The sequence below is a fragment of the Pleurodeles waltl genome, chromosome 5, assembly GCF_031143425.1.
Source record: "Pleurodeles waltl isolate 20211129_DDA chromosome 5, aPleWal1.hap1.20221129, whole genome shotgun sequence".
NCBI lineage: Eukaryota > Metazoa > Chordata > Amphibia > Caudata > Salamandridae > Pleurodeles > Pleurodeles waltl.
Genome location: NC_090444.1, coordinates 822,153,095 through 822,218,415, shown reverse-complemented (window position 1 = coordinate 822,218,415; position 65,321 = coordinate 822,153,095). Strand labels below are relative to the sequence as shown.

General features: G+C 45.3%; 1 protein-coding gene across 2 annotated transcripts; it reads left to right on the top strand.

The window, feature by feature from the left end:
• Positions 1 to 15,435: 15,435 nt before the first annotated feature.
• On the top strand, positions 15,436 to 43,056 carry LOC138296067 (E3 ubiquitin-protein ligase RNF146-like). Of its 2 annotated transcripts, none has more exons than XM_069234848.1 (2): positions 15,436 to 15,590; positions 41,348 to 43,056. In XM_069234848.1, exon 2 carries the CDS (start codon positions 41,349 to 41,351, stop codon positions 42,393 to 42,395), a length of 1,047 nt encoding a protein of 348 aa, XP_069090949.1. In that variant the 5' UTR covers positions 15,436 to 15,590; position 41,348; the 3' UTR covers positions 42,396 to 43,056. The 2 variants fall into 2 exon arrangements, with proteins under 2 accessions (XP_069090949.1, XP_069090948.1); XM_069234847.1 differs by lacking the exon at positions 15,436 to 15,590 and adding an exon at positions 37,519 to 37,609.
• Positions 43,057 to 65,321: the final 22,265 nt, after the last annotated feature.

Here is a 65,321-nt window from a genome sequence, read left to right as displayed (position 1 = left end):
GAAGTGTAATTGACATTGATTGATAAAAACATGGAATTTGTTACTATCTCCATGAAAACGTTCAGGTGCTGCTAAGGGCACAGCATTAGGAACATTAACAGTGACCTCAAGTGGGGGAGGCAAAGTTGTATGTTTTGATGGCGCCACTGTCTCTGAGGAGGTTTTAAACAAAGGCGTAAAAGCTGTGTTCCACTGAGATACCCTAAATTTATACCTGCTTAAATCCTGTTTTAAAGAGGTATTCTCCATCTTTAACCTCTCTATTTCCTCTTACAAATGTTGCAAGATGCCAGACACTGATTCATTATGAGCCAAGTCCTCATTTAGGGCCTGCGCCATATCCGTGACGTCAATGCCCTCTATTTCTTCCCCGATATTCATTGTCCACCAGAACTGAAAATTTTTATTTTTTATTTTTTAAGGCTTGTGCTTCTGTCAAAGCCCAGCTCACCTGAGTCCCTGTTCAGTTCTGATGGAGGTTGAAGACAATCCGACCCCACCCTGAAACTGCTTGTTCCAGCACACTAGTTTTTAAAACAGTGCACTAAGAACAGAAGCTCAAGGGAAGGGGGGGAAGTGGATAAAATAAAATAAAGAGACAACACCGTTCTTGCGTTTCCACTGTTGAAGTGCTGCACAAATCTGCGGCCCTCTCTGACTTCTGTAGAAACTGGTGCCTAATGAAACATAAACAAAGAACAGATAAGTACATCCTATTCCTAACTGGGTTCCTGACTATCCCTTTATTTATTAGAAATTTTCTTCTAAAAGTACCTCTTGGATCCTGGTCTCTAGTTTCCAGGTTTGGAATGTGTTACTGCTCTGGGATGTGCTTTCTATTACTCTAAAGCTTCTAAAACATTAAACAAATACCGTTATCAGAATTACCAATATCAAACATTCATCTTAATATAACTAAAGCCTAAATTGCCAATAGCAGACTCACTTTTCCCATATTTCCAGAATCTTTTATAAAACAAATACTGTACTTTTATGGCAAAATACAGCATGTAATTTGTGCAAGTCCTTGATTTACTGTTTGCCTTGCTGTTAATGGTTTCCACGGTTCGATTCTTAAAAGTTCCATAAAAAAAATGTTTGCTTCACAAAGTTCCGCAAAGTATTCTTGTAACAAAGAGTTTGAATCACAATGTTCGTGGAAGGTATCTTGTTTCAAATTGTCTATACACGAATCCAGAAATTGTTGTCAAAGTTCTTTCAGGTAATAAAAGTTTTGCACTTACTTGTTGCTGGCAAGAGATACTGATCAGTCTAACCTTGTCTTCTTTCTCTTTTGCAGGTTGCTTGTAGGAGAGAGGCTGAGGCAAGGAGGAACCGGAAACCGGAAGAAGGAAGAGCCAGCAGCTGCGCCCATTGAAGCCAATGAAAGTCTGTAGAGAGCAGGAGTGCCAGCGCCGAGGGATCTGTCCTCAGGTAAGCGGGAGGTAGACGAGCACAAGCACTGGGTGAGGCTCGGGGGCTGCCTTTTATAGACAGGGCTGGGTGTGGTCCTCACATGCTGCACATGTTCTTGAAAGGTGTGCAGAGCTGGGTGTGGTTTGAAAAGCTGGGTGTGGTCCTCACATGCTGCACATGTTCTTGAAAGGTGTGCAGAGTTTCAGTTATTATGCAAATGAGTTAAATTAACACATGGCCTAGAGAGGGGTGTTTTAAAGAAGCCTTGGTAAAAGCAAGGCCCAATGTGTAAACAAAACAGCACATTAAACAACATACACAGAAGCCTAGGGGGGGGGGAGGTGAGATAACAAGAAAGGCTTTCAATAGTAAGTTTAAAAGGGAGCTATTACAGAACCCACTAGTGCAGTGAGAGGGGACATGCTCTTTGCTGTGCACAAACCCTAACACCAAGCCAAATTTGCGTCCTTTTTTTCCAACATCCTAGGGATTCCAGAGGTACCCAGACTTTGTGGGTTCCCCTGAAGGAGGCCAAGAAATTGGCCAAAATACAGGGAAAATTTTGTTTTTTTCAAAATAAATTGGAAAAAGTGGCTGCAGAAGGAGGCTTGTGGTTTTTCCCCTGAAAATGGCATCAACAAAGGGTTTGTGGTGCTAAACTCAGCAGCTTCCCAGCTTTCAGGAACAGGCAGACTTGAACCAGAAAACCCAATTTTTCAACACAATTTTGGCATTTTACTGGGACATACCCCATTTTTGCAATTTTTTGTGCTTTCAGCCTCCTTCCAGTCAGTGACAGAAATGGGCATGAAACCAATGCTGGATCCCAGATACCTAAACATTTCTGAAAAGTAGACAACATTCTGAATTCAGCAAGGGGTCATTTGTGTAGATCCTATAAGGGTTTCCTACAGAAAATAACAACTGAAAAAGAAAAATATTGAAATTGAGGTGAAAAAAACATAAATCTTTCTCTACGTTTTACTCTGTAACTTTTCCCTGCAATGTCAGATTATCAAAACCAATATACTGTTACGTCTGCTGGACTCCTCTGGTTGCGGGGATATATAGGGCTTGTAGGTTCATCAAGAACCCAAGGAACCCAGAGCCAATAAATGAGCTGCACCCTGCAGTGCGTTTTCATTCTATACCGGGTATACAGCAATTCATTTGCTGAAATATAAAGAGTAAAAAATTGCTATCAAGAAAACCTTTGTATTTCCAATAAGGGCACAAGATAAGGTGTTGAGGAGCAGTGGTTATTTGCACATCTCTGAATTCCGGGGTGACCATACTACCATATGAATTACAGGGCATTTCTCAAATAGATGTCTTTTTTACACACTCTCCTATATTTGGAAGGAAAAAATGTAGAGAAAGACAAGGGACCATAACACTTGTTTTGCTAATCTATGTTCCCCCAAGTCTCCCGATAAAAATGATACCTCACTTGTGTGGGTAGGCCTAGCGCCCGCGACAGGAAATGCCCCAAAGCGCAACGTGGACACATCCAATTTTTTTAAAGAAAACAGAGGTGTTTTTTGCGAAGTGCCTACCTGTAGATTTTGGCCTCTAGCTCAGCCGGCACCTAGGGAAACCTACCAAACCTGTGCATTTCTGAAAACTAGAGACCTAGGGGAATCCAAGGAGGGGTGACTTGCGGGGCTCGGACCAGGTTCTGTTACCCAGAATCCTTTGCAAACCTCAAAGTTTGGCTAAAAAAACACATGTTCCTCACATTTCTGTGGCAGAAAGTTCTGGAATCTGAGAGGAGCCACAAATTTCCTTCCACCCAGCGTTCCCCCAAGTCTCCCGATACAAATGATACCTCACTTGTGTGGGTAGGCCTAGCGCCCGCGACAGGAAACGCCCCAAAGCGCAACGTGGACACATCCACATTTTTGGAAGAAAACAGAGGTGTTTTTTGCGAAGTGCCTACCTGTAGATTTTGGCCTCTAGCTCAGCCGGCACCTAGGGAAACCTACCAAACCTGTGCATTTCTGAAAACTAGAGACCTAGGGGAATCCAAGATGGGGTGACTTGCGGGGCTCGGACCAGGTTCTGTTACCCAGAATCCTTTGCAAACCTCAAAATTTGGCTAAAAATATTCCTCACATTTCTGTGGCAGAAAGTTCTGGAATCTGAGAGGAGCCACAAATTTCCTTCCACCCAGCGTTCCCCCAAGTCTCCCGATAAAAATGATACCTCACTTGTGTGGGTAGGCCTAGCGCCCGCGACAGGAAACGCCCCAAAGCGCAACGTGGACACATCCAAATTTTTGGAAGAAAACAGAGGTGTTTTTTGCGAAGTGCCTACCTGTAGATTCTGGCCTCTAGATCAGCCGGCACCTAGGGAAACCTACCAAACATGTGCATTTCTGAAAACTAGAGACCTAGGGGAATCTAAGGAGGGGTGACTTGCGGGGCTCGGACCAGGTTCTGTTACCCAGAATCCTTTGCAAACCTCAAAATTTGGCTAACAAAACACATGTTCCTCACATTTCTGTGGCAGAAAGTTCTGGAATCTGAGAGGAGCCACAAATTTCCTTCCACCCAGCGTTCCCGCAAGTCTCCCGATACAAATGATACCTCACTTGTGTGGATAGGCCTAGCGCCCGCGACAGGAAATGCCCCAAAGCGCAACGTGGACACATCCAAATTTTTGGAAGAAAACAGAGGTGTTTTTTGCGAAGTGCCTACCTGTAGATTTTGGTCTCTAGCTCAGCCAGCACCTAGGGAAACCTACCAAACCTGTGCATTTCTGAAAACTAAAGACCTAGAGGAATCCAAGGAGGGGTGACTTGCGGGGCTCGGACCAGGTTCTGTTACCCAGAATCCTTTGCAAACCTCAAAATTTGGCTAAAAAAACACATGTTCCTCACATTTCTGTGGCAGAAAGTTCTGGAATCTGGGAGGAGCCACAAATTTCCTTCCACCCAGCGTTCCCCCAAGTCTCCTGATAAAAATGATACCTCACTTGTGTGGGTAGGCCTAGCGCCCGCGACAGGAAACACCCCAAAGCGCAACGTGGACACATCCAAATTTTTTGAACAAAACAGGAGGTGTTTTTTGCGAAGTGCCTACCTGTAGATTTTGGCCTCTAGCTCAGCCGGCACATAGGGAAACCTACCAAACCTGTGCATTTCTGAAAACTAGAGACCTAGGGGAATCCAAGGAGGGGTGACTTGCGGGGCTCGGACCAGGTTCTGTTACCCAGAATCCTTTGCAAACCTCAAAATTTGGCTAAAAAAACACATGTTCCTCACATTTCTGTGGCAGAAAGTTCTGGAATCTGAGAGGAGCCACAAATTTCCTTCCACCCAGCGTTCCCCCAAGTCTCCCGATAAAAATGATACCTCACTTGTGTGGGTAGGCCTAGCGCCCGTGACAGGAAATGCCCCAAAGCGCAACGTGGACACATCCAAATTTTTGAAAGAAAACAGTGCCTACCTGTGGATTTTGGCCTGTAGCTCAGCCGGCACCTAGGGAAACATACCAACCCTGTGCATTTCTGAAAACTAGAGACCTAGGGGAATCCAAGATGGGGTGACTTGTGGGGCTCGGACCAGGTTCTGTTACCCAGAATCCTTTGCAAACCTCAAAATTTGGCTAAAAAAACACATGTTCCTCACATTTCTGTGGCAGAAAGTTCTGGAATCTGAGAGGAGCCACAAATTTCCTTCCACCCAGCGTTCCCCTAAGTCTCTCGATAAAATTGGTACCTCACTTCTGTGGGTAGGCCTAGCGCCCACGAAAGGAAATGACCCAAAACACAACGTGGACACAACATATCTTTTCACAGAAAACAGAGGTGTTTTTTGCAAAGTGCCTACCTGTGGAGTTTGGCCTCTAGCTCAGCTGGCCCCGGGAGGGGGGGGGGGCAGAAATGCCCTAAAATAAATTTGAACCCCCCCCCCCACCCCCTCTGCCCGGGAACGACCCTTGCCTACGGGGTCGCTCCCCCTGTGTGACATTGGCGCCAAAAAACAAATCCCCGGTGCCTAGTGGTTTCTGCCCCCTTGGGGGCAGATTGACCTAAAATCTGCCAATCTGCCCCCAGGGGAGCGACCCTTGCCTGATGGGTCGCTCCCCATCTCTAAAAAAACAAACAAACAAAAAAAAACACACACAAAAAAAAAAAATCCCCTGGCGCGTACAGGTTTCTGCCCCCCCCCCCCCGGGGGCAGAAATGGCCTAAAATAAATTTGCCCCCCCAACCCCCATCCCCCCCCCGGGAGCGACCCTTGCCTACGGGGTCGCTCCCCCCTGCGTGACATTGGCGCCAAAAAACAAATCCCAGGTGCCTAGTGGTTTCTGCCCCCTTGGGGGCAGATTTACCTAAAATCGGCCAATCTGCCCCCAAGGGGGGCAGAAATGGCCTAAATACAATTTGCCCCCCAGGGCAGCGACCCTTGCCTGATGGGTCGCTACCCATCTCTAAAAAAAAAAAAACAAACAAAAAAAAAAAACACAAAAAAAAAAATTGCCCTGGCGCCTAGAGGGTTCTGCCCCCCCTAGGGGCAGTTTGGCCTAATAATAGGCCGATCTGCACACAGGGGGGGCAGAAATGGCCTAAAATAAATTTGCCCCCCCAACCCCCACCCCCCCCGGAGCGACCCTTGCCTACGGGGTCGCTCCCTGTGCGTGACATTGGCGCCAAAAAACAAATCCCAGGTGCCTAGTGGTTTCTGCCCCCTTGGGGGCAGATTGACCTAAAATCGGCCAATCTGCCCCCCAGGGGGGCAGAAATGGACTAAATACAATTTGCCCCCCAGGGGAGCGACCCTTGCCTGATGCGTCGCTCTCCATCTCTAAAAAAACAAAAAAACACCAAAAAAAAACACACAAAAAAAAAATCCCCTGGCGCCTAGAGGGTTCTGCCCCCCTTGGGCAGATTGGCCTAATAATAGGCCGATCTGCCCCCAAGGGGGGCAGAAATGGCCTAAATATAATTTTCCCCCAAGGGGAGCGACCCCACCTAAAAAAAAAAACAAATAGTAAAAAAATAAACATCCCTGGTGCCTAGAGGTTTCTTCCCGCCCTGGGGGCAGAAAAGGCCTTCCCGAAAACATGCCCCCCCTGGGAGCGACCCTTGCCCAAGGGGTCGCTCCCTTATGACAATATAAAAAATAAAAAAAATAAAAAATCCCTGGTGTCTAGTGGGGTTTCAAAAGCCGGATTGCAAGCAATCCGGCTTTTGAAACCCTCGGAGAGACTTCAAAGGGAAGGAAATACATTTCCTTCCCTTTGAAGCCCCTCCGGACCTCCCCCACGTGATTGAAAGAGAAATGCTTAGCATTTCTCTTTCAATCGCGCTGGAAGCTCTGCTTCCAGCGCGATGGGGGAGGCCCCTGTGACTAATCAGCGCACGCTCGCGCGCTGACGTCACGGGGGGTGGGGGGGGTCAGGGGTGGAAGGGGAAGGTCTTCCCCTTCCATCCCCGGCTTGGGGGGGTAGGGGGTGCACGGGGGCGCGCTAGCGCTCCCCCAAGCTCCCCTGTGCCATGGACGAGATGATCTCGTCCAAGGCACAGGGGAACTGTAGCCTTGGACGAGATCATCTCGTCCAAGGCACAAAACAGGTTAATATAATTGAAACTTTCCTTCACGATAGCTAGGAAATTTCTCATTCTATGTCAGGACCGGAGGCGAGGATTATGCCTGTTCAAAGCTTACTCACTACCAGTGAGGCTGCCTCGTGGATCGGTTTAAAATAGAACCTTTTGAACGTAGACTCTGACGACCAGTCGGCCACATTCATGATGTCTTCCAGCCTTCCCCCTACCTGGATGGCTTTGGAGGCCATCGCCCCGCGAGTGGAATGCGCTCCGAAGACCTGTACATTGATGCCGGCTTCCATCAGAATCCATCTGACCCACCTAGCAATGGAGGGAGAAGACACTGCCTTAAAGGGTTTCCTTAAGGAGATCAACAACTGACGTTTCCCCGGTGGCCGGAGTTCAGCCGTCATTTCCTCGTATGCCTTCAGACATCTTACTACACAGAGCTTGGAAGCCTGGTCGAAAGCTGGGTAAGTTACCGACCTAGTAGTACATTTCGTTCTTCTGAACGCAGTGAAAGTTACTCCTTCCAGGGAGAACACTCTGGCTGAAATATCCAGCGCCCTCACATCCGAGACTCGCTTACACGAAATGAGGCATAACAAAATAGCTAGCTTCGCTGACAACTCTTTGCGTGAAAGATATCTGTTGTCCTGCCAAGTGGACAGCCGCCGCTATACCGGTTTAACATCCCACAGCTCCGAGTATCGGGGTTCAGGGGGATGGCTCAATCTGATGCCCTTCAGTAACTTGCACACCAACGGGTGTTCCCCCACCGGGCGATTGCCAACTGGGGGGTGCCCAGCCGAAATCGCCGATCGCGCTGAATTAATCGGGCAGTACGCTTGGCCGGCTTCCGCTAGTTCCGCCAAGAAATTTACAACGTCTGTAATTTGGGCCCCCATGGGATCGACGTGTCTTCCCACACACCAACGGGCCCAGCGATTCCAGGCCAATCTGTATCTTTTACAAGTGCTAGGGGCTCAGGCCTGTTTGATAAACTTTTCAGCCTGTTGCGAAAGTCTGTGGTCCAACCAACGAGACCTGAAATCCTCCAAGCCACCAGAGAGAGATGGCCCTGAAGGACCAGCGGATGAAATTGTCCCTCTGGGTTCAAGAGTATGGACGGAGAATTCGGTAGTAGAATCGGGAGGTGGCAAGAGAGCTCTAGAAGCACGGGAAACCAAACCTGCGACCTCCAGAAGGGGGTGATGAGGATCACTGTCGCTCCCTGGCGACGAACCTGCGCTGTCACTCTCGGGATTAGGAGGAAGGGGGAAATGCGTAATTCTGATCCCGCCCCCAATCTTGAAGGAAAGCGTCCACCGTCGTCGCCCCGGGATCTCGGCGCCAACTGAAGTACTGTGGAAGATGGGAGTTCCATCTGGACGTGAAGAGATCCACAGTGCAGGGACCCCAACGCTTTGTGAGAGCGAGGAATACCGCTCTGTCCAACTGCCAGTCGCTGGAATCTTCCAGGAATCTGGAATTCGAGTCCGCCATGGTGTTCTGGGATCCCACAAGGTACTCCGCCGTCACCGATATGTGCAGTTGGAGGCAATAATGCCAGAAGTCCTTCGCCATCTCCGCTAGAGCCCTCGAGCGGGTGCCCCCCCAAGCGGTTCACATATTGCACCGCCGAGATATTGTCCATCCGCAATAGTATGCAGCATGAAACTCTGTCCCGCGTCAGGGACTTGATGGCAATTGAGCCCGCTAGGAGCTCTAGGCAGTTGATATGAAGGTTGAGCTCCTGCTGGGTCCAACGTCCCCCAAAGGAGACGTTCCCACATCGAGCCCCCCAGCCATAGCGGTTGGCGTCCGACTCTATCACAAGGTCCAGCGAGGCTCCGAAGATCGCTCTGCTGTTCCATGCCTCCATGTGATCCATCCACCATTGGATCTCCGTCCGCGCCTCCTGGGAAAGGGAGATCAGCTCGGAATACGTGAGATCCTGCCGAAGGTGATGAGCCTTCAGACGTTGAAGAGCCCTGTAATGAAGCGGCCCCAGAAATATGGCCTGTATCAAGGAGGAGAGGAGACCCACTATCCTGGCCAATTGCTGAAGTGAGAACCTGTCGCGCCGTAAGACCTTCGACAGTTCCTTCTTGATTTTGGCTATTTTCGAGTCCGGGAGACTGAGAGTCGCCATCTGGGAATCGATGAGGAAACCCAAGAAGGTCATGGATTGGGATGACTGAAGGTCCGACTTCTGGGCGTTTATGACAAACCCCAAGTCCTGGAGGAGCTGCATAGTTATGTTCGCATTGGATACCAGTTCGTGAGCGCGATTGGCCCATCAGCAGGATATCGTCGAGGTAGATGATCAATCGGATCCCCCTCGACCGAAGGTACTCCACCACTGGTCTGAGCAGTTTCGTGAAGCACCAAGGTGCTGACGACAGGCCGAACGGCAGGGACGTGAACTCGAACACCCGATTCCTCCAGATGAACTGCAGGAACCGGCGATGAGGGGGAAAAATCGGTAACGTCAGGTAGGCGTCCTTGAGGTTGAGGTGAATCAGCCAATCCCCTTGCAGTAGCAGGTCACTGAGCATGTGGATGCCTTCCATTTTGAAGTGGCGGTAGACCACCCATTCGTTGAAGGCTATGAGATTGATGACGGGCCGAAACCCTTTGTCCTTCTTTTCGACCAGAAAGAGGTTGCTCACAAACCCCCTGGGATGCCTGACAGATTCGCAAATAGCCTCCTTGCGCAGGAGATCCCGCACCTCTGCGTCTATCAGTGTGGCATCTGGTTCCAAAAAGTTGAGCGGCCGAGGGAGAACCTCCTGAACCGGAGTCCCCCAGAACTCTATGTGGAACCCTGACACCGTCTGGAGAACCCAGGCGTCCGAAGTTAATTGGGCCCATTTGTGTGCGAACAGACGTAGCCTGCCCCCGATCACCTGAGGGGAAGAAAGGGTAACACTCACCGCTGGCACCTCCGGGGGCGTTCGCTCCACCGCGGGCACCTCTTCTGCCTTTCCCTCTATCCCGATTGGGGAAGAAGGCGCCTTGTCTGCCATCTCTCCATCCATTGTTTCTCGCTGGGTAGGAGTTGGAGCCTTGTTGAAATGAGCGGCCGGAGGAGCGACCCCTGCCTCTTCTGGTCCCTCAAAAAACCTTCCCGGGAAAAATCTTTTTGATGGAGGTTTGCGCCTTATCCAGCGCTGAGAAAGTGGCAACAAACTTTAATGAGAAGGGACTGTAGGAGGCTGGCCTGGCTTGTAGTGGGTACCAAAGGTACTTACACCTTGTGCCAGGTCCAGTTATCCCTTATTAGTGGAATAGAGGTGTTTCTAGCAGCTTAGGCTGATAGAAGGTAGCAATGGCAAAGCAGCTTAGGCTGAACGAGGAGACATGCAAAGCTCCTACTATACCACTTAGATCATATGCACAATATCATAAGAAAACACAATACACAGAGTTACTAAAAATAAAGGTACTTTATTTTTATGACAATATGCCACAACTATCTCAGTGAGCACCCTCAGTAAGAAGGTAAGTAATATACACAAGTTATATCGACACAAACCACAAATAGGTAAGTAAGAGTCAGAAAAGTAATGCAAACAGTGTAGAATTACAATACGTTGCAATAGGCAAGCATAGGTATAGGGGCAACACAAATCATATACTCCAAAAGTGGAATGCGAATCACGAATGGACCCCACACCTATGGGAGCTTGTAGAGGGTTGCTGGGACTGTAAGAAAACAGTCAGGGTGTCCAAGATACCCCACCCCAAGACCCTGAAAAGTAGGGGTAAAGTACACCTACTAGCCCAAGAAAACACAATAGTCGTGATAGGGGGATTCTGCAAGAACAACAAACACCAGCAGTGCACTGACAACGGATTTCCAGACCTGAGGACCTGCAAGGCAAGGGGACCAAGTCCAATAGTCGCGACAGTGTCCAGGGAGGGCAGGAGCCCAGGAAACCCCGGATGAAGGTGCAAGGAAGCTGCCTCCAGATGGAAGAAGCTTGGAATTCTGCAAGAACGAAGAGGACTAGGAACTTCTCCTTTGGAAGGAAGATGTTCCATGTCGCGATGAAGGATGCAGAAGTGTTCCCACGCAGAAATACCGCAAACAAGCCTTGCTAGCTGCAAGGGTCGCGGTAGAGGTTTTTGGGTGCTGCTGAGGACCAGGAAGGACCAGGATGTTGCCCCTTGGAGGAGGAGACAGAGGGGGTGCTCAACAACTCAGAGAGCCCTCACAGAAGCAGGCAGCACCCGCAGAAGTACCTGAACTGGCACGTGGAAGATTTGTGAACCGGATTCCACGCAGAGTTAAAAAAGAGGGTCCCACGACGTCGAAGGCCAACTCAGCGGGTTGAGCACTGCAGGACAGAGTGCTGGGGACCCAGGCTAGGCTGTGCACGTAGGAAATCCTGGAAAAGTGCACAGAAGCCGGAGCAGCTGCAAATCACGCGGTACACAGGTTTGCAGTCTAGTGTGGGGAGGCAAGGACTTACCTCCACCAAACTTGGACTGAAGGGCCACAGTTCCTGTGTTCCAGGGATCACGCTCGTCAGGATGAGAGGGGACCCAGAGGATCAGTGATGCAGTCTTTTGGTGCCTGCGTTAGCATGGGGAAGATTCCGGCGACCCACTGGAGATTTCTTCTGTGCTTCTGGTGCAGGCTGAAGGCAGGCGACCCCCAGAGCATGCACCACCAGGAAACAGTCGAGAAAGCCGGCAGGATGAGGCGCTACAATGTTGCTGGTAGTTGTCTTGCTACTTTGTTGCAGTTTTGCAGGCGTACTGGACCAGTCCGCGGTCGATCCTTGGTAGAAGTCGAAGAGGGAGATGCAGAGGAACTCTGGTGAGCTCTTGTAATCGTTATCTGAAGAATTCCCCAAAGCAGAGACCCTAAATAGCCAGAAAAGGAGGTTTGGCTACCAAAAAAGGAGGATTGGCTACCAAGAAAGGTAAGAGCCTATCATAGGGGGTCTCTGACGTCACCTGCTGGCACTGGCCAGTCAGAGCAGTCCAGTGTGCCCCCAACACCTCTGTTTCCAAGATGGCAGAGGTCTGGGACACACTGGAGGAGCTCTGGGCACTTCCCCTGGGAGGTACCGGTCAGGGGAGTGGTCACTCCCCTTTCCTTTGTCCAGTTTCGCGCCAGAGCAGGGCTGGGGGATCCCTGAACCGGTGTAGACTGGCTTATGCAGAGATGGGCACCATCTGTGCCCATCAAAGCATTTCCAGAGGCAGGGGGAGGCTACTCCTCCCCAGCCCTTCACACCTATTTCCAAAGGGAGAGGGTGTAACACCCTCTCTCAGAGGAAATCCTTTGTTCTGCCTTCCTGGGCCAGGGCTGCCTGGACCCCAGGAGGGCAGAAACCTGTCTGAGGGGTTGGCAGCAGCAGCAGTGGAAACCCCGGAAAGGCAGTTTGGCAGTACCCGGGTTCTGTGCTAGAGACCAGGGGGATCATGGAATTGTCCCCCCAATACCAGAATGGTATTGGGGTGACAATTCCATGATCTTAGACATGTTACATGGCCATGTTCAGAGTTACCATTGTGACGCTATACATAGGTAGTGACCTATGTATAGTGCACACGTGTAATGGTGTCCCCGTACTCACAAAGTCCGGGGAATTTGCCCTGAACGATGTGGGGGCACCTTGGATAGTGCCAGGGTGCCCACAAACTAAGTAACTTACCTTCACCAGGTGACTTATAAGTTACTTATGCGTAGTAAAAAATGGCTGTGAAATAACGTGGACGTTTTTTCACGCAGGCTGCAGTGGCAGGCCTGTGTAAGAATTGTCTGAGCTCCCTATGGGTGGCAAAAGAAATGCTGCAGCCCATAGGGATCTCCTGGAACCCCAATACCCTGGGTACCTAAGTACCATATACAAGGGAATTATATGGGTGTACCAGTGTGCCAATGAGAATTGGTAAATTTAGTCACTAGACTGCAGTGACAAATTTAGAAAGCAGAGAGAGCATAAACACTTAGGTTCTGGTTAGCAGAGCCTCAGTGATACAGTTAGGCACCACACAGGGAACACATATAGACCACAAACTTATAAGCACTGGGGTCCTGGCTAGCAGGATCCCAGTGACACATAACAAACACACTGACAACATATGGTTTTCACTATGAGCACTGGGCCCTGGCTAGCAGGATCCCAGTGAGACAGTAAAAACACCCTGACATATACTCACAAACAGGCCAAAAGTGGGGGTAACAAGGCTAGAAAGAGGCTACCTTCCTACAGGGACCTTCTTCTCTCTGCAGAGAGTGCACAATTTGCATTGCCCAATAAGCATACTGCCCTTTGGGCCCAACCAACCTGCCACAATGTCTGTGGGCAGGGAAGAATTGGTGCATTTCGCGTGTTCGGCTAGCTGGATGATCTGAGTGAGGGGTCCGAGGACATCTAACAGCTTGTCCTGGCACCCTCGCCAGGAACGATCTATACCTTTTTTAGGGTCTTTCACGTATTTCGCAAAAAACGTGCACATTTTAGGGTCGATCTCCGGCGTTGTCGCCACCCTGTCAGGCAACGTCGGGCGCGGGCATTCCGCCCTCAACCGGGCTCTGACCTCTTTATCAAGGGGCTGCCTGATCTTACTGGCGACATAATCTGCCACCCGTTTCTCAGGACGCTACTCTGAGGACCTCGGGTGGTAAATGTCCTCCGGTTGAAACATGTCCGTGTCGGAGGTCTCGGCCTCCTGCGGGTCGGAAAGAGTAGAATTCGGACGCCACAGACGTCCTGAATCGTGTTCCTCGTCGGAGGAAGAGTCCCCTTCCGTGTCCCCCTCAACCTGCTTGGGTGACCCAATGTCAGGGTCCAATATGTGGTGAGCCACCTCACCGGTCTCTACAGGGTCAGAACCCTCCCGGAAGGAGCGTGTGCGCACTCTTGTAGAAAACTTCAGTAAGGGTGCTGAAGCCTTCAAGGTGCCCCGTGTCACGCTTGCGTACGGTCTTGGGGCCCGCTGAACCCTTAAGGTCGGGTCCCGTCCCCCCACCGTACTCGTCCCCTTAAAAACGTGATCTGAAAGTTTGGTCACGCTCTCCCTCAAGGGGGCCAAGGCCCTGGAAATGGCCAGCGTGAGGAGGATATCCACCTCAGGAGGCAGAGTCCGCTGAGAGGTGCCCTCCCCAGGGGACATGGTGGGGTAATTATCGTGGTCCTGCATGGACTGCATGGGGGCAGACACGGAAGGGTCCAGATAGGAAAATTCTCCCTAAAACTGTATATACGGGAAGCCCCCCGCCTCCTGTCCAAAGAAAAAGGCAGAGACTAATGTCTCCGGGCACGACGCGCGATCGCTGCGTGTGCCCAACAATTACTTATAATTCCACCTAAAACAGTGTCTGAGCGGGGGTTGAAGGGTTCTGGTGAGCAAAAAGCCCATTGGAACCCTAGCGCGCAACTCAGCAGCGAAACGAACGGAAAAAACGGCTCCAAGCGCTGTGAGAAAAAAACTGGGACCGGAGCGTGCGAAAGAGCGCCCTCTGGTGGACCCGACGTAGATTAAATTAAATCTGCGCTCAGGCGAAGAAAACGCCTGCCGTGCGATATGGTTGCTAAACAGCCACCAAACAATACAGCGAAACGTTAAATATACAGTAAAACACATATTAAACAAGAGAAAAAACTCAAGAACAACACTCTCTCAACTCAGAGCAGTAAGGGAAGGACTTAACTGACACATGAGCAGTGAAGAAAGAGGAAGGACACAGACTTGCACGGATATATAACGGACTGTCAATAGTGTTATGATTGGACATTGGTTGCCATGGCTACGTGTACCATGGGTGTTGTAGTTTTTTATGTTGCACTTTGAACTTGCTGTTAATAAAGAGTGAAGAAAGATAAGGCATAATCCTCGCCTCCGGTCCTGACATAGAATTACCATAAACATTAGATAGTTTTGCTGTTTTATATAGCTGGAAGTCGACCCGAAGGTATTGGAGCACCTTTACATGAGCACCAGTCACATTACAAAAGGTGAATTTTTTTTTTTTTTTTTTTTGTCAGGCGGGGGAAGTTACGTGATTTGCCCAGAATCACAGAATGCGAAACCGAGGAACAGTCGATCCTCGCTTCTCAGTTCTGGCCGTAAAGCCACCACTCCCTCCTACTTTTTAAATTAACTTTAGCCGTGGTTTAAACGTAAAAAAATGTTTTAAAGTATACGTCACAAACACAAATTCCCACGCATATTCGATCCAGGGGGTTTAAATATACAGTACCAGGAAACAGAACGAAAATAAATAATTTGCTCCTTTCCTGGAGTCGGGTCCATAGGATATTGAATGCTAAGAATGTTAACGATTTAATATTTCAGAAACATGGCGTCCAGTTTGCTTTACTTGGAACGCGCCATTTGGAACAAATTAGCGTTCTAGTTGAAATCCGAGCGGAGCAGGGAAAGTGACATCTGACGGTGAGATGTTGGACACGGGATCTCAGAGATACACCAATTCGCTTGTTACGTCACCTGATTATCCATGCGTAAGGGTTAGGGCGATAGTGCGCATGCGCAGTGTGTGGCAAGCAAGCTATGTTTCCCTTGTAATGTACTGGATACCGGAAGCAAATTGAAGGAATCGGATTTTTAAGACTCTCCGTTCGGGGCTAGAGGTAAGTTCCACTTATAGGACTCTAGTTCATGATTCTGTAGGGATCAGATTGCATGTCAGGAAAGCCCACTCTGGGCCGCTCAGCTAACGCCTTTTGCCGTCGAGCGTTTCCAGGCCTTGCACACCGTCCCTTCGCACAACAATAGGACAATAATCTCACCGCTCGTAGGAGGGGCGGTAGCAAGGCACGGATCTTTAGATACATTTATGTTCTTGTTTTCCCACTCTGGCTCTTTTAGTGTTAACAATTACACCCGTTCCTTCATTCACTTTCATTATAAGGAGTATGGGCTGAGGTCTTCTCGTGCACCCCAAAGCGTGCAGGATTGGGGGCGGTCGGTTAAAAACGACGGAAGTGTAGTCATTTTTTTCAGCTTTTATTGAACGGAGCTCTATTTTGACCGAGCAATCCGCCTCTGCCTGGCAAATGTGCATTGTAATGGCCAGTCGTTATTCCTCAAATACACTAGGGATGTTTAAAAAAATTGCGAAATGATGACCTAATGTCTTTTGACCCCCCCCCCACCCCACCGCACACTTACCTCGGAGACTCACCTATAAGAGTGACACTCTATTATTTACCCCATATGTAACACGGGGCTTATGAATTCAGATCCTGGGAGGTGAAATTCTTGTATTGATGGGGAAAATGGTGAGAGCATAAAGGGAGGTTGAAAAATTAAGGAGTAAAAGCTTACGGGAAGCTCTCTTTCACCTACGTGTCATTTATTCTCTTCCCAGGGATACCGTTCAGTACGGTAATTTGTTCACCATAGAGACCCTTTTAACCTTGCAAGGCCATTCAATTAAATCTACGCATTCTATAAAACACAAATAACACAGTACGACGTGTCTTTATTAAAAAGAAAAGTGCGATACCGCGCCTTGCAAAAGACAGTTGACCCCCCCCACACACACACTTAAGAGAAAAATGTAATTTCCTATTACACATCCAGCCAACACAGATAAACATCACAAAAGTCTTCCTGAACGGAACTCACAATATTTTCACTCTTGCACACACCCTTTTGAGTTTTAACACTGCACAAACATTCACACTCAATCACATATCAACAAAATAAGATACTTAACTCGAACCATGTGATTGATTTCTTTCCCACACCGAGCACGTGCTGTAATGCCATAATAATGGTGATGGGTGTTGAACAAATGCAGATAGTAACACAGGGCCATGCCTTATGTGTGAATTTTTTTAGTGACATATTACTGTAGGGAAAAAACAGTTGTACCCGGAGGAGAAAGGTATTCGTAGTGTAATCTACATTTCACGTAATACATAACACATCTTCCCCCTTATCTAATGAACAGAACATAAATAACAAAAGCAAGATATAAAAATACATAACTTTAAGAACAACCTACTTCATAATATAATCTTGTAAGTATAACGGTCGTTTGATAATTCTACCTTGTTTGCTCTTATAGGTTTCGTTCCTCATTTCATGTCCAATACATTCCTTTATAGCATCCTCACTTGTGGAACTTTCCTCTTCAACTTCATTTCTAATTTTCTTCCTAGTTGTGGCGTGATCATCAACGCCTTGTATAGCGTCTAACCAATCATAATTTTTTGTTGAGTCCTTACCCAGCACTGACGATTCCCCTTCAGATTTTGAAAAACGACTTGTGTGCCAAACCCAACCATCACTCAATTTGGCCAAATTCTTCTAAACTTCAACAACTGTTCTTGGTTCAGAATATTTACTTTCTCCTTTCTTAACCTTACTTGGTAATTTGACACAAACTATTTCACCCTTCTTCAAACTAATTTTCTTAGCTCCCTTCTTATAGTCCACATAACTTTTATAGTTCTCTTGAGCTTTTTGAATCTTCCTTCTCACTTCAGAGGGAGATCATTTCTTCAGTCTAGAATTATTTAACCAACATTGATTGTCCTTCATAAATGGTATTCTTCCCCTCATTGTGGTAAATGGACTATATCCAGTCACAGTCGGGGTAGTCCTATACATTCAGATCCTTTTTTTAATACTGGATTTCCAATTCACATTTTTATATTTAGCTTATTATAACGAGTCTTTAATAACACAATTAAATCTCTCTACTTCTCCATTTCCACTTGGGTGATAAACAGAAATTAGTTTGTGTTCAGTGCCATTCCTTTTGGAAAAAAACCTCAATTTCCTCACTTTTGAATTGGACACCATTGTCTGTACTAATTATTTTAGGCAGTTCTTCCCTCTGGAAATGTTCATCCAAAAACAACACGATATTTCCTGAATTGGCCTTATTGACAAATTTAACTTCTGGCCATTTTGAAAAATAATCTATAGCCACTATTATGTACCATTCTCCGTTTTCCTCAACAATTGGGCCCGTAATATCTACACTGATAACTTCCCACGCCATCTTAGGGCATGGAACTGGTTGTAACATTGACTTCAAGGGAACAAGTGATTTATCTGCATTCAAACATAAATCACAATCCCTAATAACTCTCTCGATTTCTATATCCATACCTGGCCACCAGTAGTTCTCCTTGATATTCTGTTTAGCCTTGACAGTACCTAATGGTCCTTCATGGCTTATTTTGATAATGGTATCTCTCAACTTTTTTGGGGGTAGAATCCTGCCTCCCCTTACAACGTTGTCTTGAATTACTGATAATTCATTACGAAATTAAAATAAGTTCCTTCATTCTGCATCAACTTTCTTTTTTCTCTGGCCAACCACCCTGGATATACTTCCTTAAAGTAAACAACAATTGATCACTTGAATTAGCTTCATCCCAATCCTTGCTACTAATGGCGCTCCATTCTGTAATCCATGTCCATGCTACATTTACCTCTTCTATCTCTTCCACATTTTCCTCAAGTGATAACAGCAATCTACTCAAGCAGTCCGCAATTTTGTTTTTAACACCTGGTAAATTTACTAATTTATATCTGAAATCCAAAAGCCTTATAGACATCTTAGCTATCCTTGAGGTAGCTTTCAAAAGACCCTCAGTAGATAGCACCTTTAATAAGGGTTTATGATCACACCTTACTTCAACATGAAAAGTTCCTAAAGTGTTCTAATATTCACACTACTGCTAGAGCTTCTTTCTTTATGACTGAATATCTTTCTTCTGTAGGTGATAATGCCCTAGAGGCAAGGCAAATGCTATGGTGACTTCTTCATTCTTAATTTTTTTTTGACTCAAGACTGCACCAATACCCTTATTACTTGCATCAGTAGTCAGTATATAGAGATGAGTTTAGGATCAAAGCCAGATAATGTTTTTCCCAAACAAATTTCCTGCTTAATTCTTTCAAAATCCCTTTGAAGAGTATCTGACCAAACAAATGTACATTTTTCCTTCAATAGTTACCGCATATTAAATGTTTTTTCTGAGAAATTCCTGACAAATTTAGCATAAAATTCCGCTAGGCCAAGGAATGATCTCAACTCATCCTTATTACTAGGTGCTGGTGCATCTTTAATAGCCGTTAACAATTCTTGTTTTGGTTTAATGCCTCCTGCCGTAATTTCATGCCCTAAAAAATTCAATTGTTGTACACCAAATTTACATTTCGAAAACTCAGCTGTCAACCCCGTATCTCTCAAAATACTTTAAACCTCATCTACTCTGGTATCATGTTGTTACTTATTCTTTCCCATAATTAAAATGTCATCCTGAAAGAAAATCACCCCCTCTTTGTTCTTGAATAGCTTATACATCAATTATTGTAAAACTGCTGCAGCAGAGGCAATAGCGATAACACCCTTGAGGAGTCCTAAATGCAGTTACGTTTTTACTATCTTCATGTAGCTTAATTTGGTGATATGCAGACGATAAATCTTTAGATGTAAACCACTTCATGTCCTTTGTCATGGCAATCATTTAATTTATCTTTGGTAAAGGAAATTTCTCCACCACAATGTTGGTATTCAGTTCTCTCAAATCAATACACAAACTGATTTTTCCATTAGCCTTTCGTACTGCCACCACTGGAGAAATCCATTCAGATGCATCAACTTCTTCAATTATACCCTTTTTAAAGAGATTCTCTAGCTCCCTTTCAACCTCCTCTTTTATCACCCAAGGTATGTTTCTGTATTTATGTATTTTAGGTACAGCATTTTCCTTTAATACAATTTTATGCGAGCAATCCTTAAGAGTGCCAGTTTCTCCAGAAAACACTTCTGGGAACCGTTTTTTTATTTTAACGTCACTCCCTTCATTGCCACACACCACTTTTACTTGTTCTACACTATTAGGCTCTAAGACAATATTCAATGCTCTCTGATCCAACCATCTTAGAACCGCCGGTCCTTCTTCAACTATATAAAATTTACCTAATGTTCTTCTGCCTTTGAATTCAAAAACTACTTTCCTGAAGCCAATCATGGGTATAGATTCTCCTGTGAAACTCTCTGGAGTAACATCTGAAGGATGCAAGGTTGGTCCCAGGACATTTATACATTTTTCTTCCCACAGCTTCCTATTGATTATTATGAATGGAGAACCAGAATCAGTTACAATGAATATTTCCACTCCTCCCAAACAAATTTTCCAAACTGGTTTCTTTCTGGATTGCACATTCAGGTGTTTGAAACAAAAATCTTTCTCCAGTTTTAACTCTTTAATTTCCTCACTTTCAATAGAGCTAATGGTGCTATTAATACCCAAACCACATTCCTGTTCCTTTGAGCAATTGCTTGTTTCGGATCCTGACTCCGAGTTAGATTCGTGGTTGATTATGGACACTTTCCTACCTCTTCTACAAACTTTACCAAAATGTCCCTTAATTCCACAAACTTGGTTATGAGCAGGGCACTTTTTGTAATATGCTAGATGTTCCTTACTCCCACACCTATAACATCTTTTGTCTTTTTTGCCTTTTCATGTTTTTGCTTTTCATGTTTCTATATGTCTTTACTTTTCTTATACCTTACTTTACTAACAATGTCACTCTGTGATTCCTTTTTTCCCAACTATAACAGCCCTGGCACACTTACTCGATATTTCAACCTTCTTGACTAAAGCAATAACTTCTAGTTGTGTCTCTCAGTGAACACATAACCTTTCTTAAATATGGTTATTGTTTACATGCAGTATAATCTGGTCTCATATCAATTCATCATGTAACAAACCAAATCTACAAGTTATTGCTAATTTTGTAAGTTCAGAAACATATTCTTCTATCGATTCTGTTTTCCCTTGTTTCCTTTTAAAGAAATTGAAATCTATCAATGGCAATACAGACAGACATGGAGTAATATCTGTCTAGGTCTTTCAAAGCATGTAAAAAACATTTGAGTCACCATCTTGTTGAACTTTCTTCTCCATAGAATTATATACCTTAAGACCCTGTGGTCCAAGATAATATAACATAATTTTATTTTTCCTAACTGGAGTTAATTCTTCATCTTCTATAGTCTCCAAGTAGTTTAGAAAGTATCCTTTCCATTCATGCCATTTAATCTGTGGTTCTCCTGCAGAGCTAAAAAATGGTTGTGGTGGCGTGGGGGTAAATGTCTGTGCAGCACACATTTTTAATAAGATATGAAACCTCTATGCTCTTTCTTTAAGTTCCAGATCGTGATACCCCCAAGAAGGCCGACAAGTACACCCAAATTCCAAAATCAGTTACAACATTAGTGGCTCTGCAGAAGTATACACCGGATACTCATAAATTCACGAGAGCCGTAGATCCAGGGAAACTGGAGCACAATGCGTCAATTAACCACCTTCTGTTATGAAGGTAAGCCCAGCCTTTGTTCGATGTGCGATAGTTTGACGCACGATCGCACACGAGGCAGTAATCCCAAACTTGGCTCGTGTGCAACGTTATGTTCTTGCTCGCGCGAGCGTCGCTTAAATGAAAACTTTAATGGCAAGACGTTGGTAGTGCGATAGTTTGACACGCGATCGCACACGAGCTAGTAATCACAAATTCTGCTCATGTGCAACATTCTGTTAATCAGGCGGACGTCGCTTGAATAAAAACTTGTATGACAAGACATTGGTAGCACGATTAACAAAACACGAGCCGCTCTGAAAACACAGTGCTTCACCAAACCGAAGGTAGACTAGCAATAAACCAAGGAGGTTTTATAATTAGTTACAGGGTAATGGCGCATTGTGTACTCACTTCGTTGTTTAATCTTGAATATCCCTGAGCAGCAAGTCATCACAATTCGTTTCTCCGTTTCGGTTCGTTTCTTCACTCATCGCCAAAATTCTTGTAGTGTAATCTACGTTTCACGCAATACATAACAGTATTTTTAGTCAGTGGGGGTACGACGTTTGTCTTCGTGCTTACTGGCCACCCGAAAAGAGTGCCAAATCTGTAACAGCCACAAGTGTAAAAATTATGGGTATCAAGATTAATAATAAGTTTTCACTTTCAGCTCAAATATCTGCAGTAGTGTCAGCTTGAATGCAGTACTTCAGAATAGAGAAAAATATTTCATCATTCCTAACTTTTAAAAGTAGACATTGAGCAGCGAGTTCACTACTAGGATCCCAAGTGGATTATACAAATGCTGTGTCCCAAATTTATGTTGGGAAAAGCGCCAGGTTTCTCAAACTATGGCAGCTGGTTTGGTGATGGATGCCCCATGCTTTCTCCAAGCAACGATGATTCTTTAAAGTTACACTGGCTGCCTATTGAGCGTAAGTTTTAGAACTTTAAATATGATATATAAACCTCGACCTAAGACAGCCCCACGCTTTATTCAGAAGAATCTACAGGATAATATACAGAATAGAAAATTGAGATCTCCCACTGCTAACCTAGTAATGGTACCTAAATTCTGCCAATCTAGATTGTGGGGAATGGGGTGCGGTTTTTATTTTCAGTTAAAGCAGCCAAACGTTGGACTTCTCTAATCTCAGAGTTATGCTTCAAAACTTTCAGTTTCAAAATCAACTAACCATCTGCCAATTAGTAGATTAGAAGCACTGGGTTGTCGTTCTCACCTGCATTTTGAAACCGTACCTAAATACATTGGAATGATAATGTGCTCTACCAGTGATGTTTACATAACATAAAAGTGGTGAAACAAATGACATAAATTACTAAATTTGCTACTGCCGTAGTTAACAATACACTTAAAATTGCTGCAACTTTCCTGACATACCTATGCTGGGTCACTAACTTACTTCCTGTTTTAACACACACAATTGTTCTTGAAATGTCTGTGGCAACAGGTTAAACAAGCCATCTAAAAGGTAATATATCAGTTTAATATACATGTTCGACGTTTAGAAGCAATTTGCTAGTGAGAACAAATGTAACTTGTATCCAGCTGAATTTTGGTCTTGAAAAGGTGACAGTCACGCACAAGCACGGCATTCAAGTTAAAACTGGGCTAGTTCAGTAGTTAACTTTTGGGAGACCAATAGGATAATCTTTATTTAAAACATAATCCGTTTTGCTATCAATTACTAAAATAACAGAAGTAACACGCTTGTTATACAGTGCTTCATACCACACTTTTGTCATTTTAAAGTCCTGAAAACAGCAGATGTCAGTACTAGTTAGCTTGGAAGGGTGAATTGGGCTTGCTCGGATGTGAACGCTTGAACTTTCAATCGTATATAGCAACAAAAATATTGAACTACCTCAGCACTTATTTGTGGCAATGTGTTTTTTCATAAAGTATGTAAACAAAACAAATCTTTGAAGGGAAAAAAACACACTTTAAGCCTATCAGCTCTCAATATTATCAATTTCTTGCACATGAGTAGGCCATCAACCATTGTATTTCTTTCCATTCTGGCACCTGAGGTGCTGGGTTTATAATGGGATAAATAAACCTACAAGTACCTGAATGCAAAGAAATACCGGGTTGGATGTAATAACATAGTGGTGCTTAAGAGCAGCTGTCCTCTTGCTCTTGTAAGGCCGGGATCAGCATAACAAGTACTTAACCTATTGAAAGGGTTGTGAAAAGTTCTAGTTAACTACAAATGCATTACAGAAGAACTTGACATAATGTGGTAGCTCTGTAGACATACTAGTGTAAACATTGTGAGTTAAATAAAACCATGAGGAACTCAATAGCCTCTTAGAGCCAGCTTAGAAAGTACAATCTGAAAACGCATGTGAAATTCAGAGGTCTTTGGCTTTCCTTCAGACTGATTTGTAGCCAGGATGTTTTTAGTGGTAATAATGGCTCTGAAGCCAAGCACCAGCTGGCTTGTAAGCCATTTTCCATTGTTAATGTGGGAAGATCCTGATGACTGGCCCTGTCTTTCTCACCTACCCGTTCTTCTACAGCGGGCACTCAGCAGTACACACCCACATATAAAAATCTAGTGCTGGGAGCGAAGCAGCATGTTCGCTGTTTTGTGTGATGTGCTACCCACAGTTCAGCTGAACCCTAATCCCAAGTGTATTCTTGACTTCCAGACCCGTTGCTACCTGTTGGGTCCCATTACTGTAACTGCACCATTATGAATGAGGCAGCAACTTCCGTACATGAAAATGCTTAGTCACAAACTGAACCTCTCTGCCCCCTTACAGCTAGAGAGGGCAAATTAAAGTCTGTACCAAACAATGAAAAAACATGCCAACAGCTGGCGTGCTTGACTGGTTTGATTGATAAAATTTCAGACCCCGCAGGAATGTGGATATTTATTGGAAAAGCAGCAGTGTAACCCAAGATGCTTTATACTTAGCAGGTCTAGCTGCAGGATGGCCTGGTCCATGTTGCATTTACATAATGGTTATCCTGAAAATTTTGCATGAATTTGTCATCGTGGACCTGCTTTGGCCATACTCCAGGTATAATATATGTACAGACTTAGGCCCTCATTACAAGTGTGATGGTCTTAAGACCGCCACATTACAACCGTGGCGGAGCCGCCACAGTCCAACCGCCGACACTGTCAGGTTGCCACCGGTCGACATCCTGGCGGTCTCGGCGGTCGGAATCCACCAGAGCACCTCCCGATTTAAAAGTCCCCTTTCCGTAATTAGTGTGAAATGTGACTTACCTGTCATAGCATTAATGTATTACAATACCACTGCTATCTTGCTCATGATGGCAGATCAGACCACAAGGGTTCGTTTGTATGTCACTTCTAGGCTATAATGAGGCCAATTTTCAAAGAATTCTGTTCATGTAAGCGAAACTTGGGTGTTCACTGTTTCCGTTTTTGCTGAGAAACTACCCAGACTGCCCTTGTCACTGACCTTGGCCAAAGGAGACATGGCAGCCCTCATTCGCTTGGACCTCTTCACATTGTTTAACATGGCATGTCACTCCACCTTATCAAACGCCTACACAACGACAGAATCCAAGGGAACGCACTCTAATGGATCTGCTTCTTCCTGACTGGAAAGACCCAGTCAGTCGGCCTGGCACCCACAACCTCATCTGCAGAGTTCTGCATGGATCCTCCCTGAGCCAGACCCTCTTTTTGCACCCTTAAGAGCTTTCTAGACAGCGTCATCCATTTTCACCATATCAACCTGCTCTCCTACACCAAAAACACTTTATCTTACAGAGAAGATACCTAGTATCTGGATCAAATCCAATTCCTGCATGACTGACACTGCCAACTGGATGAAGACCAAATGTCTGAAGCTTAACACCAACAAGATTGAAATCATGATCTTCAGGAAGAGCAATTCACTGTGGGACTCCATCTGGTTGTGGCCACCAAAGCTAGGACTGACACCCACCCGTCCATGCCAACAATCTCAGGATTTTCATTGACAGCAAACCCGACTACCCAAATTCACGCTTTTACTGGCTTATGCTTCCATAGCCTGAATATCCTGAGGAAGATTTTCAAATGGCTCCCAGTCAGCACCCTGAAAACTGTCACACACCATTGTCATGAGCAGGTACGACTATAGGAACACTTTCAATGCTGGCATCAACAAAAAATAACTCTCATGAAGGCTGCAGACCACTCAGAACTCGGCAGCCAGAATCACTCTCAACTTCCCAGGCTGGGCTCACATTACCACATCTGAAGGAGCTCACAGCAGAGCACAATTCAAACTCCAGAAAAGTCCTGCCACTATACAAAAGAGCCTCCTTCTCACCTTTTGAATTTCAAAAGAAGCTCATGACCTGGCTTATCGAGTAGTCGCACTAGGCCCGAGGTTTGGCTAGACTCACACCTGCTCAGCGGCAGGGTACCATCTCGGGTGATTATGCGATCAACAAATCTGCATAACATAAGAAACACAGTTTACAAACTTGGGATTGGCAACATTTTGTATGCTTAAAGTGCATTTTTAAGTGCATAGATTTTGCCATTGTGGTAAAAATTACACACTGACAGAATCTTACTATGAGTAGTTGAGTGGCTTTGTAGGAATTCTACCTTCTGATATAGGTAGAAGTCCATACACTTGTAGGTTTGTGGGTAACAGCCTTGTGGTTGTTATTCTCCTAAATGTTTGTATTTTTACTACTTCACATAGAATTCATAGTGGGCTTTCTTGAGTATTGGTTTCCTTCTTGGCTGCCTATTACAAGTAATGTTGTGTTTTTATTGTCACATGCACACTTTGACCAACCTTGGCCATAAAAGTCTGTAATTTTTTTACAGTTGCCTTTTGGGAGATTTTCTGATCTGTCGTCTTGGTCACTTTTTGCATTCAAAGAAGGAGCTTATTATAGGCAGGGTTTTTGCTGTACCTTTCATCTTCCAATTCTTAGTAAACGTCTCGTCCAGCTTCCATGGGCTGCTCAACACTTCAACTTTTTTCATACCCATCAGCTGGAGTTCCTTGGACAGTGCTTTGTTCACGGTTGAATCTTTGTTTTGATAAGTGTGACTCAGCCGAGGGAGCTTACAGAAACAGCTGAACTGACCCTAAAAGCTGGCAAATCTCTGCCATTCAACACAAGTGGAGGCCAGTGAATTTGGTGTGAGGTTACGTTGGGTTTCGTAGTGCTGTTTGGCTCCTTTCTAAGGTCTTTTCTTTTTGCCGCATAAGTGAACTGCAGTGCAGAGACATAAAGCTGACGGCTTCTGATCGCACAATGTGTTTAAGTATGGGAACCAACACCAACATTCTGGCCCAGTCACATGCATGAGTTTGCCGCCTGACTACATCTTTTTCCATGTAGATGCTGTCACACAGAGAAAACTGATGAAGAAGGGGCAGATTGAGTCATATGAATATACCTGTCAACTGTCTTACCAGCCTTTACCTAAATGGGTGAATGAACATGTCTCTACATGTGTTTTTTGTGTTCTAGATCATGCCAGCATCAGGTGGTTTTGTGTGAATACATTATGAAGGACACAGGATGGGCGGCAGGATAGCTCAATGAAGTTGAGCATTTGCTGTTCAATCTGAATAAAGTGTGTAGGTCACAGATGTGAATCCTAGCTAAGCACACTCATTGAGTATGTATGTAAGGATAAGTTACTTACCTGTAAATCCTAGTTCTCTTCCAGGGGTATCCTCGTCAAAGTCATAAACATTGAATATTCCCACCCTTGTGCGGGGACCCCGGAGCATATATAAAATACACACATATAAAGTATGAAATATGCACGAAAAATATATATATAGCATTTTTAGCAGACATATCTTTCATACTAAACTCATATATACTTGTGTAAAACAGCAATGCAGGCTATAATCATAAACAGGCTAAAATGCTTTATTTCTATGAATTTTTTTTTTTTTTTTTTTTTTTTCCATTATAAAAATACAATAGAGAATAAATATCTACCCAAGCCCCCAAAACTGGGTTTAGGGAAATAAGCAGTAGTAATCACTAGAGAAAAAAGAGAAAAAACTACATTTAAAAACAATGGAGCATTCTTAGCCAATAGGCTGCATGCAGGTTAACACAGGAGAACCATAAAAACTTTGGCACCGTGCCTTTAAGACCCTGAGCACCTCCAGTATCCCAACATGCCTCAGGGGTGAAGGAAAGGTGACAGTTGGTGTACAGTAAAGTCAGTACTTTTTTACGGTGACAATCTGTGTAACTGATTCGAAAGACAATCTGTCCTGCACTTCTAGGAGACGTGCGTCCAGGGAGGAGGGTGGGTTGTTTATGACTTTGAGGATACCCCTGGAAGAGAACTAGGATTTACAGGTAAGTAACTTATCCTTCTCTTCCAGGGGATCCTCATCAATAGTCATAAACATTGAATAGATTAGCAAGCCCATCCCTAAACTCTGCGGACTGTCTAATAGAAGTGCAGGAATAGATACGTATTATGCAAATAAATTTCTCAGAGAGGCCTGCCCCACTTGGGCGTCTGCTCTTGCATCTGAATCTAAACAGTAATGTCTAGTAAATGTATGTACAGACTTCCATGTAGCAGCCTTACAAATCTCAGATATTGGAACATTGTTAAGGAGGGCAGCAGTAGCCGCTGTTCCCCTTGTGGAATGCGCTTTAGGCCTAGCTAGTAATTGTTTATTAGCCAGCTGGTAAGTATTAACAATACAAGAAACTATCCATCTTGATATCGTTCGTTTAGATGCTGCCTCTCCTGTCCTCAAATGACCATAATTTACAAACAAGTGGTTGGAATGTCTAATCGATTTTGTCTTATCCAAATAAAATTTCAGCACTCTTTTCAAGTCTAAGGAGTGCAATGCTTTCTCCGCCGGAGTCTCCGGATTGGGAAAGAAAGTCGGTAAAGATATAGGCCCTCATTCCGACCCTGGCGGTTTGAAACCGCCAGGGTGGAGGGCAACGGAAGCACCGCCAACAGGCTGGCGGTGCTTCCAGGGAAATTCTGACCGCGGCGGTAAAGCCGCGGTCAGAAAAGGGGAGCCGGCGGTTTCCCGCCGGTTTTCCCCTGGCCCAGGGAATCCTCCATGGTGGCGCTGCTTGCAGCACCGCCATGGGGATTCCGACCCCCTTCCCGCCAGCCTGTTCCTGGCGGTAAAACCCGCCAGGAACAGGATGGCGGGAACGGGTGTCGTGGGGCCCCTGGGGGCCCCTGCACTGCCCATGCCACTGGCATGGGCAGTGCAGGGGCCCCCTAACAGGGCCCCACCATGATTTTCACTGTCTGCTATGCAGACAGTGAAAATCGCGACGGGTGCAGTACCCCTGCAACTCCGCCGGCTCCATTCGGAGCCGGCTTCCTCGTTGCAGGGGCTTTCCCACTGGGCCGGCGGGCGATCTTCTGGAGATCGCCCGCCGGCCCAGCGGGAAAGTCAAAATGACCCCCGCGGTCATTTGACGCGGTGCGGTCTTTGGGCGGCGCCCGCCGGACTCGAAATGAGCCCCATAGTCTGATTGATGTGGATTTCTGACACCACCTTCGGAAGACAAGATGGGTGAGTTCGCAGAACCACTCTATTATCGTGAAAAACTGTGTACGGTTCTTTGGAAGAAAAAGCCTGAATTTCACTGACCCTCCTTGCGGAAGTAATGGCCACCAAAAAAGCCGTCTTCCACGTAAGGTGTTGTAAAGAGGCCTTGTGTATAGGTTCAAAAGGAGGGCCCATAAGTTTTGACAATACTATGTTCAGTTCCCATGGAGGAGAGGGTCTCCGAATGGGCGGAAAAACTTTTTTCAAACCTTCTAAGAAATCCTTGACTACTGGTTTCGTAAAGAAGGATTCCTGAGAAGGTGACTTACGATAGGCTGTAATGGCAGACAAATGTACCTTAATAGATGATACCTGCAGACTGGATTTTGCCAGATGAAGTAAATAAGACAGTATGACATCCTCCTGAGCCCGTATGTGATTCTGACCTTGTTGACAGCACCATATGTAGAATCTCTTCCACTTAAAAGCGTAAGAACGCCGCGTGGAAGGTCGTTTGGACTCTTTCAAGATGTTCATACACTCCTGCGAGAGCCCTAGGTGTCCATACTGCAGGAATTCAGGAGCCATGCTGTTAAGCTCAGAGAGGGTAGGTTGGGATGTAGAATCCTGCCCTCCATCCTGCTCAGAAGATCCGGTCTGCACGGCAACCTCCTGTGAGGTTTTTCCGATAGGTTGAGGAGATCTGTGTACCAGAATTGACGGGGCCATTGTGGCGCTATGAGAATCATTCTGGTTCTGGATTTGTAAAGTTTGTTGATCACTGCCGGTATGAGGGGAATCGGTGGAAAAGCGTAGAGAAATATCCCTGACCAGTTGATCAACAGGGCATTCCCTCGAGATCCCGGACGGTAAAACCTGGATGCGAAGTCTGGGCATTTCTTGTTTACTTCGTCTGCGAAGAGATCCAATTGAGGTCGACCCCATTGAGCGAAGATGTCTTCGACGACTTCGCCGTGTAGGACCCAATCGTGTGCGTCCTCTAGGTGTCTGCTCAGGAAATCTGCTTCCACGTTTTGTTGACCTGGCAGGTGAACCGCTGTCAGTGACATTCCTCTGGCCAGGAGCCAATGCCATATCGTTTGGGACTCTCGAGATAGGGGTAGGGATCTCGTTCCCCCCTGTCTGTTCAAATAATACATTGTGGTTGTATTGTCCGTTTATATTAGGAGAGATTTCCCCTGAATCAATGGAGTGAAAGACTTGAGAGCCAGATGGACTGCTCTGAGTTCCAGCAGATTGATGTGGTAGTTCTTTTCCTTGTCGGACCACAGGCCCTGAGCTTGAAGGGGACCCAGATGAGCCCCCCATCCCTGAAGAGACGCATCCGTTACCAGAGTGTCGGATGGAACTACCTGGTGAAATGGAGCACCTACTGACAGGTGAGGTCTGTGCATCCACCATTTCAATGACTGAAGTGCCGCTGTCGGTAGCCGCACTCTGTCCTCCAGCGACCTGTCCTTTGGCTCCAGTTGCTCTCCAATGCCTCTTGGAGGGGCCTCATGTGCAGCCTGGCATTTGGGACAATGAAAATGCATGATGCCATGGAGCCCAGCAGCGATGTCACCTGACGGGCCGTAGGTGCGTCGGCTTTTAACAGGTCTTGACACTTCCTGTCTATTGATAATAGTCGTTCCTCCGAAGGATACACTCTTTGGAGCTCTGTGTTTAGTATAGCTCCCAGGTAGTGAAGGTTCTGTGTTGGAATCAAGGTTGACTTTTGGTAGTTGACTTGAAGACCTAGAGACTCGAAAACCCTGAGCACAATGTCCTGATGGCTTCTCGCCTGATCCGGAGAGGAAGCCTTCAGTAACCAGTCGTCTAGGTATGGGTAGATGAAGATCTTTTGTTTTCGAAGATGTGCCGCTACCACTGCCACACATTTCGAGAAGACGCGGGGGGCAGATTTCAGGCCGAATGGTAGAACTCTGAACTGATAGTGCTGTGAAGCTATTTGGAAGCGCAAGAATTTCCGATGCTTGGGAGCTATTGGGATGTGAAAATATGCATCCTGCAGGTCGATGGAGCACATCCAGTCTCCCTGATGTAGTTGAGGGGAAAATCTGGTGAAGAGCTAGCATCCTGAACTTCTGTTTTCTTATGTACTTGTTCAGTAGCCGTAAGTCCAGAATTGGTCTGAAAACGCCCTCTCGCCCCTTTTTCGCCACCAGAAAATAACGGGAGTAAACCCCCTTTCCTCTGTGCGCAGGCGGACCCTTTTCGATTGCTTTCTTTTGTAAGAGGGCGAGAGCCTCTTTGCGCAGCAGGCTGAGATGAGATGGAATGCATTTGGCTGGTGGCAAGTGTGGTGGAGGCTGTCTGAAAAGAAGAGAGTAGCCATTTTCGACAATGTTGAGCACCCATTTGTCTTTTGTGATAGAGTGCCACTCGTGAAGATAACCTGTGATACTTCCCCCCCCACCGGAGTGGTGTACAGTGTCGAGGGAAGCGAGATCTCATTGCTTGGCCGGCGCTTTCGGTGTGGACTGTTGAGGTCTACTTGACCCTCGCTCCCTTGTGGTCTTACGAGCCTGAAAAAGAGGGCATCCCTGCCGTTGTTGTGGCCTTTGGGACCAGTGAGGGGTTTGAACCCTCTGCTGGAAAGGGCGCCTGTCATAAGGCCTATACCTCCTCCTGAAATCTTTCTTCCTTTCCAGGCCTACTACCCTCATGGTGTCCACCTCGGTCTTCATGCGGGCCATTTCCTCATCTGCATGGGTACCGAACAGCGAGTTCCCGCTGAATGGGAGATTTAGGATGCGCTGTTGTGCTTCCTGCTTTAAACCAGTCAGTCTCAGCCAGGAAGACCTTCTTGCACAGATTCCATGTGCGTACCCATGTGCAGCTAAGTCCGCCCCATCCGCAGCCGCGCTGATGACCTGGTTGGATACCAGGCATCCCTCTTGCAGGATCTCTTGAAAGTCCTGTCTGTCTTCTCTGGGCAATTTTTCTGTGAATCTGTTGAGGGAGTCCCACAGAGAACGGTCATACCTGCCCAGGAGTGCAGAAGCACTGGAGACTTTCATTATAGATGCCGCTGTACAGCACATCTTTCTCCCCGGAGAGTCTAGATGCCTACTCTCTTTATCCGGGGGCACCGTGGAGGATGATGCCACCGAGTGGGTTTTTCGGGCTGCGGCCAATATTACAGAGTCCGGTGGCGGATCCTTTCTCAGGAATAAAGGATCCTGTTCGGGAGCCTTATATTTTTTCAGAATCCTAGCCGGGGCAGATTTGAGTGTGGCTGGGGCCAGAAAAGTGTCCATGGTTGGCTGCAACAAACCAGGCACTAGCGGCAGTAACTTTTTCGACACTGATCTATGCTGCAGAGTCTCAAAGATGACTGACGAGGAAGTAGATGGCTCTGGAACCTCTATATTTAATTTCTGCGCTCCCCTTAACAGCACCTCATTAAAAGTGTAATGTCACCCACCGGTGAGACCCTAGCAGGTGGAGAATCTGTTAGGGTGGGGGAGTAACATCCGACAGATGAACCTGACGACGACCAAGAGGGTGATCTTCTGTGTCGTGATCGTGACCTGGATCGCCGTTGGGAACGAGACGCTGTAACAGAGCGCCCAGGCCTCGCGGTCGGTTGGCGAGGAGCAGAACGAGCTGTCGGTGATGGTGTTCTCGGGAGAGAGGCAGTAGGAGAGTACATTCGGGAGTACTGTGAATCCAGGGAGGCCACTGGTCTATTAAGGCTCTCCAACCATCTTGGTGATAAGTTGATGGGTGAAACATGCCCCGATGATGCCGCTCTCGAACGAGATGAATCGCTCCGTATGGAGACCACTGGAGATGGTGCGGCCTTATCTGCTGGAGGACGATGCTCTACTCCCTGCGAGGCAGGTAAAACCTGTGTCGATGTCGACTGCTGTGCCGACGTCGAAGGGCACACCGGTTGGTCTAGTCTCGACGTAGAGTGTCTTGACGTCGAGCGGCGATCTCTGGACCTTGACCTACTCGCCGTCGGGTGCCTCGACGCGGAGCGGTGGGTGGCTGACGGCGGATGTCGCTCAAGCCGTCGTGGCGATTTCGATGTCGTGTCTCTTGACGTCGGGGGTGTACGGTCTTCGGCGGCGAACGGGCACGCCGGCGATGGCTCGACGGCGATCTATGCCGGTGAGACGGTGGCAGCGACGACGTCGACGGGGAACAAACAGGTACTTTCCTACCTGCTGACGTCGACCTAGCCATTCTCTCCTGAGAGTGGCCTGTTGGTTGCCTGGGAAGTGAAGAGGACGATGTTTTCTGCCTCTCATGAAGCCCATGGAGTCTGATCTTTTCTCTGTCCTTCAGAGTCCTCTGCGACATATTCTTGCAGTGCTTACAAGTGTCAGGGCAGTGACTCTGAGGCAGGCACACAATACAAAGAGAGTGTGGGTCTGACTGGGCTTTCTTCTTCCCACAAGAAGGGCATTTGACAAAAAGGGAAGGCATTTTTCTGTCAGGAAAAAACTGCCAAACTCAGACAAAGATGTTATCTGTCGAGTGAAACAGGAAAAAACGCTGTTTTAAAGGATTTTTCTGAGAAAAACTCAGAAAAAACTGAGAGCTCAATGCTCCAGGATCCTCTCAGAAGAAGCCGGAAAAAAGAACTGACCTAACTGTGAACCAACTGTCACCTTTCCTTCACCCCTGAGGCATGGTGGGATACTGGAGGTGCTCAGGGTCTTAAAGGCACGGTGCCAACGTTTTTATGGTTCTCCTGTGTTAACCTGCATGCAGCCTATTGGCTAAGAATGCTCCATTGTTTTTCTCTAGTGATTACTACTGCTTATTTCCCTAAGCCCAGTTTTGGGGGCTTGGGTAGATATTTATTCTCTATTGTATTTTTATAATGAAAAATGAAAGAAAAAAAAAAAACTTCAAAGAAATAAAGCATTTTAGCCTGTTTATGATTATAGCCTGCATTGCTGTTTTACACAAGTATATATGAGTTTAGTATGAAAGATATGTCTGCTAAAAATGCTATATATATATTTTTTGTGCATATTTCATACTTTATATGTGTGTATTTTATATATGCTCAGGGGTCCCCGCACAAGGGCGGGAATATTCAATGTTTATGACTATTGATGAGGATCCCCTGGAAGAGAACTAGTTATTATCCTATCTGTACACCCAAATTTACATCTTGCTTAGCACATAAATGCTTTGTTTCCAACATGAGACAGATCAGTTTTTATGAGCTGCATTATTTCATAATTCTGTTGCACTTTTGCATAGAAATTGAAAAATAGGTACCCATGAAGTTGAAGCCTACCTGACAGTGCAGTTGTCTGGTTGCTAAGACCTATTGGAGAATATATTGTTGGCTTTGCGTTTTGTCACTCAGATTTGTTTGCTTTCTATTAATCAGCTTTTAGGTTTATAGGGGTGAGCGCAAGGCGCCCAGTCCCTCTTCTAATTTCTCTTTAGGGGGATTTTAACCACGGCCATGTTACGTCAGTCACTTTCATTGGTTCGTGGGTTTGCCTTTTAAAATCCTCTTGTTTTAATTTGTGAAAGGAATGCATATGTTATGCCTTTTCCGGTGTTTAGCCCGCCTCTAGAGCACTGGTAAACTACTGGAACATATGAGGCTTCATGTTTTCCGTGTGGTTTCTGGACAACTTTTTCTCTTTATTTCACACCGTGATCGCGCTAGTTTTTTAAATCTTTTTATTTTTCATTTAACGTGGCAATAAAAGTCCAGTTAGGAGTTTACAACGCTAATAGCTCTAACTCGATGTAATGCAAGACCTGTTGAATTGCAAATGCTTGTTTGCTATGCAGATTGTGTTTGCCCCTTCCTTGGAGCATAGCCTGTTTACTACCACTTACTGGCTCCTTCCATCTTCCCAGGAGAGCTTGCTTCCTGGGAACACATTTTTTCTTTTTCGTGAAGAACTCCATGAGAGAGCCTGTGTTTTAAGTTGTCTCAAGGCTAATTGAAAGTTACACACAGTGCTGTAAATTGTTTGCTGGCTGCAGAAATCTGTGACCTGTAAGTTACATGCTGTGGTTTGTTTCCTCAATGTTTTCAGCTTTAGGTCACATGCACTCTGTATCTTGCTGAGTGCATGTATGTAACTTTTTGTTTGTTGCTGGATAATGCACTTATAAAAAAAAGTACGTGACCTGTTAACATTGTCCTGTGACATACGCACATCAGCTAGTGCAAAGGTCTTCAATCTGTGGGTCGTGACCCCCCAGGGGGGCCTGTGAGTCCTGGGCAGGGGGTCGAGCATTCCCCCAGCCTCACTTGTCTGTCTGATCATGAAAATTTATTGAGTCTCCTGTGCTGTGAAAGGAAGACACACAGACAGCTAAAAGTCGCTTTTCTGTGTATAATGTAAGTATTAAATAATGCCTTACATATTCACAGTACTTTCTGTCACAGGCAGTGACCTCGTGGCACTAAAAATACACAAGTCACTAATCTCCACTACACAAACCAAGATTTAATTCTCTTGCTCCCTGGTTACTCACAGACCTCTGCAGTGTATTAACTAATAGAGGTTTCAAAATGCACTACAGTGCATTTCCCAATGATTAACAACTTTCTTTTATTTATTTTGTATTTAATCTTGCTGTTATTTTACATGTCTGACGGTGAAAGACTTTAAAAAAAAAAAAAAAAAACGTAAAGAATATTTTGGGGCTTATTTATTAGAGGCTTGCACCCCCCCGAGCATCATTCTTTTTAATGCTCTGGTGGCACAAGCCTCTCAATCATATCTGTGATGAGATGTAAAGTCACCCTGCATGGCTTTGCATGGCCTCATAAATATGGAGTAAGGCAAAGCAGGGCAAGCCACTGTGTTGCCTTACTTTGTGTCAAGGAGGGGTTCCATGGGCATTGTGGTGTGTGTTCCCACGAAACACCCATGGGTTTTGATGCTGTCCCAGATTGACAGAATCCCGTAAACTGGAGCAGTGCCCAAAACTGTAGCCCCCCCCCCCCCCCCAGAGCAGGCATAATTAGGTAAAATGTTTTAATTTACACTCTCCTCTGCACTCTGGTGTTTGACTGTGCATCGCACAAAGCAGCCTATTTGTGTACCAGTTCTGGGGGGTGACACCAGCATCATGCAAAACTTTGTGTATATGGTGCTGCACTTTGTCTTCTCTTTAATGAAACAATGCACAGTGAAATTTGAAGTTTCTTTATGTTGGGTGAAATCTTGGTAAATTTGAACCTATATGTCAGTTTCCCTTTGAGCGCTATAAATAGCGTGGAATGGTCTTTTTTTCTGGGTGACTTTACCTTAATTATTCGTTCCCTTTTTTAATTCTTATATCTTCATTGTGTTGAGAAGCTTTGCTTTAAAAATACGGTCTATTTAGGTTTGCTACCTTTGGTGGGTTGCAGTAATATACATTACAAATGAAATAATGCTGACCTGTCTTTTTTCTGCTGACTGTTTTTTTTTTTTTGCTATAAGTTTCCTTTTGTCAGCATCTTACTATATTAGTCTTTCACTTGTCCACCAAGATAACAGTTAAAAAAAAAAAAAAAGTAACAGGAGGAATAGCACTTCTTATGTTAGTGGTGAAATACTGCGAGTAGTAATTTATTGCTCTTTAGAAAGGAGTGCGTTTCTGTTAAAATTAGGTTTCAAGTACTGCTGTTTTAATTACTGCTCTAACAAGTTGGTACTCACTATTTTCGGTGGCAGCAAATTCTACTCAACTAGTCACTCAAACATAAAATACAGTCAGAAAGTGGTGGTAATCGTAAATGAAATAACTTAAACAGCACACCTGGTATCATGAGCATTTGCCATGTAGATCACAGATGTCTGCAGGAGCTGCAGAAGAGACAACAAATATGGTCTTGCGGAGCAAGCTACCAGACCTCAGTGCAAAACAGGATCCCCATGGTTAACTAAAACGTTTTTGGTCTCGATCGGGTGCAGCAACACCTAGCTGCTGCTGTCTTGAACAGAATACCTCAGCAGAGGATCGGGGCTACTCTGGCACTACAAATATAGACACTTGCTTTTACAAGGAATGTAGCAAATTAAATCAATTAAACCGCTCGCCGCATTCTCCCTATATTCATTTTCGACTTTGGGATTGAAAAGTGCTTGGGTGTCTGATTTTCCATCTGAAGACCTAATCGTATTTATAATGCAGTCTTTCGTGAGTAGAACTAGATGGCAGTTGAGGATTAAATTTCAAGGCACTTTCTTACTGTATTTAATTTTCTTGCTAGAAATCCCACAATAAATTGCTATATGAGCTGTGCAGTCTAAACAAGGATAAGTTTCTGCCTTTTTTTTTTTTTATAATGGAGGGGATAACCTTCGGACATGGAGCTGCAGAATTACGTCACTGGTATCCAGTAATGATGCAGCTAATGGCACACCTGGCTAGTTATGATGGCGCACCAGGACGCCGTGGTGCACAGATTGGGAACCGCTGTACTAGTGTGTAAATCAGTGTACATGCCCCCATTTTCTTATGTAACTTTGTACATGTGAATGTATGATATTACATAAGACAGTGAGAGTTTCAAGGTTTAGGAGTCACACGTCGTTTTTACTGGTAGGAATTTTATGCAAAGAGTTCATGGTCAAGAGAAACGCAGTCAGAATCTAAACCGTAACACAGTGACTGGGGTTTTTTGTACTAATAAGCCTTTATTACTACCCAAACCATATTAGCAGCCCTGTAATTTGTTTTGACAGGAGACACATTAACCCTCTATGCTACTTTGTGCGACTAGACAAAATGCACATTTCTGCTGCAAATCTGGGAACAGAGCTCTCTGCTGCAGGTACCGAAACCCTATAAGTTATTTTAAAACACAGCCTTTGCAACCAGTTCAGCCAGAACAGATGTGCATGTTACATTTCTCCTTGTTGCCAGTTTCTTTGTGGTAGAGTTCATAAAAAAATTAATGCGTAAATTGACTGAGACTGCTTTTCGTGGTTTCATTCCTTTTTTGTTGCTGTACAAATACCCCCCAGACTGACACAGAAACATAATCTGATGATGTAAACATTACTCAGCATATTTTGTCTGGAAGGCATACCATCCGCAGGCCTACCCTCCAGCAAACTCATCCTCATTGATAGTACACACTGCTGCCTTGAATTGGTGGATGACACAAGGCAGCTGCTATGATAGACCTGCTGAGAGGGTGGAATGTCCTACTAAATTATTAAAGTGCGTCATAGCCCATTTGTGTATGAAGCCCTGTATATTTGTATGAAATATTATATTTTATTATTTTTTATTTAAATAAATGCAACTATAAAAAAGAAAACTGTTAAATATTGAAGGGTCAAGTTCCACACAACTTCTTTGTTGTAAGCTACAGAAATGGCCTGTACATAAAATAATGAACTTAATTCAGCAAGCTACACTGCAAGCCTTCAGAACAGTATCCTGTCGTTCTTACGTTTCCTTCTGGATTAGGGCTGTTTCCATTCACATTTGCAAATGAGTTATCCAAACAACTAGGTGCTGTAAAAAATGTCAGCTCAAGAAAATGTTTTTAAACACTTATTACCTTATTTACATAGTATCTCAATCACCTCGTGAAAAAAGGTGCACAGTGATAGTCTGGCAGATCGCTAAACGCTCCACAGCTCTGTCCTTGTTTATTTTCGTTTATTGATTATTTTTCCTTTGGACAAATAGAAATTATATTTTCTACAAATCCTACCCCAATCTCCCCCAAGATACCTATATGTCACGGGCATCGGCACAATAGGAATTCCCCACCCCTGATGTTTGAAAGAAACATAAGAAACTCAGTTAAAAGATGTCCACCGTGCATGTCCACACAAGCATGCAACAGAAAAGAATTGACAAAGACAGTAGGCCTTCGCCTGGTAACAATGGGGTGACCTATTGGCTTGTAAAAGAGAATAAATGTGCCTAGATAAAGCCTGTGTCTCATCGGGGAAAAAACAGCCCTTCATAGAATGAAACAAAACTCTATCATGAACATATTAAAGTTCACAATAATCTTGTCAGTTACAGAGTAAGTGGGTTATATCATGTTTCCTTTTCCCAGTTGTAGTCCGTGGCCATGTTGGCTAGATGATTTAATGCTCTTGTTCACGTTCAGGGAGAGGTGACTAAAAAATATTACTGAAAATTTGCGCACACAGCATTCTAGACTCATTTCATAGGGATGAAAATGTTTGCGCTCTATCAGAAGTTTAATCAGAATAACTATAGGGTCCCGACTATTGTCTTCTTAGGAGGAAAAGTCTTAGAAAACCAGATATTACACAGAGCCAAATGCAGACAGTGTTAAGGAGATGGATCACTTGACGCACTATAATGGGCAATTCTCTACTGTCAGGACAGACATGGGCTTCTCTTTCAGTAACAAATTCTTCCTGTCGTCCTCACTTTGCTCTACACGGGTGTGCAGTGGTCCTTGAGTTAAAAATAATCAACACTGGATATGCCACTGGGGTGTCAGCTTATATTGAAACTGGGAGCAGTTGCTTGAATCCAAGTTAGTATTCCCCAAACTTGTAGGGGAACTCAATTCTGACAGTACATTTTCTTTTCAGGCTTACCACAACACCATGTCAGTCACAGTGGAGGGGTCAATCTTGTTTGCCTGTTGGGATACAGAAAACTCTCTGGCCAGGCAGGCACTAACTGTGCCTTGTCTTTAACAAAGGGCCGAGCACAGAATGGTCAATGGAACGTGGACATTGCATCAGAGACTTTCAACCTGGCAGGTGGGTTTTAAGTTTGTGAGTCAGGTAGCAGTTGAGAGTTGGCATTGGATATGGTGACTTATTTGGAAGATCATTATCACGATATGGCCTTCTGGGTCGTAAAGACCCATGCTTTCGCCCTTGGCTGGTATGACTGGTTTACAAACCTTCTGAGGGGCCTAGATAAAGGTTCATCAATATCCTGAGAGAAAAGCCTCCCAGTCACACCCATTCCAATTGAACACCTATCTCTTGCTAAGTCTACAAGCACAATTAATAGGGCAGACATTTTACATCAAAAGTAGATCCTTTCTGCCCCTCTACCGCTATGGGGCAACCACAACAGTATTTTACCATCTGAGTCAACCCTTCATTCACACGATCAACGAAACTCTACACTTCAAGATTACATCAGCGTCAGTACAACTGCTTGAAACTCCTTTTTATAATCTTCCAAACCTTAACAATCGCCCAAGGCTGGCTGTAAGGAAGGGAGAATATATTCACTTTGGAGAATGTCAGTTTGCTGAAGCTGCTTTGTAAAGTGAATTTAGAGCATTTTCTGGGTCGTCTACTAGGAGACAATTGGTGTCAGTGCTGAGCTTGTGGTTATTGAGAACACTGGGGAACTTTCTATTGCCAATTCTAGGGTAGCTTCTCTTGACCGAGCCCAAGTCAACCTGAGATGTGTTCTGGATACTTTGTGGTCCATCCAAAGCTGGGTGGAAGTGTCATGTTCAGTAAAGTGGGTGTGTGATTTTGTTTTTTTTGTTTTTTGTTTTAATTTTTTTTTTTTTTTTGTGTGCGGAGAGTTCTGCAGAAAATCTTCTGATTGCACACCTCTTATCATAGTAGCATGTCCTTTGGCAATTACAGATTGCCTAGTTCTAGTTTTGCTTGTGTGGCTTCTTTAAGCTGTGTTAGTGTATGTTAGATTGTCTGTCTCTTTTGGGTGTTTGTGCATGATGCAGCTTGGTTTAAATGTTTGATGGGGCAACGAGGTACTCCATTAGATGGCTTTAATTTGCATGTTAGATATTCTGTTGTCTAATGTGTGCTGTCAGTTTGTATGTGGATGTAATTGGCAGGTGATTTGGATTTCTTTGTTAGATCTGGCTACATGGTGTAAATGTACCTATAGAGGCCATGCAGTCCAGTGCTGTGTATATTTTTTATCAATATTTTGCACTTGCAGCACAGAGGGCCGTTTAATCCAGGTCGCGGCGTGAGCAGAGCATGTGCAACTTTTCAGATGCCTAAAATCCTGCTGACTGATGCAGATTTAGGCCGAAGGAGTCAAACTACAGTCAGTCAAAAGATGCAGTTACATTAGTGTTTACATAATTCTAGAAGTTATGGTTTAAACGCTTCGACTAATACCCATTCTCACATAACGCCACGTGAACAGGCCAAGACATTGTTGTGCCTTTACTCAAACAAGAGGTGGTGTTGATGAAAAAATATTTAGCAACCTTGGACAAGCTGAGGCGGTGAACTACTTTTCTGTTTTGTGGTAATAAAATGCTATTGCTATTGCTTAGTGAATATGGGAACATGTATTGTTTATTCCCAAACTCTTTCTTGTAAGATAAAGATACAATGACATATTTTGTGCAGCAACGGTGTTGGTCTTACGGAATGCCTAGAGATTAAATGTGCATTTCTGTTTTTCTACAAAATTTGTTGTTTATTGTTCAGCAGTTGCAATCAGATTGGATCTTTCCTTTGGTGTGTTTTTGTTTTAGCTTTTATCTCTTTTGCATGTAGAATGACCATTTAATTCATTGGCACTAAATATCTATTTCTTTCCTTATCGTTTTCCATAGGATGTCTGGTTTTGGAGAAATTGATCATTCTATTATGCTTCCCACGAGCAAGAGACTTGTTGAGCCATGTTCAAATGCTGCTGCTTCTCTGACTGTTCCTGAATGCGCCATTTGCCTGCAGACGTGTGTGCACCCAGTCAGCTTGCCATGCAAGCATGTCTTTTGCTACCTGTGTGTGAAAGGAGCTTCCTGGCTTGGAAAGCGCTGTGCTCTGTGTCGGCAAGAGATTCCTGAAGACTTTCTTGACAAACCAAACTTATTGTCTCCAGAGGAACTGAAAGCAGCAAGCAGAGGGAATGGAGAGCATGCATGGTATTACGAGGGAAGGAATGGATGGTGGCAGTATGATGAGCGCACAAGCCGAGAGCTTGAAGATGCCTTTACAAAAGGCAAAAAGAACACAGAAATGTTGATTGCTGGGTTTTTGTATGTGGCAGACCTAGAAAACATGGTTCAGTTTAGGCGAAATGAGCATGGCAGGCGACGTAAAATCAAGAGGGACATAACAGATATCCCAAAGAAGGGAGTTGCTGGTCTCCGTTTAGACTGTGATTCCACATCTCTCGTTGTACCAAGAGAAAGTTCTGCCGATGGAGCCGACAGTACAGGAGCCGTCTCCGTACAGCCAGTACAGGCTACATCCACTGGCACGCCCATAACGTCCTTCGGGGGACAGCCCACAAGTCCGGTGACACCAACTGCTGATGCAAGCACTTCCTTAGAGACATCGTTTGCACACTTGCAAATACATTCTGAGGGACTACCCATCTGGAATCATAGAGGTGAAGCTGAAGAGGACATAAATCAGCTTTCTGGCAGGATACTGCCTTCAGATATTTCTCAGGAGGAAACTGAATCTGATGCTAGTAGCGACAGTGAGGATGTATCATCTCGCCTTCAACTTCACATGTCATCAACACAACAGAGACTATTATCTTCAGATGCAAACTCAACAGTGCAAGAAGGAGGTGGCACAAATGGTGGCCAAGCAAGCGGCAGCGTAAGATCTAGAAGACCAGATGGAGAGTGCACAGTGACTGAGGTCTAAGTGTTGGACTTGCAGAAGGAAATCTTGTACATTTGCCTACGCTTAATAGCATTGCACTCAACTAGCTGAGTTTTTTGTAAAGGGATAAAAGCATGCCCTTTGACTAAAATGATTCACTTTTTTTCAGCTAGAAGGCTATTTAAATTTAAGATACTTGAAGTAGCTATTTCCAGCTTTCTTAATGTCTTTATTGTTTCTACCTACTTAGTACTCCCTTCATCCAACTATTTTGTTTTTTACGTATCCATCCCTGCATGTACACTGACCACCGCATTATCTGAATGTTGAGTGTCTTAATTCATTCTGCATGGGTTGGTATGTGAAAGGACTACTAAAAGCAAATGGCAGTGTGCAGTATTTGCAAGCTGGGTGGATGGTAAAATTAATATAGGAGCCATAGATGTGAGTTTGGAATAACAATGTGTTTAATAGGTAAGTGATACCCATTTTTATTAACTTCTACTGGCAACAATGTAACTATTTAAATGAAAAAAAAATTATGTTTTTTTGCTGCAAATATCTGTCTAACTCCACTTTGTGATCCTGTATTTCTTGCATATGTTTTGAAGTCGTAACCCTGTATGTTTTTGTTTGAGGTGTTTGCTTAATAAGCCTTGGTTTAATACAATATTTATAACTTAATAAAGACTTAATTTTGTCATGAGCAGTGTGGTGTCTTTTTTTGTTTTCTTTTCAGTACGTGCCTGATTGTAACTGTAAACACTTAGGGGGTCATTTTAACCCCGGTGGTGAGTGTTAATGTGGCGGTAGTACCGCCAACAGGCTGGCGGTACATACCTCCACATTATGAGAATGGCGGGTTGGCCGCAGCCAACCTGCCACTTCGCCACTCATACTGCCATGGCGGTATCAGCCGCCGGGCCGGAGATGTCAATCTCCAGCCCGGTGGCCGGCATAGTCCCGCCGCCGGCATTATGAGCCTGCCTACCACCATGGTTTTCGTGGCGTTAGTAACGCCACAAAAACCATGGCGGTAGGCCCTACCAGTGACGGGGAATTCCTTCCCTGTCACCTGTAGACGGCTCCCCCACCCTTCTAACACTCACCTGCCACCCGCTACCCCCTCCATCCAAACTCCTCCCCATCCCCCCATACAGGCACTAACCCCCCATCCTGACATTGAAATAGACCCCCCAAACTCCGATCCAAACACACACTCCCACCCCTCTGATCCACTCACTCATACCCCCATACACGCACACACCTGCAGACACACACCACGCATACACCCAATCACTCTCACTCACGCATTCATACACGCATACTTCCAGACATGCTCACACACATTCTTACACGCAATCACACTGATGGGCAGACACGCACTCACTTCACCATTCTTACACGCATTCACTCACACACATTCAACCACGCAAACAACACAACACACACACAGCCACATTCACACACTCATTCAAGCATACTTGCCCACACTCAGACACACACACACAACAGCCCCACCCTCCCACCCACCTCCCCTGTCCAAAGCCTGACTTACCTTGCGCAAGGAGGTCTTCTGGCAGGGGACGGGAAGGGGCGCTGCTACCGCCAGCAGAACACTGCCAGGCCATAGGCCGTATTACTTGTCATAATGCGGCATTCAACTGGCGTGGCGGTGCTGGTGGTAGCAGTGCCACCTTACCAACGTCCGCCACCATGAACACTGCTGGCTTTCTGCCCATCTTGTGGCGGAAGTCCGGCAGTGCTCATAATCTGGTGGACAGATAGTAGCCCGGGTGGTGGTATTTTGGGGTCCATCACCGTAGCGGTAGGCGGTTTTTACTGCCAACATCAAAATGACCACCTAAATGTACTGACACGCATGTGAAACCCTTGGTCATACACTCTATAAAAATGGTAGGTATTAGACAGCATACAGAGGCTATAATGCACACAGAAAGACTTTCCATTTGTCAACCACCAAACAATTGGCAGCCCTGTAAGTCGAACGTAGAGGCTTGCAGATTGTTTGTGGGTTTTTTTATGTTCCATCTGAACAAGTACATTTGTGTGTGTAGCACAATTTGACTTGTAAATCTGACTGACTTATACCCTAAAAAACTATATTTAGCTTTCTGACCTGGGTAGTAGACAGATTCCAGTTCCTGAGAACTTAGCACAGTTACAGATCCAGAAAAAAGTGTAAATATGTGAATACAATCTACTTATTCTGTATGTTAATTTAATAAAATGTAAAGTCGAGCACTTAAGCTATTTCGTGCAACGAAGAGCACCACTCTTGACAGGATAAGCAGAGACAACCTGATTAGCTAGAGCTCTGTTGGCTTAGTGTAAGGATCCCACTTGAACTAGTGAGGGTTCCCCAGTGTTGTGCATTCTATAAACCTCAAATTCTTTCCTCCTTCACTGTAGTCTGATGATTTTTTATTGCCTTGTGCATCTTCTGCTTCTGTAGAATGGATAAATATGGCCTGATGCCAATTAGGAATACTTGCATGAATCTTTGTATACATAAGTATACTTTTAATCATAATGTTTATGAACTTAGGGAATTCGTGTCACTTTTAATAAGACTTGGATGGACAACAATATTTCTGCTGGACATGCATATAGTCAGTTCTGCTAAACCTTATTAACCATCATTGGTTTTGCATTGAAATGGAGGACCACTGAATAAAGTGTGCTTTTTTTGTGGATTGTTTAACTTTTTTAGACTTGAGGGGAAGCTTTATTTTTGTTTCTCCTGCAAGAAGAGGATAGTTAGCACTTCTAATAGAATTACAGGTAGATGTAAGCCATAACCCCAGATACCAGATTTTAACTAAATGAGGTTTTGATAAACAAGGGACAATCAATGTCTGTAATTTATTCATCTAGAGTTTATAGTCGGGGGATTTAGCAATGGCCTTTATAATGGGAATGGCTAGATTAGAATCAGGTGTAGTGATTAGCACATCATCGGAATATTTCATTACTTTAGAAGCATGATTCCTACAGAGCGCTGGTGATGTTTTGTTAGAAATAATTAATTTGAGAATAGAAGGCTCCATATACAATGCATATAAATGTGGGACGAGAAGGCATCCCTGCCAAGTACATCAAGCTATTGTTACCACTGCTTATAGGATAAATATACAACACCTGTATCCAGTTTACAATGGAAAGAGGGGAATTGTATATTGTTAGTGGAGCCCAAAGAAGTGGGCATTCCACCCAATCGAGTCTTTCTAGCATCTAATGGTATTAAGCAAATTGGTTGTTACTACTGTAGTGTTGGTATGCTTAGTCATATCTTTTTCTGGAATAAATTAAGCTGAGTAACATTTATATCTCTTCTTGTGGCAGTTAGATGTAAATATGAACTTGAATACTGGGAAGGCTTTCCTTTCTTTAAAAATACTCTTAATTAAGGCAGTATTCCAAGAAGAGGGTGTTGGCCTATGTGAAAAAAGTGGATTATTGGGTGGAGTGACTGGAAGTCTTCACCAAGCAATAATGTCACTAATCTGTGTCCGGTCGAGTTAGGTTTCATTACATCAAACCTTAGTTCAGTCGTGGGTAGCTGTGGCACAGAGCAGTCAGGCTGAATACCAAAGAAAATCTGTGTGAAGCATTAACCAGTACCAAAACAGTCAATAAGTAAGGCACAAAACTATAGAAACTCCAGTCCTATTTATAAAAATAGAGCATTTGTTTATCTTCAAAAGACACCAAAACAACAAAAATCAGATGAGGGAACTGAGTTGTTTTTGCAAGTTCTTCAAAAATCACTGCTTTTCACTCCTAGTAGTGGTCTGTGGTAAAGTCAGACTGACTGTGCTGGAAGTTTGGGTCAGATGCTGTAAATTTTTTACCTTTGCACTTAAAAACATTACTTTTTCTTTTCGAATCTGAGGTCAGTAGGGTCTTCCGAGCTTGCGTTAGGCCTTGGGTTCGGTGTTGACAGATTGATGAAGTCCAGGGATCTGATGAAAACTTTGGCTCTCCGCAGCATTTGAGGCTACCTACAAACTGGCAAGTAGCGGCGGTATATGAGCCTTGGACTCTGGGCTCAGTAACAGTTGCCTTTGGCTTGAGGTTGGCAAGTTGCAGTTCTCTGGCAGAGAAGAGTACACTCCAGCACTGGCCAAGGGTCCAGGACCTGAGATGGACTTCTTGGGGGCTAGAACTGGATCTCTTGGGCTATATTAGTGGAGTCCAGGGTGAGTTCAGTGTGAACTGGCCAGAGCTTCTTTAACTTTTGTGTCCTGTCCCTGAAGTTTAGGAGGATAGCCAGCTAGCTCTTGGAGTCCATACACTGCTCCTTGGTCACAGGTTCAATAACAGGAGTAGGTATTGTCTTTACTAAGTCCTGTTGTGGCTCAGTAGGTGCAACAGGTGCAATTTTCTTTGGTGTAGCCTTCCTTGGTGCAGCCTTTCTTTCTGAGGGAGCGACCCTTGACCTTGTTTTGGTCAGGAGAAGCACCCCACGCCGCGCAGCTCCACCTGACTGTGTCCGTGCCCTATACCCGCCCCTCGCTGCTGCTGCGAGTTCGAGACCCTCCACCACCCACAGGTTCCCGCCTGCGCCTCATCCCTGGGGTCTAGTGGTTGCTGTAAGTATTGTGTGTCTGTCTTGTGACTGTCTTTCTATTTTACCTTTTTTCACTGCTTTTGTCTCAGTTTTTCAGCCTCTTTCTCCTTTCGCCTTTTTCTCCTTTTCTCTAGCCGTTTTCGGCTTCTCTTAAGCCATTTCGCTCTGTTCTCCCTCTCCCGTCACTGCGGCACCTGCGGCCCCTCCCCCATTCGCCTGCCTCCCAGTTGCTCCTCACTCCCACCTCCCCTTCTTAATGGCGGCCGCGCCACTGGCGTTCCAGAGGCAAGCCCGTCCGTGCCTGGACCGCGCTCAGCGCTAGACCCCTTGGCCCCCGTAACCCCCACGCCGCCTGACGCTGCTACAGTGCCAACGCCCTCAATGCCGGAGCTGCAGCTTCACCAGCCGCCACCCCTCCTGCTAGATGCGGATGCAACCACCTCAGATGCATCCTCCTCAACACCCGCTCGCCATCGAACTCTGGGACCTACTCACCTCATCCTCCCCGGACGTCGCCTTCCTAACAGAGACCTGGATGAACCCCTCCTCGGAACTTGACATCGCCATAGCCATCCCGGACGGCTATAAGATCACCCGCAGAGACCGCACCAACAAACCGGGAGGAGGGATCGCCATCGTCCACAGGAACACCATCAGAACCTTGACCGACACCAAAGACACCCTCGACGCCGCTGAACACTTGTACTTCCAGATTTACATCAACTCCAACACCACCCTCATAGGAACAATCATCTACAGACCCCTGGACCCCGGCTGCAGTTCAGTGAGTCCATCGGCGACGGTCAGTGCTCACACCCTCGCTTCTCCAGACTACAGCCTCCTCGGGGACCTGAACTTTCACCTCGAACGCCAGTGACAGCAACTCCACTGCCCTGCTCGACAACCTCGGTCTCAAACAACTCGTCACAACACCCACCCACTCCGCCGGCCACACGCTCAAACCCGTCTTCTCCGCCAGCAGCCAAGTCACCTTCAGCCACACTTCCGTACTACACTGGACCGACCACCGCTGCGTCCACTTCACCTTCGAGAGGCCCACCATGCACCACCACCCACAACAGATCCCCTGCCGCAGCTGTAACAAGGTCACTGAAGACCAGCTGAGCTCCACCCTCGCTCGAGCCCTGCCACCCAACATCGCCTACACCAACACAGCCGCCCACAACCTCAGGCAATGGATCGACGACTGCGCCAACACCCTCGCCCTGATCAAGAAACCCTCCAACAACCGCACCAACACTAAGGCCATCTGGTTCACCGCCGACCTTCAGGGCTCCAAACGGGAGTTCCAAAAACTCTAGAAGAAGTGTCACCACGAACAAACAGAGATCAACCACACTGCTCTCAAGAACGCCATCCGCAGGCACCACCAACTCATCCGGACCACCAAGAGATCCTCCTACAAGGAACACATTGACAACAACGCACACTACAGCAAAGAGCTCTTCAACATCGTGAAGGAATTCACCAACCCCTGATCCTGCTCCAACGACATCCCACCTTCGCAAGACCCCTGCGATTCCCTCTCCACCTTCTTTCACCGCAAGATCACAGACATCCACAACAGCTTCAATACCTCGATCTAGAGGGGCCGGCCAACAGTTAACTGACCCGCTTCCTTGACGACAACACACTCTGGACCCGTCTCAGTCCGGTTCCTGCAGCAACCACAGCACCGAGACTGCCCTCATCGCCGCCACCGATGACATCAGGACCATGCTAGACAGAGACAAAACTGCGGCCCTCATCCTCCTAGACCTCTCGGCCGCCTTTGACACCGTCTGCCACCACACCCTACGCTCACTCCTCCAAGACACAGGAATCCGCCACAAAGCCCTGGACTGGATTACATCCTTCCACACCAGCAGAACCCAGAGAGTCCGCCTCCCTCCCTCCCTTCCGTTCTGAAGCCATCAAGACCATCTGCGGCATTCCCCAAGGATCCTACCTTTAGTCTGACCCTTTTTAAAGTCTACATAGCACCACTCTCCAACATTGTCCGATCACACAACCTCAGCATCGTCTCATACGCCGATGACACCCAGCTGATCCTCTCACTCACCAAGGACCCCACCAACGCCAAGACTAACCTCCATGACGGATTGAAGGCCACCGCCGACTGGATGGAGAGCAGTCGCCTGAAACTGAACTCGGACAAGACGGAGATCCTCATCCTCGGCTCCACCCCCTCCGCCTGGGAAGACTCCTGGTGGCCGGCCTCTCTAGGAAGCGCACCGACGCCCACCAACCACGCACGCAACCTGGGATTCATCCTCGACTCATCACTCTCCATGACCCAGCAAGTCAACACCGTCTCATCAACACCCTCCGCATGCTCCGCAAGATCTTCAGGTGGATCCCCACCGAAACCAGAAGGACGGTCACCCAGGCCCTCGTCAGCAGCAGACTGGACTATGGCAACGCTCTCTACGCGGGAACCATGGCCAAACTCCAGAAAAGACTGCAGCGTATACAGAATGCCTCGGCACGCCTCATCCTCGACATCCCACAGTGCAACCACATCTCAGCCCACCTGAGAGACCTACACTGGCTCCACGTCATCAAGAGGATCACTTTCAAGCTCCTCACCCACGCCCACAAAGCACTCCACAATGCCGGTCCAGCTTACCTCAACGAACAACTCACCTTTTACACCCCTAACCGTCAACTCTGCTCCGCCGACCTCGCCACAGTTCCACACATCCACAGGACGACAGCCGGCGGCAGATCATTCTCCCACCTCCCCGCCAAGACCTGGAACACCCTCCCCATCCTCCTACTGCAGACCCGGGGCCTACTGACCTTCAGGAGATGCCTCAAGACCTGGCTGTTCGAGCAGTAGCAGCTCCTCCCTTCCCCCCCACCCCCTCAGTGCCTTGAGACCTTTGCGGGTGAGTAGCGCACTATACAAATGATTGATTGATTGAGGTCCACAGGTCCCTCCTTTCTTCTGCTGTTTCTGAGCCCTGTGATGTCCTTAGGTGGAAAGGTAGGGGTGGGACTTTTATGCCAATTTTCAGTTAGTGGGTGGGGCATACTCAGTCATTGGTGCTACTATTTTCACTGGTCATCCTTACTCCATTTACATCTTTTCCTGTGGGTTGGCACTAAACAATTCCACAGTGCCCATCTCTTCTTAAATCCAAGATATAGGACTCTTATTCCCTAATACAGAGCCATGGGCACACCCCTTAGATATGTCCAGTGCAATTAGCCACCCTTCCAGAAACCGGTCCTTCAATGGATTTTCCTACCCTTGCCACCTATCTCTCCCCCCGCCAAACACCTAGAAGAGATGCCAGCCTGTCTTTCACAATACAAAGGGTAGTGCGATTCACATTTGCGTCTCGGAGGCAGTAGCCCCTTTGCAGCTGGGCCATCTGTGATCACAGCCTTCTGGCCATTCTGCTGGACAAGGTCACATCTCCTACCACCAGTAGTCCTTTTGTTTCCTGTTCCGGAGAGCACTTCACATCATTTAGCAGGAAGATAGCAAGCTGTCTCGGGTGACAACTGCTCTAGTTAATCAGAAACAGCCACTAGAACTTTGAGCCAAAAACTTGGTGACATTCTAAAGTCTCCTTTGCTTTAAAAGTTACTTTAAATTAGACTTCAGGTATAAGTCTTTTTTAAGGTAACAATTAATTTGATACCTTGAAGTACTATATTTGGTGGTCCCAAATGGAAGTTATAATTTAGCGCATGGTCTACTGAGACCCCATGTTAGCAATGGGACTACCAGCTTCACTACAGTGAAACCGACAATTTCGAGTTTTCATTTTCAGGACATTTAAAGTTTAACCGCCTTCGCTGCCAGGCCTTTTTCCCTCCTGTGGCGAGCCTTTTTCTGGCTATTTGGGGCTTTTCGCGCTTAGGCCCTCATAACGTTTTGTACACATAAGCTACCCACACCAAATTTACATCCTTTTTTCCCCCAACATCCTAGGGATTCTAGAGGTACCCATAGTTTGTGGGTTCCCCTGAAGGAGACCAAAATATTGGCCAAAATGCAGCAAAATTTCAGTAAAAAAAAAAAAAGTGTGTGGGGGGGGGGGGTAGCTGCAGAAAAAGGATTGCACTTTTCCCTGAAAATGGCATCAACAAAGTGTTTGAAAGGCTAAAATCATAATCTTCCCAGCTTACAGGAACAGTCAGACTTTAATCGGAAAACCACATTTTTCAACACAATTTTGGCATTTTACTGGGACATACCCCATTTTTACTATTTTTTTGTGCTTTTAGCCTCCTTCCAGTTAGTGACAGAAATGGGTGTGAAATCAATGCTGGATCCCGGAAAGCTAAACATTTCTGAAAAATAGACAAATTCTGAACTCCGCAAGGGGTCATTTGTGTAGATCTTACAAAGTTTTCCTACAGAAAATAACAGCTAAAATAAAATAAATATTGACATTGAGGTGTCAGATTTTTGAAAGCCATATACCGTTATGTCTGCTGGACTTGCAGGGATATATAGGGCTTGTGGGTTTATCAAGAATCCTAGGTACCCAGAGCTGAGCTGCACCTTGCAATGGGTTTTCATTCTATACCGGGTATACAGCAATAGGTATCAAGGAAACCTTTGTATTTCCAAAAAGGGCACAAGATAAAGTGTTGAGAAGCAGTGGTTATTTGCACATCTCTAAATTCTGGGGTCCCCATAGTAGCATGTGAATTACAGTGCATTTCTCAAATTGACGTCTTTTTTACACACTGTCTTACAGTTGGAAGGCAAAAATGTAGAGAAAGAAAAGGGGCAATAACACTTGTTCTTCTATTCTTTGTTCACCCAAGTCTCCCGATAAAAAGGGTACCTCACTTGCACGGGTAGGCCTAATGCCTGTGACTGGAAACGCAACATGGACACAACATTTTTACATTGAAATCTGACGTGTTTTTTTGCAAAGTGCCTAGCTGTGGATTTTGGCCTCTAGCTCAGCCGGCACCTAGGGAAACCTACCAAACCTCTGCATTTTTTAAAACTAGACACTATAGGGGAATCCAGGATGGGGTGACTTGTGGGGCTCTCGCCAGGTTCTGATACCCAGAATATTTTGCAAACCTCAAAATTTGGCCAAAAAAACACATTTTCCTCACATTTCGGTGACAGAAAGTTCTGGAATCTGAGAGGAGCCACACATTTCCTTCCATCCGGCATTCCTCCAAGTCTCCCGATAAAAATGGTACCTCACTTGTGTGATTGGCCTAGTTCCAGTGAAAGGAATTGCCCCAAAACACTATGTGGACACATCAAAGTTATAAAGTACAAAACGTCCTTTTTTGTCGGGGGGGGCACCTGCATTTTTGGTCCTGGGCTCAGCAGCCATATAGGGAAAACTACCAAACCCAAACATTTCTGAAAACTAGACACCAGAGTGAGTCCAGGGAGGTGTGACTTGCGTGGATCCCCCAGTGTTTTGTTACTCAGACTCCTCAGCAAACCTCAAATTTAGCTAAAAAAATCCTATTTTTCCCACATTTCTGTGTGGGATCACCAGACCGGCACAAATTTCCTACCACCCAACGTTCCACTCAGTCTCCCAGTAAAAATGATGCTCACTGTTGTAGGTGGGCCAAGTGCCTGTGACAGGGAAGAGCCAAAAACATGTAAAAAAATAGGGGGGGAGGGGGAACCAAAGCGGGTCCGAAAGGGCAGTTTGGAAAGAAAAAAAAAGTTTTTAGGCTGACAAGTGGGGCAGAATTTTTATTCTGCTGGGTGGGAGGAATTTTGTGGATTCCTGCAGATTCCGGAAGGTTCCATCACAAAAATGTGGGAAAAATGTGTGATTTCCAGAAAAGTTGGAGGTTTGCAGGGCATTGTAGTTAAGAAAATGGTGCGGGTGCATGTGAAGCAGACCACCATGGACTCACCCAGATGTTTAGTTTTCAGATGTGTCTAGGTCTCGTAGAGTTTTCTACATGGCAGTGACCCCAAAGTCCAAAAAGTGCAGCCCTCACCATTCCAAGTGGGACGATTTTGAGAGTTAGACAAGCTCTCGTGGCCCAGATGTGAAACCAAAACCCAAAATAATCAAATATCCTCTTGCTTGCTGTGGGATAAGATGTTTTAGTGTGCGGGGAGAGAGCTGAGAGACTGTTAGCCCCTTCAGTTGGATTGGGGGCATAACCATGCCCATACTGGTTGGTAGCCACCACCCCAGTGTTTTTTTTTTTGTTTTTTTTTAATTCCCTGGCATCTAGTAGGCTTTCTCCCCCTCCGGGAGGTGATCGGGGGTAATTGCCCCATCTGCCCACCGGTGGGCAGAACAACTTTGTCCCCATTTATTTAGGGTGGTGGTATGGTCATACCCCCACCCTCTTTTTAAAAAAAATAAATCTTCCCTGGTGTCTGATGGGGTTTCTGCCCCCTGTTGGGGGGGGGGGGGGGCAGATGAGCCTTACAAAAATAGGGCTGGCCTAAAATAGATTTGCCCCCAGGGGAGCAACACTTGCCTAAGGGGTCGCTCCCCCTGCGTGAAATTGGCGCAAAACAAAATCCCTGGTGTCTAGTGGTTTCTGCCCCCTAAGAAAAATAGCTGAATCTGCCCCCAAGGTGGGCAGAAATGGCCTAAAATAAATTTGCCCCCCAGTGGAATGACCCTTGCCTAAGGGTCGCTCCCTATCGGTTAAAAAAAATAAAAAATAAAAATCTCTGGTGTCTAGTGGTTTCTGCCCCCGTAAGGGTAGACTGGCCTAATAAAAATAGGCCGATCTGCTCCCAAGGGGGGCAGAAATGGCCTAAAAACAATTCCCCCCCCCCCCCCCCCCCAGTGGAACGACCTCTGCCTAAGGGGTTGCTCCCCTTATCAATTTAAACAGCAAGAAAAAAATCCCTGGTGTCTAGTGCCTTCTGTCCCCCCGGGGGCAGATCGGCCTAATTAATATAGGCCGATCTGCCCCCGGGGGGTGGTGGTGCAGAAAAGGCCTAATAAAATTATTGCCCCCTGGGGAGTGACCCTTGCCTAAGGGGTCGCTCCCCTTATAAGACAGAACAAACACGAAAAAAAAAATCCCTAGTGGCTTCTGCCCCCAGGGCGGGCAGAAGTGGCCTTAGAAAAAATGCCACTCAGGGGAGCAACCCTTGCCCAAGGGGTCGTTCCTCTTTCATGCCAATAACAACAACAAAAAAATTCTGGTGTCTAGTGGACATTTCTGCAGCACTACTGCTTTACGATCGGGCTGCTAAAAATGCTCAGAATGACATCAAAAGAAAGGCAAAGCCTTTCCTTTCTTTTGATGACTCTGCCTGCCCACTCCTCCCGTGCAGAAGAGAAATGCGTCATCAGACGTCAATGTTGAGGGGGGGGGGGGGGGGAAGGGTGGAAGGGGAAGCGATTTCCCCTTCCAGCCCTGCTGTGTGTAGGGGGGGTGGGGGGCATGGAGGGAGCCCTAGAGCTCACCTCCGAGCTCTGGTGCCGGGATGTAATGGTTACGTCCTCGGCACAGGAGCACTGTGCCACGGGACATAACCATTACGTCCATGGCACAGAACCGGTTAAATTACTAGACCTGGGTGCACTTTGTACCATATACTAGGGACTTATAGGGAATTTAAGTATGGCAATTTGAGATTAGCAAATTTCACATACGCTTTGAGGGGTCCAGAGCACATGCACTGGCGCCTAGGCAGCAGGGCCCAGTGCACTTCCGAGTAAATAAAAACAGCAGCATCAGTCCAAAACTTGGTCTGTGATCATGCAAAAGATCCCCTTCCTTATAGCCTACCAGTAAAATGTCAATTTAAAAAAGAAGTGATATATATATATTTATATATATATATATATCATTAATCATAATATATTTCTAATGGTAGTGCATCCAAATGTGCTCCCCTTGACTGAGAAACAGCCCTAATATCTTTCTAAACTTCAAGTGTTACTTGTGTTCAAAGTATATCTATATGATGTGGCGAAATATGCAGCAGGTTGACTTGGTTTAAGAACGCTTTATTGCTTGTGTTGGCCTTTCAGTATCAGTTTGATATATAGACTTATTAGTACTCTGCAAAGGCAGTTACAATCAGATGTGGTAAAACATAGGTCATCTTCTTAATGGATTATTTTTCTAATAGGCTGTGTAGCAACTCTGTCTCAACCCTGTGACATTATTAGGGACCCTGCTTTATTGTCAAGCTCCAGTCTATAATGTCTAGTGTGTAGATTGGTGAGTGTGTTTTTTTTTCTCCATATATATTGGTGTAATTTGAGGTCAATCGAATGCCAGTTCTGCCCATATTTCTTTATATAAAGGGTTCTGAATGTTTCTCCTTCAGTTTGGTTAACTGGTTTCTAAGGTCTGCCCCAGTCTGTATTTTTTTGCTTTTGTTGCAGAGCAATGTGTCTTGTAAATGACTGAATTAAGGCTTTCATGGTATCCCAGTATATATGATCAGAAGGTGAATTCATATTTTCTTCTAGAAATATCCTGATATAGCTCCTAATTTGTTTGATGTAAGAATCTTCCTGCAACAACTCCCGCTGTAAATGTCCAATGCCTATCCCTGATCTCTAGTTCAAGTCTAATGTTACTGGAAGAGGATTCAGAACCTATATTGGGTGATATCTTACCAGTTTACGTCAATAGGGCAGGTTAATCTTATTAAAATCATTATTCTTCCCAAACAATCGTATCTGTTTCTATCTTTACCTGTTTATTTTTTTATTTTTTACTAGATTAGATGCTATTATCTTGGGTTTTTTCTGTGGCCTAAAGCATCCACAACAAGCGTTTCACTATTTGCAACCAATATTAATCCAGAGTGGGGTTTGCTCCTTTTCAATTTTTTGTTCTATTATTGGATCACTAAATCCACACAAATGACTTAATTAATTTAGGACATAGCTAAGGTATTCTTCCACATTAGTAAGTTTTTTTTTTTTTTTTACTGTACTAATTTTATGTATTCTGATTTGCTAATCACCAACAACATCTAAAGCACGTCAAATTTAAAGTTAACTCAGCATACATACTGGTATGGGCAACCCCTACAGTATTATAACCCACTACTGAAGTAGACTGTTGAAACAAGTTCTAAATTCAGTATGGGCCGGCTCCTGTTTAAAATTTTTAAATAAACTATACTCAGGGTATTACAAAGTGTTAATTAAATAGCGAGCAAGTTTGATATTCCGCATGGGTTGTGTTTTAAAAAATATATATATATTTGCAGATAAGAACTTGCTTCAGTATCTCAACAGAACCAGATGCACTTCCAAATATATGTTCAAAACTAGTGAAAACTATTACTTCTTCAAAATGGTGTATGAAAAGTTTGCGGTTAACCAACTCGATGGAAATGAAGATGAGGTTGCTAAACTGACTAATTTGCTAACCACTGAAATCACTCCTGAGCAGCTTACTGGATCTTTATCTTTGCAGCTTTACAACTACAAGCATTACTAAATTAAGATTACATAATTATCGAAACATTTTCAATTTTTACATCACACCAGGAAAATGTATCAGTGGACAATAGAAATACTAGCTCTCTGCCCTGATGTCAAGAACCTGCTATAGACTATATACATATGTTCATTACCTGTCCCAGCATTAGACTACACTGGGATAAGGTCATGGAAAGACTCATTAGTGAATAACTAGACAGTTGATGCGATATACAATTACATATGTTGTTTTGTACAGCTATAATGAAATCCAAGTTCATAAATGTTTGGCTTTATTAATGGCTTTGGAGCTTATAGCAAAGGCATTAGAAAGGCAGCACTAGCCTAGATATATGAAGTATTCAATATCTGTTAGCAAAACAAATTAAATTAATAAGTCAAAATAAGATAGGTGTACAGACTTGGGGATTTTTTTTAACCCTGACGTATTTTCTATAGGTTTAGTGATAGAAACAGATGAATGTGAGAAATAAAGTAAATGTTTGAATCAGCTGTTGGACTATAATACATTAAACAAAGGGTTGAATAAATATGTTGGGTTTTTGTCTATGCATACAGTGAACACACTATAACTATTCCAATTGCTGAATTAAAAAAATATTTTGAATAATTAAATTAGCCTATCACTTGACATTTAAATACTTTGCCAAAACCTTTGCAGTCAAGGACACTGTTTACATTGAATCGACTAAGTCCACTAAAGTGGCACATGAGTACACAAATCTTGATCAAAACGTTGGCACCTAACAGTGATGGTGGTCATCCTCAATAGCACCTAAGATTTCTGGATGCTCAGTTCCTGACTTCCTTCTGTTATTTCTTCTAGTTGATCAGAAAGATGCTGATCATAATGCCTATTCTCTTCCTCTGGTTTACAATGGCATCTCAGAAGAAGAGGAAAAAGATATGAAATGCCATAAAGATCTAAGACTTATTTAAGACCAAGATCACCTCCTCCAAAGCTTAATCAGATTCACTCAGAGTGAGAGGTTGTACCTGATTTGCAAGGGAGTCTCCAGATTTTCATGAATCAAAGTTTCTCCCATTCGGATGATATAATAATCTTTACTCAGGTGACTTGTGTGGGGTGTCAGGTTAGTTCTCCAGACCTAACACATTCAAAGGCCACTGTGTAATCCTTTTGTCAAGTATCAGCTGTTGTCCTTGGAACCAGAGGAGCCAGGTACTACTGTTGTCTCAGAGATTTGTCAAGTAAGTCCTTTGTAAACGTTGACTTGTAGGGAATGATGAGGCTTACTCTTTGTGACTGTTGTGGGGGGGGGGGAGAGGGGGGGCAAGGGGTACAACATCAGATCCAGTTAGCAGAAATTAAACACTAATCACTTTGTCCAGTCAGTGCATTTGTTTCAGAATATTTTTTTTTTTTTGTTTTTTTTTAATTCTTATTAGTTATGTAGTTAAAAGAATTGTTTAAATGGGTAGCAGTTATGTGGTTCTAAATGGTATGGCTCAAAGGGAGGGCCACAGGATTCCTGATGCATAGAAATTGTCCTAGCAGCATCCACATCAACACTGACTATCAGTTTAAGTGAAGCACACTTTGCCTGTACACAAGTTTCTAAACACCACCACAGGCTAAAGAAAATCAGTGGTCTTGGTGTATATGTACAGTGGGGGTAGTTACTGTTACAGCTAGCTGCCCCAGTAGTTGAACATATCAGTGGGCAGTGGAGGGAACATAAGACGATCATCGCAAGCTTAGAGGGAATTGCGCTTGGAGTAGCCTGGGTAGCAGTTCAGGGCGCCACATGACTGAGACAACTTATTTTGTTTCTGTGTCTCTGTTCTGAGCACCACAGTACAGTAACAGAAAGGTTCATACTTACAATTGGGATTGTCCTGGGCTCCACAAAGGTGCACATTGCACATACATAGGGTACTATTCGTGTTACATAAAAATGGGGAGGAAGCAAGAGGCCTTTGGGATAAAGCCTTCTTCCTCTTGCCTGCCATATTATCACTTTTGACTTTTATGTGGGGGAAAAGCTATGGTGAGTTCCACTTTTGCGATCTTGTAATAAGTCTTGCCAGCTGTAATAGGTCTCTGGTGTTAGGTCCTCCTTGGATGTAGAAGTCCTCACAGTGGCATGGGTTATGACTGGCTCTAAAGTCTGGTCTGAATAACATAGCTTATCAGCACATCAAGCCAGCTTACTTTTGTTGACGTCTGAGTTCTGCAGCAGCAAGTCCTTTGTCTCATCTCTGGTTTATGTTCTTTATTTCAGTGCACAGAGCTTTACATCCTGCTTCTGGTCTAGTCAAGTGGTGTGCCAAGTCACTTCTGGTAGAAAGGTGAACTTGAATTCCTGTCTCAAAAGGCCATCTTTAACTCTTAAAAAGAGCAAATGTTTTACCCAAACATTTGGAGGTAATCATTTGCTGCCAAAACCATCTTACTGTAGATGATGTTCATCTCCATGGAAACTTGCTTTAAAAAAAAAACGGAACAGTCAATCGGATTTCCTTTGGGATTTCAGGCACTCACTAATGTCCACTCAAAATATATATTGCACCTCCAGCTATTCTGGAGCTGTTGCAAAGGCTTATGCTTTTAGGCAGAGCTGGAATGAGGATCAGGAAAAACTTGATAAGCAGGCATGCCATCTCATTTGTAAAGATGTTTTGCAGTGGTCCTGAGCTTGTTATGAACAACAAGGAAAACTAAGGATAGCAAGGGAGCAGAAGTTCACATATAATTTAGTTTTAATATTTATATATTGCCATGCTCTTGGCCATTGGCCATTACTCCAATCTCAGGCCATAGGCTGAGCTGCTAGGCTTGGTTTCATCCAGGGATGGTGGTCACAAATAATTCCTTTCTATGCCGTTGAAGGCAATGAGATTCTGTCACAGAGACCTACCTACAGTTGTTGATGCAGGGAATGGCATTGGGAGAGAGATAACAGCACCACATCTGTCTACCACTGTTATTATGTGTGTGGTAATCATAATGATAGTGTTTCTTGAGAGTTTAAATGTATTTAGATTTGTGTCATGTTTAACAGTAATTTTACAAGAGACAATTCAAAGCTTGGAAGGTGACGGCAGAGCTTTTAAAGCCATGGATGTGAATCCAGACAGTTATGGAGGACAAAGGTTCCTACCTGTGGTTATTTCTGTGGGTGTGTCGAGTTCAGGGATAGGAAGGTAGGGGGAAAATATGTGTTGGAGAAAGAGATAATATTCTTGGCTGGCTATGCAGAGGGATCTGGATGTTTATCTTGACCCTAATGCTAAACCCCAAGTTTAATTTTGAGATGTGAGTGCTGGTTGCATGGATGCTGTGGAAAGATATCCTGAAATTGCTGAGAAATGAATAGGATGTCTGAAATCTTATGTGCATACAATCAGATTAAAACAAATATGCTGTGCACAGTATTTCAAAACAGAGATACTCCATCGGAGTTCGTGATCAGGTGAAGGCGGAGCTGAATAAATTGATTGATCAAGGAGTTATTGTTCCTGTTGAAGCAAGTGAGTGGTTAGCACCTATTGTGCTAGCCAAGATCACTAGGGGTGAGGTGTGACTAATAATTTGAGAGAGCTCAACAGGTCTGTTGTGGTTCATGACCCCATTCCCAATATGCCAGTTATTGTAGTCAGTGGGCCGAGCCAAGTATTTCACTACTTTGGACTTGGCTTCTGTCTATCATCAGGTGCGTTTGACAAGGAATCACATGATGTCAATTGTTTTCATCACACTACGGGTACATATAAATCTGTACATATGGCTTTTGGTTTGGCCTCAGTGTCTTCGGTCTTTCGGTGGGTAATGAAAAATGTTTTGATCTCTCTGGGGTGAGGAGTTATCAGAATGTTATTATGGTTTTGGGAAGTATATGTGAAGAGCATAATGAAAAAATGGGTCAGGTACATTTGCAGTTATAAGAGAATGGTCTGACGTTGAGAGCTAAGAAAAGTAAATTAGGAATGTATGAGATTTGTTATTTGGTGCGTGTTCTCTTCCAGCTGTATTTTTCCTAACTTTGAGATGGTGGAGACTGTTGGTAGGATCTCTTCTCCCCAGAATAAAGATGATTTGCTGTTATATCTTGGATTTTGGAATTTAATGAAAATTTTGAGGAAGGTCTTGCGACTGATGGGGTGAGGAAGCTATTGAAGAAATGTTCCAGTTTTTTTTTAGACTACTGTGTGTGAGGAGTTGTTTTAGGAGACAAAAGTATCTAGAAAGAGAATCTAACTTTCAAGTGTTTGTACCAGTAAGAATCAATTTTTGGTCACTGATGCCTGTTTGAAGGGTATAGGTGGTTTCCTGATGCAAAGTGGTGGAAGGGAACATGCCACTGTTGCTTCTGCCAGTCGCTCCCTGAGAGAACATGAGAAACAGTATTCATTAATTGAAAAGGAAGCTCTAGCTGTACATTGGGCTTTAAAGAAATTTAAGAATGTCTTGTGGGGAGACACTTTTGTAGTGAAAACTGATTATAAACCTTCATGTGAGATTTTCATGAGGAAGGAGTTAGATTCTTTTTCTTCAAGGAAGTCACTGGGTTATTGATTTGCAGTAGTTTTCTTTTGATGCAGAGCACTCATACTCATTGTACAGACTGCCACGCTCACAAAGCTTTTCACAACACAGGCCCGGCCTACCTTAACGAGCGACTCACCTTCCACACTTCCACCCGCCAACTCCGCTCTGCCAACCTTGCCCTCGCAGCCGTCCCTCGCATCCATCGAACTACAGCCAGCGGCAGATCCTTCACCCACCTCACCGCCAAGACCTGGAACACCCTCCCCGTCCACCTTCGACAGACCCAGGACCTTCTGACCTTCAGGAAACGCCTCAAGACCTGGTTATTCGAGCAGTAGCAGTCCTTCCCTCCCTCCCTTCTCTCAGCGCCTTGAGACCCTAGCGGGTGAGTATTGCGCTTTACAAATGTTTGATTGATTGATTGTGAGGCCTTTTCTTGAGGACATCCTTGTGAGCATTCCATTGCTATTTGAAGCCTGAACCAGTGAAAGCAGCCACTTTCATGTCAGAGTGCTTCTCTTGTCTTATTACCCAAACGTAAACATGCAATTCAATATACTTGAGGGGCACTGCAGAAATGTACAGAAGAGGAAATTAACACATTTCTAAGACACTTTATCATATTAGCATTTTACAACTTAAATCATTTACGTATTTCAAGATTGCTTTCCTAGGTGAACGTCTCTCATCTTATTTTCTCTGTTTTGTAACACACACAAAGAATAAGAGGAAATTACAAAATATATAGAAATATATGCCTAAAGTAGATTTCACAAGAAAGCATACATTTGTCGTCTTCAATCTTACTTTGCATCGATGATTGCCTCTCCCTCAACCTACCAATGTGGGTCCTGGTCAAACCCTAAAATATTGTCTTTGTCCTCTTGGTAAATATTTGTGAGTACCCCTGATGTAGAGTATGTTCATTAAGTAAGCAACAGTGCTACCGATTGCTTGAGTAGGCTTATAGATTAGAACTGCAGGGATGAAGAGGAATGTGACTAAGATGGATTTGAGGAGGTGACTGTATGCTCTAACTGATGTGGTGGCTTTGAAGGATGAATGGGTTCAGCAAATGAAAAATGATGCAGATTTAATGAAAGTGATCTTTTTTGAACAATGAGCGGAGCATGGGTAGAAAGGAAAGAGATGTGAAGATAAAATCATTTGGTATGTAAGAGAGGAGCTGAGCATGTGTGATGGTTCCTATTTGGTCCCTCCTTTTATCTGTAGGGTATCTAATCATGGAGTTGGGACCCAAGAGATATATGGTAATTGTAAATACTAAAGAGTGGATTAGACATAATTTTTGGTGGGGTGGCCAGGATATGTTGATATAGTGGAAATAAGTGTACATGATTGTGCAGCATGTTACAATAGTGTAAAAGTCCTTAAGACAAATAAAACACTCATGCAAAGGTGAAAGTCACCAGAAACTATATAGAAAGAGATTGCTATAGATTTACTTGGTCCTATTCAGAAAGAACATGCAACATCTTATCTGTTTGTATAGGTTGAACTCTAGGCCATAGGTTAAACAAGTACAGGATAGTAGTTACAATGGTGTCATAATGTTCTTAAAAGATTTGTTCCAAAGAGAAGGCCATCCTCAATTGTACTCTCAGACAATGGAGTGCAATTCTGATTGCTTGAAGGTGAAGAGTTTCTGAGGAAGCATGGTACTGTGCATAAGAATTGCGCCCTCTATCCTGTCACAAATGGTTTAGTAAAGAGCTTTATCTGATAGAGACTTCTAGCTGCAGATTCTTTACCTTTGAATTCCCTGGCGTCAGCTTCGAATCTGGAATCTTTTTGCTGAGCAATACCCTGTGCGCGCCGTCAGATCCGCGTGCGTCGTCTGGCTCCGCGTGGCTTCGACAGTATTGTTGGAGCTGTCTGTGATGTTGCGGTCGCCTATAAATGCACCGCCCCGGCACACGTATGTCAGTTCTTTTTCTTCCGCGTCAGTTAAGTGCAGGTCCTGTTCGAGCTACCCTTTGCCTTTTTTGGCAAGCCTTTTTTTTTACCTTTTGTTGGAGAATTTTTTCGTCTGTGTGAGGAAGATGTCATCTAGAAAGACAGGGTTCAAGCTGCGTGGTGCCTGTCATCATGCCATGTCGGTTACGGACCCCCACTAGGTATGTCTCTGGTGCCTCGACAGGGACCATGACTCGAAGTCGTGCTCTGACTGCCAGGCCGGGCCTCGAAAGCTTTGAGAGAGCGGTCTCTAAAGCTCATGGCAGCCTGGCAGTTGACTTGTGTCAGCGCAAATCCTTTGAGGTAACAGTCCCGTTCAAGAAGGAGGTTGTGGGACTGCTCCAGGAGCCCCAAGTCCTCTTCATCCCACTCGAGATCCTCCGGCATTCCGGGAAGAGGCACAAGAAGAAGTCCAAGCGGACTCCACCATGTCCGTTGGCCGACGATGCGTCTGGGGAACATTGATGTTCCAAGCATTGTTCCGTGGAGCCGTTGCCAGGGCCCACTCGCATCTCCCTCCTTATCTGGGAGCCAGAGCAACCCCCGCACAAATAAGACTTTTACAAAGCCATGTGCCTTGTTTTTGAGTGGGCTGCCCCAGCGGGTGGGTCTTTGGACCCCGGGGGGTCAGCAGGGACCCCATCGGGTTCGACGCCGGCAGCTTCAGCCTCTGCGCAATTGTTGACCCCAGGATCCGATATCAGATCCAGGCCGGCAATGGTTCCTCACAGTCTGCCTCTTCCGGCGACAGGCCCAACGTCGTCGCTCCCCACACCGGTGGTGGAAGCCCCATCCTCATTCCTGATGATCCGGAGCCGGAACAATGTCGTAAGGCGCTGACTAGGCCAGATCTCAGTGCCTGAGGCTTATTTAGATCAGCCACGCACAGGTGAGGAGTGGGAAGGGTCTGTAGACCCTTTGGAATATGGATTGGAGCAGCAGGACTATTATGAGGATCTAGGGGAAGCCAGTGGACTGGATATTTCTCCATATACTGGTATGCTCTCACCTCCTTCTGTGGCTACGGAGGAGGGAGCCTCGTATGCCATAACAATGGTATGACCCCGGCACACAGGATAGTATGATAACAGTTCGTATTGTGGACAAATGTCCCTGGTGTTCAGGTTCTGGACGTGGATAACAAATCTGAGAAGTCATCAGTTGGTGCTGTAAGTGTCTTTAATCGTAGGCCCAATTTGCCACAGACTCGCGTTGTCTTCAGGAAACAGCCAACACGTGTTTCGTCACACAAGTGACTTTATCAAGGCTGGGCCGTACTGGCCAGAAATTGGGTAGTAGGTAGAAACAATGGTGTTGTGCACGAGTAATCTAGATGAAAACAGCTGACAGTAGGTGACTTGCGATCCAGTAAGGAGTAGGTGAGCAAGGTAGGCCTTGATAAGCCTCGGTTCAGGACCCTGAGAGGGTGGTGGAGCGGTCGTCAATCCAGCTCGAGCGCGTCTCTCGTATGCCATGTTGGTGTGTAGAGCAACTGAGGTCTTGGACCTAGACTTGCCTACGGTGCCGGTCAGGGCTAACCTCCTGACAGGTGCTTCAGCCGGGGGTTGCTACATCGGAGCTGATGTTACCCTTCAATGGAGCCTTACAGATGTCCTACTGTTGATGTGGTCCAAACCCAGCATAGGGGCACCTGTGAATAGGAGAATTGGCCACCGCCATCGACCAGCTCCTACAGACCCTAGTTTCCTTACCCAACACCCCACCCCGGAGAGCTTGGTGGTCCAAGCCTCCACTTCCCATGGTGCCTTCCCTTTCGCTTCACCGGATAGGGAATCCAAGAGGCTGGACTAACTTGGGAAGAAGATGTTTTCTTCCTCCAGCCTGGCATTGAGGTCGGTAACACCTCATACCTATTGGGCCGTTTTCCCCATACTTTGTGGGATATGGTGGTACAAGTGCCGCCCCAGGTCCCGAAGGGCGTCCCCGAGGGTGTACAGGACACTCTCCCAAGATGTCAATGATGGGAGAGATGCAGCCAACTTTACCATCCGGTGTGGTTTGGACACAAACGATTAGCTGGCCAGGGCGATTTCTTTGACATTGACACTTCGTCGCCACACCTGGCTGCGTACGACTGGCTTTTTGGGGGATGTCCAGGCAAATATGATGGACGTGCCTTTCGATGGCTCACGCCTTTTTGGTGAGAAGGCAGACTTGTCGGTTGCGGTTCAAGAACTCTCGAGCCACGGCCAGATCCTTGGCCTCTCATCGCCTGTTCTCCAGCAGTCTGCCTATTGCCCCTTTCGAGTCATCGGGAGGAGCGGGGTACCACGCCGTCCACAGGTCAGCCACGGTCCTCTAGATTCACAGCATCCAGTGCGAGGACGAGGTCGTGGTACCTGCAGACCCAGAGGGGCTAGCCAGAGGTCTGCCACCATCCATCCCCCCTCTTCCGCAACGCCCAAGCCCTCCTAGTATGGTTCTGCAAGACCATGTTCGCC

Coding starts and splice junctions, on each gene's coding strand:
- LOC138296067 (XM_069234847.1), top strand. CDS start 37,539: ATGCTACTTTGTGCGACTAGACAAAATGCACATTTCTGCTGCAAATCT. Junction 37,610..41,347: donor AACAGAGCTCTCTGCTGCAG/GTACCGAAACCC, acceptor CGTTTTCCATAG/GATGTCTGGTTTTGGAGAAA.